Here is a 72,089-nt window from a genome sequence, read left to right on the forward strand (position 1 = left end):
CTAAATAAACTCTTGAAAGGAAATACGGTCACTAAAGAGATATTAAAGTTCACTTCATTTCGCAAGTGGCTTTTACCAAATCTCTAAAATAAGGTGGATTTCCATGGCATAGAATCTGAAAAAAAAGTTTAGTACCAGAGAATTTGATAAATTACTAAATCACGTCATCTCTTAAACCTGCAATCAGTCCAGGGTGTATATAATCCGTATAACATGTAGATTTTTTTTTATTGAGAAGTTTTCATGAATTAAAAGTTTTTTAGTAAGGAGCGGACAATCACTGATGTTTTTACAAGGGAAAGAGCATCACAGTTTCTCTTCCCCTTCATATTAAGTGGTACATACAGTTGCTAATTACTCTGTCACTAGGTATAACAAATCCTCATCATGGCTGTTAGATGCTGATTACTTTCTGAGCCTCCGCTCAATGCCATGTCAAACAAAATTACAGTAGCAATGTAGCAAAACTAATTAGGCCACACTGACCTTAACAGTGGGCCATTCTCATCGATCTCAGCCGAAGTGTGTTGGAATTTTGAAAAATGAAAACAAAATAGAAAAAATATTTCTACTTGCTAATAGCCCTTTCTAATAGCCTATTTATTCCAAGTGACATAAAATTAATGAGTCCTCTATCAAAGGGGGCAACAATCAGAAAAGAAATGAGGGAATCCTTTGAAATACAGATTTAATTACATGTCTGTCTTAGTTAGTTTGGGCTGCTGTAACAAAATACCATAAACTGCGTGGCTTAAACAACAAACATTCATTTCTCAAATTTGGGGATGTTAGAAAGTACAAGATCAAGGTATTTATACTAATGTTTTATACCAACACATTCAGTGGTGAGGAACTTTTCCTGATTTCACAGATAGTCATGTTCTTACTTTACCCCCACATGGCAGAGAGAGAAAATCTCTCTTGAGCCTTGTCTAAGTGCACTAATCGCATTCATGAGGGTTCCACTCTCTTGACTTAATTACTTCCCAGGCCCAACCTCCAAATACTATCACCCCAGAGATGAGGGCTTCAGCATATGAATTGCAGGGGGACATAAACATTCAGTTCATAGTGATGTTAATCCCCCATTTAAATGTGTGAGCTACATTATTTTTAAAATATTTTATTCATTGACATGAAATAATTTTAGATAAATACTCTTTTTAGAGGAGCAATAGAAATGATATAACACTATTAAAATGTCAGAGTCACATTAAAATGACAGTCTCAATTCAAAACAGTGAGAAATTACATGCTCATTTTAAGATTCAATATTCAGTATTGAATATTTTCAAGATTCAATATTTCCTAAGCTATTTCCTAAGGTTGCCTGTTAAGAGAAGAAGAAATTCAAAATTTTGCTTCAGAACAAGCTTACTCTATTCATCTATTGATGGCAAAGAATTTCATATATCACGTCATGATTTCTGAGAGATTCTGGTGGCAGTTCTCTTTTACTCACATTTGGGCAATGCTAGCACTGATATTACTTTGTGTTATAAAATGTAATTTGCTTTACTGTTGTATCATCACTAAAATAAGATTCTGGATTTCCTATGTTACCTGTAGACTTTTTTATATAAGATCAAATTTTTAATTGATTCACATTTCATTCAAATATATAGAAATTCTAGCAGACATATAAGAAACAAAATGCTAAAAATGTCAATATGTCTATCATCTATAATATTTCCATATATGGATAGGGAAAATGATTGCTTCAAGTGTAACCAATACCCTACAGTAGTGAAAGCTTACAGAAAATATTGTAATTTTTTTGATATATATAATATCAAAATAAAGACATGACACCACAGATTGCACTGTAACACAGAATATCTAGCTTTTGAGGGTAGAAGCCATCTTTTTGGTTGTTTATTAACATCACTGGGTTCTGAGAAAAATTCATAGTTTTGTAGTGCTGAAATATAACCCCAACTACCAGGAGAGCAAATTCTTCCTACTGAATGTCTATTGGTGCTTAACCAGAGAATATATTTCTAAATATAATTCATTAGTAGCAGCCATGTACAGTATGACATTGGCAACTTTCAAAAGGAATCAATATGGGAGCAATTAAGTAGAAAACACATCACACATACATGTGTTCCACAGGTATTACACATAAAGAGTAATGATATTTGATACCTGTTCATCAATAAATGAACATGTTCATCATGTTCATTATAATGAACATGTTCACTGGTAAATGAACATAGATACCTGAACACTGATACATGTTCAATGATAAAGGAAGAGTGACAATGTCCAAATGAAGTGTATAAAGCCTCATGAAACCCTCAAATGAGGTAATTACGGAGATTATATCAAAACAATAAAAAAAGTTATGCTAAGTGAAATGTAGAATTCAAAAGTCTAGCTCTACTAATACAAGCTGATAAACTTATGTTTTCATATGTTTTCCACAACTTTAATAGTTGGTCACAAAGTCCTGTTGGTTAAATTTTCAAAATCGTTCTCCCATCTGGCGCCTGTGCTCTTTTTTCACTAAAAAGTGTCACTTCCTTAGTTCAGAACTCTTTTTCTTTTTCTGGGTTATCAAAATATCCTGGTCTTCCTGCCAACAAATCACTCCCACATGACACTGCAATGTCATTTTTCAGCAACTCTCAAGAGGAGGAGTTCCCTTCCCTGACCATTTAATTGGGTCCTGACTCTGTGATTTGTTTTAACCAATAGAAAATAGTAGAACTGACATCAGTTTTGTTTTATAGTCAATTCTCCAGCATTTCAGATTGCTGTAATGCCTAGCTATTAGCTTTTAGGGAGGAACTTGAGGAGTTCACTTTGTCCTCCAGGCTTGCCTCAGCTTTCTGAGCCTTTAGGAAATAGCTGTCTTACTGTCTGCAAAGGCCTGGAATGTCACAGAGGACTTCTTAAATCTCTCCTGGCCTATCTCATATTTGAGGCCCCTGCCTTGCTCTTCTTGTAGAAGGGCCTATGTGCTCAGCAGAAATATCACTCAAATTTCCCTTTCTCCTCCCAGACTTGAGCACAATACTGCATTACACTAAGTGACAACTCCTGGGAAAGATTAAACAGGTGGATGAAGATGTGTGCTGTGTGTGACTGGGCTCTTCAGACTAAGTTTCATAAAGGGTCAACTAGTTTCTCATTACCACAGGCTTGGTATATCTCTCCTCTTCTTAGTATCCGCCAGGTATAAGAAGTAGTCAAAGCTTTCCATGCACCAATTAAGGGCTCATTACTTTCTGGAACTTAGTTCATCATGTTTCGTTTTTTTTTTTTTTTTCATCATCAGTTCTTAAATGGGTTAAAACCAAAACATTTTCACAGGACAACAATAACAACTATAATCCCCATAGTCATCCAAAAGGTTTTGTTCAAGCAACATTGGTATCTTTTGTAATTTTTCACATTCTAATTAGAAGTTAAAATTTTCCCTCATAGATTTTTGCTCACCTCTGATAATAGAGATGCTCAATGAGCAGGTGTATGTTTAGGGATATATTAATACATACACATATCACTCCTTGACAATTTTCATGTCTAGCCTGGTCTCTAAACTTAAGGTTTTATACAGGTAAACTTAAAAGGGTTCCTTCTATAGATTTGGTTCTATTGGAAATGGAAGTTTTAGACTTAAATATCAATATTAAATATTGGTCAAAATTTTCATTCCAATAATTCAATAAACTTACAAATCCATATTAATTTGTTAATATGTTCATAGTTAAACTGCATAAGTAGCAACTACGGTACAGTCAGAGTCTAGCAGTTTGAGAAGATGTTTCAAAGTTATATTAAGTAAAGCAGTATGTGCTTTTTAAACAATCCATGAGAACATAAATAAAAACTCTATGAAATATTGCTTAAATTGAGACTGTGTCTCTTAAGAAGCTTGAACAACAACTAGTAGGGGAAACTCATCCATTAAGAACCATTTTGTAGATCTGGGCCTAAAAAATATTATACAAAGTCTGGCATCTAATTATTCCTCTGATTTCATTCCTACCATACTTTTCTCCACTTATTTTGTCTTCTTCTTCCCTTTTCTCAAAAAATCCAAGTATGCTACTATCTTAGGACATTTTTGCAGATGGTTGCTCTGCCTAGAAACTTTTCCCCTCAGTCATGACTATGCCATTTCAGCTCTTTCCTTCCTTAAGTCTCGGCTCAACTGGTACCTTCTTAGCAGAAGCATACTCTCATGACCATATTTAAAACTGTGGTGACATTCCTGTATTTATTCTCCTCTTTACTTGCTTAATTTTTCTCCAGAAGAATTATTACAATCTAATATATTGTTTTCTGATTTATTCTCTTTATTACTTGTTTTCTCCCAACCTTCCAACCACTTTCCAACAGTTGACCATAAGCTATAAAAGAGCTGAATTAGGTTTGTTTGTTTTTTTCACAGCTTCCCTCTAGTGCCTATAATAATCTCTGGCCTGCACTGAGTCACATCTGACTCTTTGTGACTCAGTGGGCTGTAGCCCACCAAGCTTCTCTGTCCATGGGATTTCCCAGGCAAGAATACTGGAGTGGCTTCCCATTTCCTCCTCAAGGGGATCTTCCTGACCCACGTATTAAACCCATGTCTACTGCATTGCAGGCAGATTCTTTACTACTGAGCCACCAGGGAAGCCTGAATGAGGAAATAAGGAATAAAAGGAGAGAGGAAGGAATAAAGGGTAGGAGGAAGAAAGGGGGTGACGGGAAAGGAAAAGAAGAAAAACCTTAAAGTATGGCATCTAGAATCAGATTTAAAATTTAAAACTCTAAGCTCTCTTGCTTACTATAAATTTTCTTTATCCCTATGAATCACAAGTACAAATTCCATAGTCTATATCTGAGAGGTTTTAATCTTCCTCATAAAAATTTTATAACATTTAAATAAGATAAAGCCCATATAATAGTCCCTGGAAAATGAGCGTGAGCTATTTTGATAAAGATTTTTATTACATATGTTTTAAAAACTGAGAGAACACAATATTGAAGTAGAAGAACAAAACTCAACAACAAATGCTACCCAATTTCAAGACTCACTATAAAACTACAGTCATCAAAACAGTGTGGCAATTTTGAAAGAGTAAACAAAAGGATGGAAAAGAATAGAAAGCCTAGAAACGGATGCATATATATACTCTAATGACAACTAATCTTTGACAAAGGAATATAGACAACATATTGGAGTAAAGAGAGTCTTTTAAACAAACAAAACTGGAACTTCTAGACATCCATATGCTCTGTACCACCTTCTGCCCTGAAAAACCCCCACAAGAATCTAGGCAGAGAACTTACACCTTTTACAAAAATTAACTCAAAATGAATTATCAAAGGTCTCAGTGTAAAATGCAAAACTCTAAAATTCCGAAAAAATAACACAGGAGTAAATCTAGATGACTTTGAATACAGCAATTACTTTTTAAGATACAATCCAAAGGCACAGTCTATGAAAGAAGTAATTAGTAAGCTGGACTTCATTAAAATTAAAAAATTCTGTCTGTGAAAGGCAATGTCAAGGGAGTGTGAAGATAAGTCACAGACCGAGAGAAAATATTTGGTAAATGAATATTATCTAAAATACAAAAGAATTCTTAAAATTCAACAAGAAGACAATCTGATTTTAAAATGGGCAAAATATCTGAAGAGATGACTCACATACACACAAAATCAGGTGGAAAAATTAGCGTACGAAAAATGACTTCAAAATTACTTGTCTTTAGGAAATTCTAAATTAAAACAATGAAGTACAACTATACATCTATTAGAACGGCCAAAACCTGGAAAACTAACAATACCAAATGCTGGTGAGGAGGTAGAGCAAGAGAAACTCTCATTCATTACTGGTGGAGACACAAAAGAGTATAGCCATTTTGGAAGTTGGTCTGGCAGTTTCTTACAAAGTGAAATATACTCAGACTATACAATCCAGCAATCATACTCCTTGCTATTTATCCAAATGAGTTTAAAAATCTTGTACCCATATAAAAACCTGCAAAAAGAGTACTTACACCAGCTTTATTCATAATAGCTAAAATTTGGAAGAAACAAAGACACCTTTCAGTAAGTAGGTGGGTAGATAAAATGGCACATCCAGAAAGTAGAATAATTTTCAGTACTAAAGAAAAAAAAGGTATCAAAATCATGAAAATGAATGAAGGAAATGTAAGTGCTTATTACAAAATGAAAGAAACCAGTCTGAAAAGGTTATGTACTGTATGATTATAACTACATAACATTCTGGCAAAGGTAAAACTATGGAGACAGTAAACAGATTAGTGGTCACCATGGTTGAGGGGAGGGAAGGATGAATATGCAGAGTAGACTGGATATTTAGGGCAGTAAAATAATCTTGTATGACACTATAATGGTGGATATATATCATTATCCATTTGTCAAAAACCCATAAAATGTACAACACCAAGAGTAAACCCTAATGTAAACTAGGGACTTAGGGTAATTATGATACATCAATGTAGGTTCATTGATCCTAGTGTAGAACTTTGATAGTGAGAGAGGCTATGTATATGTGGGGGCAAGTGATATATGGGAAATCTCTATATTTTCTGCTCAATGTTGCTGTGAACCTAAAATTGATCTAAAATGTAAAGTGTTTTCTAAAAAATAAAGAAAAATCAAAATATTAAAAAAAAAACTGGAGACTTCCACTACTAATAATGGTAGGCTAGGTAATTTGAATTAACTTCCAAACAAAGGTCAACAAAGAAAGCCAAAACAAAATAAAAAGGCATTAAACATTTTATTTTTTGTGTTAAAACTTTGTAGATTTAATACTATACTCAACAATTATGAAGTCAAGAGTCCAGAGTAAAAGGAAATTAGTGTGAGAAGCAAAACTTTTAGGGCCATTTTGTTCCAAAGACAATTCTGAAAAGAAATATGAGAAGCTGGGCAGCATTATTGAGAGCCCAATATTGGTGAGGCACATTTTGGTTTGAAAATGATAAATTATAAGTAGACCTTGTAGGAACAAAACTCCAATTTTGAATCTTAATCCTTAAAATTGGATTAAGGGTTTATATAACTAATGCCCATAGCATCCTATCAAAAAAGTTCCCTCTAAAGAAATATATTATTATCTTAGTTCACAGATTTTTTTCTATAAATAAGATCTGTTCCTTAATCCCAAAAGTGTTAAGCACATGAATAAATGAGACCACAGAAACAACAACTAGGAACAAAAGTAGACAGAAACACACCCAACTGGAGCTACCATTTGATCCAGCAATCCCACTCCTGGGCTTATATCCAGAGAAAATCATAATTCAAAATGATACATGTACCCCAATGTTCATTGCAGCACTATTTACAATATCCAGGGGATGGAAGCAACCTTAATGTCCATTGACAGAGAAATGGATAAAGTAGACATGGTACACATATACAATGGAGTATATTATTCAGCCATAAAAAGTTAAATATGTCATTTGTAGTGACATGGATGGATCTAGAGATTGCCATACTGAGTGAAGTGAGTCAGAGAAAGACAAAAATCATATATCACTTACATGCAGAATCTTAAAAAAAATGTACAAATGAACCTATTTATAAATCAGAAATAGTCACAGATGTAGAAAACAAACTTATGGTTATTAGGGGTAAAGATAGGAGTATGGATAAATTGGAAGACTGTGATTGACAATATTGTATATAAAACAAATAATAAAAACCTGCTGCATAGCAGAGGGAACTCTACTCAAATGTTTGTATTGACCTATATGGGGATAGAATCTAAAAACCAGTGAACATAGATAGATAGATAGCCAACCAAACAGTGTGTGTGGGTTTGTGTGTATACACACATATATATATAATATACAACTCCACTCTCTTCTCAGAGAGAAACAAGTAAGATCATAAGGAAGAAGCAATTTGGAGGAGATAATGACTGAGAGCATCTTGAAATTATTGACTATAAAGATCACTGCAATACTTATAGAGCAGAAAGGTGAAGAACAAACAAATTCTAAAATCATCTAGAAAAAAGCCTAGAGTAATATTTAAATTTATAGGTGATTTTGGAAACCCTTGTTGTTAGAAGGAAATTTATTAACCTAGAAAAAAAATCAAGATAAAAATTGAGATTTTTGCCTCCAACAGACTCGCTAAAAGAGACAGTACAGGAGTGTTGCTCAGGCAGAAGAGCAAGGATCCCAGAAACAAAGTCAGAAATTGAGGAAAGAAAGAGAACAACAGAATTGTTTAAAATGTGGCTAAATCTAAATAAGTATGGAGTGTAAAAAAATAACAATGTTTCCTGTAGGTTTAAAATACTCATAGATTTGAAATAATCTTCAACAATAGCACATAGATAAAAATATGCAAAATAGTGCAAAAGTGTTCTATGACCATTGCATTATCAGGAAAAAGATAAACATAGAGAGTTTTGAGAAGTCAGGTTTGTAAGTATTAGTTTCTAGGATAACTGAAAGGAAGAGTGAAAAAGTCTACAATGCCCAAGCTAATAAATGAGTGAAGTGGAAAAAAAAAAAATTAAAAGGCAAGAAAGAAGAGAAAAGACGATATAGAAGGAACAATTAGAAAGCAAGCGATATCATGGTAGAATTAAACATGTCAGTAATTATATTAAATGATATTATTTAGAATAAGTATTCTAACTAAAAGATAATAATTATAAGACTGGATAAAACCCAACTATGCTTGCAAAGACTAATGAAACACAGGCATACAGAACACTTAAAAGGAGAACAACGGAAAAACATTTTTCATGGATGTTCTAACTAAAACAAGGCTTAAATGGCTGTATTATTGTGAGATAATAAAACAAAATAAATTGATATCTGTCCCTGGTTCCTGGCAGAGTTCCTGAAATCCATGTAATTTCCTAAACAATAAGAGCATTAGCAGCATCTTTTTTTCCTGTGTTTGCTCCTTGACTCTGGTTCCTCGAACAGGACCACTGAAATACTTGTATTTTCCTGGGTAACAGGAGGATCCTTTGTTCTTAATGAGGCAACTCTGGTTGGGCTTCTGGAAGAGGCTATGCATCTGAAAGATCAACCACAGGCTGCCCCACATCTCTTAAAAGAGGTTCATGCTAAGTCGCTTCAGTTGTGTTCGACTCTGTGTGACCCTATGGGCTGTAGTCTGCCAGGCTACACTGTCCATGGAATTCTCCATGCAAGAATACTGGAGTGGGTCGCCATGCCCTTCTCCAGGGGAGAAAGGCTCAAAGTGCAGTTAATGATCCATTACACCTACCTGATGGAGCTTCTGGAATTGTGCTAGGAGAGGGGTGCACCTGGAGAGGGCATGGAATTTGGGGGCCCCTTTCCCACATACTTTTTTCCAAACATAGCTCTTTCATCTGGATGTTCCAAAAAATAAACACTATTATTAATAATTAATAAATAATAGAACAGTATGTAAACTTTTTCCCTGAGTTCTGTGAGCCGCTCTCGCACATTTAATTGAACCCAAGAAGGGGGTAATGGGAACTTCAGAATTACAGCCAATCAGTCAGAAGCACAAGTGACCACTTGGACTTGTGAATGGCATCTGAAGTGGGACTTAGCCCACTTCAGTTTCAAGGTGTGACTGAGCTATCCACAGATAGTGTCAGAATTGAGTTAAGTTTCAGGACACTCAGCTGGTGTCACACAACTGCTTGTGGGGGAGGGGGAAATCCCTACATGTCTGGTGTCAGGAGTAATGTGAGTATGGCAACAGTATGAGAGTAAAGGAGACACAAAGAAGGAAAGACTTAGATTTTCTAACACAATTATTATCAAACAAAAATGAACTACAGCAAAAAGTTTTACAAGAGGTAAAGAGCTGTTTTTCAGTAGCACAAAGTCCATCATCAGGATGGACAACATTAGGAAGACATAAAATTTTAAACATGTATACACTCAGCAACATAGATGAAAAATGAAGAAAAAACTAATTTTTTTTTTAAAAGATAAATCATGAGGTTTTCTTAAGACAAAATTGCTCAGCTGAACAACACAATAAAGAGACTGAAAAACTCAAGGACAAAAACTATTTAAGCAATCAGGTTAATAGAATTGATCTAATTAAAATATGTGAATTAATGCACTAAACAAAATCAGCATACGCATTATTTTTAAATGCAGATGGAACATTTACTCACTTTCAGCCTATGTGGGCTTAAAAAAAAAGTCTCCAAAAATTCAAAAGCTTAAACATGTTTTCTGAGAAAAGTGGAGTTAAGATGAAGACTAAAAGATAGCAAGCAGGAATCCTGAACTTTTGGAAAGTAAACAATAAGCATCTAAATATCTCATATATCAAGGCAGAAATCTCTAAGGAAATGAGAAAATATTTGAATTGAACATAATAAAAATACGTTATAAAGTGTGTAGAATGTAGCTTAAACCATGTGTACGGGGAAATTAATACCCTTCAATTCATAACATATAACTGAAGAACTGAACATGTTGAAAAGTTATCTAGAAATCATCCCATGGGAGGCGGGGCTAAGATGGCGGAGGAATAGGACGGGGAGACCACTCTCTCTTCCACAAATTTATCCAAAGAACATCTGAACGCTGACCAAACTTCACAAAACTACTTCTGAACGCTGGCAGAGGACATCAGACATCCACAAAGACAGCGCATTATCTTCAAGAGAGGTAGGAGAAATTATAAAAGATAAAAAGAGAGACAAAAGAGTTAGGGACGGAGACCCGTCCCGGGGAGGGAGTCGTAAAAGAGGAGAAATTTCCAAGCACCAGGAAACCCTCTCACCGGAGGGTTTGGGGGAAGATTTCTTATCTCGGAGGGCAACATAACTGGGAGAAAAAATAAATAAAACCCACAGATTACGTGCCTAAAGCAACTCCCAGCAAAGAACCCCAGACGCTCGCATCCGCCACCAGCAAGTGGGGGCTGAACGGAGAGGGGCGGGCGGCACTGCTTAGGGTAAGGACTGGCCCAAACGCCCTGAGGGCGATCTGAGGGAGCTAACGTGAGATAGTAACCTAAACTGTGGGACAGCCAGAGAGAGAGAACTATCCCGCGAAAAGCCCAACTCTAAGGCACTGCCGGCCCGCTCACAGAACAAAGGACTGAGCGATACCAGAGGAGAGCTAGCCGGCTGCGGACCGCCCCATCCCCCGCCGGACACAGCGGGCAGGCGGGGCCCGCCAGAGCCGGAAAGGGGCAAACTCGGCTCCAGAGAGGGCACCCCCTACCAAACTGCAAACAGGCTCCCAGTTTCTAAGCAAAGACTGCCTGAGATCCCGGAGGGTCGACAGCCGCCGGGAGGGTCGCAGCCAGAGACCAGCTCCCCAGAACCGACACAAAGCACACCGGAGCCGGGCGCGCCCGTAAACCGAGGCGGGGACCAGGGAGGTGATAAGCCACACCGCCCCAACAGGGGAGAGTGCGCTCGCCAAACTCCTGGCCGCCTAAGCAGCTCCGACTGGGAACGGCACAAGCCGTGGGCGAAACCGAGTCTGCGCCTTTGTGGAGTAACCGGGAGCCTGAACCTGAGCGGCTTAGACCTGGGAAGTGCACGCATCTCAGGGCCCACTCCCCGGCCGAGTAACCTGAAGCCTGAGCAGGGTAGACGGGGAAAGCACACAGGCCGTGTGCGGGGGCGAACCCAGTGCGCCGAGACACTGCGAGCTCACCACACACACGCCAGGTTTGCAGTGTTCCTCCCTCCCCACAGCACAACTGAACAAGCGAACCTAAAGAGACCACTTCCACCCCTTTGTTGCAGGGCGGAAATTAGATACTGAAGAGACCTCCAAACAGAAGCCAAATAAACAGAGGGAAGCGCCTTGGAAGTGACAGGCCAACAGATTAAAATCCCAGTAGTTAATACTGACTGCATAGAAAGGGGCCTATAGATCTTGAAAAGTATAAGCAGGAACAAGGATCTATCTGAAACTGAGCAGACCCCACACTGCTCACAACAGCTCCAGAGAAAGTCCGGGATATATATATTTTTTTTTACTATTAATTTTTTTTTTAATTTAAAAAAAAATTTTTTTTCTCTTCTTTCCTTTTTCTTCAAGTCCTCTATTACACCTTTAACTTTCATTTTCATAACCCACTATTAACTTGAAAAAAAACCCCTATTTTTAAAGCAAACTGCATACATATATCTTATACCTTTTGTGTTTTCTTTTGTTACTGTTTTTTTCCTGTTTTACTTTTTTTACTGTTTTTTTTCTTTTTACACTGTTTCCTTTTTTTCTTTTTTTATATTGTAAGTTTTATAAGAGTCTAATCTCTACTCTAGATTTTTAATCTTTGTTTTACATATTTGATATCAATTTTGTACATTTAAGAACCCAATCTTTAGGACCCATTTTTACTCAGGAGTGTGATCACTGGCCTGATTACTCTCTCCCCCTATTGATGCTCTTTCTTCTCCCCCAGGGAACCTCTATCTCCCACCCTCCTCCTTCTCTTCTCAACCCAATTCTGTGAATCTCTGAGGGTGTTCTGGGTACCGGAGAACACTTCAGGAACAGACTACTGCCCAGATCTCTCTCTCCCCTCTTGATTCCTCCCTTTCTACTCGTGCTCACCTCTATTACCTTCCTCCCCCCTCTCTATGTATCTCTGTGAACCACTCTGACGGTTCCAGACTGTGGAAATCACAGAGGGAAGTGCTTACTGGCTAGATTGCTCTCTCCACATTTGAATTCCCCTCTTCCCCTCCTGGTCACCTCAAACCCCTCCCCCCCACCTCATCTCTCCATGTAACTCAGTGAACCTTTCTGGGTATCCCTCACTGTGAAGAATCTTTTCACCATTAATTTAAAAGTTTTATTATTGATGCTGTATGGATGGAGAAGTCTTGAGGCTACTGCAAGAATAAGACTGAAAGCCAGGGGAAACATTAACTAATAAGAGACCATCCAATAGCCTCCACATATAGACTGAAACCAAGCTCCACCCAAGAGCCAATAAGTTCCAGAGCAAGACATACCACGCAAATTCTCCAGCAACGCAGGAACATAGCCCTGAGCATCAATATACAGGCTGCCCAGAGGCACACCAAATCCATAGACATCTCAAAAATTAATACTGGTCACTCCATTGCACTCTAAAGAGCAGAAATCCAGCTCCACCCACCAGAACACCGACACAAGCTCCCCCAACCAGGAAGCCTTGACAAGCCACCTGTGCAACCCCACCCACAGTGAGGAACCTCCACAATAAAGAGGAACTTCAAACTACCAGAATACAGAAAGGCCACGCCTAACACAGCAATCTAAACAAGATGAAAAGGCAGAAAAACACTCAGCAAGTAAAGGAAAATGAGAAATGCCCACCAAACCAAACAAAAGAGGAGGAGATAGGGAATCTATCTGAAAAAGAATTTAGAATAATGATAATAAAAATGATCCAAAATCTTGAAAGAAAAATGGAGTTACAGATAAATAGCCTGGAGACAAGGATTGAGAAGATGCAAGAAATGTTTATCAAGGACCTAGAAGAAATAAAAAGGAGTCAATATATAATGAATAATGAAATAAAAGAGATAAAAGACACTCTGGAGGGAACCAACAGTAGAATAACGGAGGCAGAAGATAGGATAAGTGAGGTAGAAGATAGAATGATGGAAATAAACGAAGCAGAGAGGAAAAAAGAAAAAAGAATCAAAAGAAATGAGTAAAACCTCCGGGACCTCTGCGACAATATGAAACGCCCCAACATTCGAATCATAGGAGTCCCAGAAGAAGAAGATAAAAGGAAAGGCCATGAAAAAATACTCGAGGAGATAATAGTTGAAAATTTCCCTAAAATGAGGAAAGAAATAGTCACAGAAGTCCAAGAAACCCAGAGAGTTCCAAACAGGATAAACCCAAGGCGAAACACCCCAAGACACATATTAATCAAATTAACAAAGATCAAACACAAAGAACAAATATTGAAAGCAGCAAGGGAAAAGCAACAAATAACACACAAGGGGATCCCCATAAGGATAACAGCTGATCTTTCAATAGAAACCCTTCAGGCTAGAAGGGAATGGCAGGACATACTTAAAGTAATGAAAGAGAATAATCTACAACCCAGATTACTGTACCCAGCAAGGATCTCATTCAGATATGAAGGAGAATTCAAAAGCTTTACAGACAAGCAAGAGCTGAGGGAATTCAGCACCACCAAACCAGCTCTCCAACAAATGCTAAAGGATCTTCTCTAAACAGGAAACACAGAAAGGATGTTTCAACACGAACTCAAAACAACAAAGTAAATGGCAACGGGATCATACTTATCAATAATTACCTTAAACGTAAATGGGTTGAATGCCCCAACCAAAAGACAAAGGCTTGCTGAATGGATACAAAAACAAGACCCCTATATATGCTGTCTACAAGAGACCCACCTCAAAACTAGGGACACACACAGGCTGAAAGTGAAGGGATGGAAAAACATATTTCATGCAAACGGAGACCAAAAGAAAGCAGGAGTCGCAATGCTCATTTCAGATAAAATAGACTTTAAAATAAAGGATGTGAAAAGGGACAAAGAAGGACACTACATAAAGATCAAAGGATCAATCCAAGAAGAAGACGTAACAATCATAAATATATATGCACCCAACATAGGAGCACCACAATATATAAGGCAAATACTAACAAGTATGAAAGGGGAAATTAACAATAACACAATAATAGTGGGAGACTTTAATACTCCACTCACGCACATGGATAGATCAACTAAACAGAAAATTAACAAGGAAACACAAACTTTAAATGATACAATAGACAAATTAGATTTAATTGATATTTACAGGACTTTCCACCCCCAAACAACCAATTTTACCTTTTTCTCAAGTGCACACGGAACTTTCTCCAGGATAGATCACATCCTGGGCCATAAATCTAGCCTTGGTAAATTCAAAAAAATTGAAATCATCCCAGCCATCTTCTCTGACCACAATGCAGTAAGATTAGACCTCAATTACAGGAAAAAAACTGTTAAAAATTCCAACATATGGAGGCTAAACAACACGATTCTGAATAACCAACAAATCACAGAAGAAATCAAAAAAGAAATCAAATTATGCATAGAAACGAATGAAAATGAAAACACAACAACCCAAAACCTATGGGACACTGTAAAAGCAATGCTAAGAGGAAGGTTCATAGCAATACAGGCGTACCTCAAGAAACAAGAAAAAAATCAAATAAATCAACTAACTCTACACCTAAAGCAACTAGAGAAGGAAGAAATGAAGAACCCCAGGGTCAGTAGAAGGAAAGAAATCTTAAAAATTAGGGCAGAAATAAATGCAAAAGAAACAAAAGAGACCATAGCAAAAATCAACAAAACTAAAAGCTGGTTTTTCGAGAAGATAAAAATTGACAAGCCATTAGCCAGACTCATCAAGAAACAAAGGGAGAAGAATCAGATCAACAAAATTAGAAATGAAAATGGAGAGATCACAACAGACTCCACAGAAATACAAAGGATCATAAGAGACTACTGCCAATGGCTATATGCCAATAAAATGGACAACTTGGAAGAAATGGACAGATTCTTAGAAAAGTATAACTTTCCAGAACTGAACCAGGAAGAAATAGAAGATCTTAACAGACCCATTACAAGCACGGAAATCGAAACTGTAATCAGAAATCTTCCAGCAAACAAAAGCCCAGGACCAGACGGCTTCACAGCGGAATTCTACCAAAAATTTAGAGAAGAGCTAACACCTATCCTACTCAAACTCTTCCAGAAAATTGCAGAAGATGGTAAACTTCCAAACTCATTTTATGAGGCCACCATCACCCTAATTCCAAAACCAGACAAAGATGTCACAAAAAAAGAAAACTACAGGCCAATATCACTGATGAACATAGATGCAAAAATCCTTAATAAAATTCTAGCAAACAGAATCCAACATCATATTAAAAAGATCATACATCATGACTAAGTGGGCTTTATCCCAGGAATGCAAGGTTTTTTTAACATCCGCAAATCAATCAATGTAATACACCACATTAACAAATTGAAAGAAAAAAACCATATGGTTATCTCAATAGATGCAGAAAAAGCCTTTGACAAAATTCAGCATCCATTTATGATAAAAACCCTCCAGAAAGCAGGAATAGAAGGAACATACCTCAACATAATAAAAACTATATATGACAAACCCACAGCAAACATTATCCTCAATGGTGAAAAATTGAAAGCATTTCCCCTAAAGTCAGGAACAAGGCAAGGATGCCCACTTTCACCACTACTATTCAACATAGTTTTGGAAGTTTTGGCCACAGCAATCAGAACAGAAAAAGAAATAAAAGGAATACAGATAGGAAAAGAAGAAGTAAAACTCTCACTGTTTGCAGATGACATGATCCTCTACATAGAAAACCCTAAAGACTCTACTAGAAAATTACTAGAGCTAATCAATGAATATAGTAAAGTTGCAGGATATAAAATTAACACACAGAAATCCCTAGCATTCCTATACTCCAATAATGAGAAAACAAAGAGAAATTAAGGAAACAATACCATTCACCATTGCAACAAAAAGAATAAAATACTTAGGAATATATCTACCTAAAGAAACAAAAGACATATATAGAAAACTATAAAACACTGATGAAAGAAATCAAAGAGGACACAAAAAGATGGAGAAATATACCGTGTTCATGGATTGGAAGAATTAATATAGTGAAAATGAGTATACTACCCAAAGCAATCTATAGATTCAATGCAATCCCTATCAAGCTACCAGTGGTATTTTTCACAGAACTAGAACAAATCATCTCACAATTTGTATGGAAATATAAGAAACCTCGAATAGCCAAAGCAATCTTGAGGAAGAAGAATGGAACTGGAGGAATCAACCTGCCTGACTTCAGGCTCTACTACAAAGCCACAGTCATCAAGACAGTATGGTACTGGCACAAAGATAGACATATAGATCAATGGAACAAAATAGAAAGCCCAGAGATAAACCCACGCACCTATGGACACCTTATCTTCGAAAAAGGAGGCAAGAATATACAATGGAGAAAAGACAATCTCTTTAATAAGTGGTGCTGGGAAAACTGGTCAACCACTTGTAAAAGAATGAAACTAGAACACTTCCTAACACCATACACAAAAATAAACTCAAAATGGATTAAAGATCTAAACGTAAGACCAGAAACTATAAAACTTCTAGAGGAAAACATAGGCAAAACACTCTCCGACATAAATCACAGGATCCTCCATGACCCACCTCCCAGAATATTGGAAATAAAAGCAAAAATAAACAAATAGGACCTAATTAAAATTAAAAGCTTTTGCACAACGAAGGGAACTATAAGCAAGGTGAAAAGACAGCCTTCAGAATGGGAGAAAATAATAGCAAACGAAGCAACAGACAAACGATTAATCTCAAAAATATACAAGCAACTTCTGCAGCTGAATTCCAGAAAAATAAACGACCCAATCAAAAAATGGGCCAAAGAACTCAACAGACATTTCTCCAAAGAAGACATACAGATGGCTAACAAACACATGAAAAGATGCTCAACATCACTCATTATTAGAGAAATGCAAATCAAAACCACAATGAGGTATCATTTCACACCAGTCAGAATGGCTGCTATCCAAAAGTCTACAAACAATAAATGCTGGAGAGGGTGTGGAGAAAAGGGAACCCTCTTACACTGTTGGTGGGAATGCAAACTAGTACAGCCACTATGGAGAACAGTGTGGAGATTCCTTAAAAAACTGGGAATAGAACTGCCATATGACCCAGCAATCCCACTGCTGGGCATACACACCGAGGATACCAGAATTGAAAGAGACACGTGTACCCCAATGTTCATCGCAGCACTGTTTACAATAGCCAGGACATGGAAGCAACCTAGATGTCCATCAGCAGAGGAATGGATAAGGAAGCTGTGGTACATATACACAATGGAATATACTCAGCCATTAAAAAAAATACATTTGAATCGGTTCTACTGAGATGGATGAAACTGGAGCCCATTATACAGAGTGAAGTAAGCCAGAAAGAAAAACACCAATATAGTATACTAATGCATATATATGGAATTTGAAAGATGGTAATGATAACCCTATATGCGAGACAGAATAAGAGACACAGATGCATAGAACAATCTTATGGACTCTGAGGGAGAAGGTGAGGGTGGGACGTTCTGCGAGAGTAGCATTGAAACATGTATATTGTCATATGTGAAATACAACACCATTCCATGTTCGATGCATGAGACAAATGCTTAGGACCGGGGCAATGGGATGACCCAGAGGGATGGGATGGGGAGGGAGGTGGGTGGGGGGTCCAGGAAGGGGAACACATGTAAACCCATGGCTGATTCATGTCAATGTATGGCAAAAACTATTACAATATTGTAAAGTAATTAGCCCCCAACTAAAATAAATAAATTTATTAAAAAAAAAATCATCCCATGAAACTACAAGAAACACAGCAAATTTAACTCAAATAAGGTATAAGAAAGTAAATAAAATATAATTTAATAAATTATTATAAAATAAATATTAAAGGCTCAACAAAATCAAAGTTTTTTAAAAAGATAATAAAATTGATAAATTTGTCAAGATTGACACTGAAAAATAAGAGACACAGAGAGAAACAAAAAAAAAAAGGCAAGAGAGAAGAGAGATACCAATGTAAAATTTTGTGAATATAAACAGATCACAGTACATCATAAGTGACTTTACAGCATTACAATTGAAAGTGTAAATAAAATATACAAATTTTGAGGAAAGCATACCAAAACTGACGCACAAAAAAGTGAAACTCAAAATGGTTTATCTTTACTAAATAATTTAAATTTATAATAAAAACACTTTCACAAAGAAAATTTCAACTCCAGTGGTATAAATAATATCAACACCCCAGAAACCCTACTTTTTGCAGAATAGAGAAAGAAAACCCATCCTAATTACAGTTAATGATGAAATATTAAATGTTTTCCTTCTGATATTGGTTACTAGATAAAGATGCCTGACAATATCACTACAGATAATAAAATCAAGCAAGATAAATAAGATGCATGAGTGAAAAACAAAGAAAAATTCTCATTATGTTTAGATCACAAAATTGACAACAAACAGTTGATAAATTTAGAATCCAAAAGTAATTTGAGTAAAGTCACTGGATATCATAGAAAAATCAATTTTATTTCTAAATATCAAGAACAATAAGGAAATGAAATTTTTAAATGCCATCTAATTAAAAGGTTCTATGTTGTAAATACTTAAATTTTCCAAAACTGTCATATAATATCAATGAAATCACAATAAAACTTTTACATGACAAAGTATTTTGTTTTGCTTTTTGTGGGATAGGAGTGAAGAAATAAAGTACTTCTAAAATTGATATGGCAGTACAACCAGCCAAGAATAGGTAAGACTCACTAGTAACAAAGTAGGACGTTTGTTCCATAGAACAGCAAATTTAATATAAAGTTGTTGTTCAGTCACCAAGCCATGTTCAACTCTTTGCGACCCCATGGACTGAGGCATGCCAGGGTTCCCTGTCCTTCACTATCTCCCAGAGTTTGCCCAAGTACAATAACTAATATCGTGTACCACTGACCCAAAATTGAACTACAAGACCAAAGGACCAAAAATTGAGTCATGTAAATATGGAGACTTGCTTTATTATAAATGGTAAAGGACAGTTACTAATAAATAAATTAAACATAGATTTCAAAGTTTTAATAATAATAAAGGGTGGGTGTTTATGGCAACCCACTCCAATATTCTTGACTGGGAAATCCCATGGACAGAGGAGCCTAGTGGGCCACAGTCCATAGGGTCTCAAAGAGTCAGACATGACTGAGTATACACACAGAGAAAAAAAAATCATTCCTCAGCTTCATATTTCACACATCCATCAATATCTTGTTAACTCTAGATTTAATTATGAAGACAACTTCAACAAAGATTTTAGAAGGCCATACAGAGACTAGTTTTGAGACTCTGGGTAAGGAAAAAATTTCTTAAATTAGATACAGAACACTGACCACAAGAGATAGAGTGATAAATTTATCAAAATCACAACTATGACACTGAAAAGGCAAGGCATCCAATGAGATAAGATATTTGCCATGCAGGTAACACATAAAATGCTCATATTCAGAATAACATAAAAGAATCCACAAATTGATAAGAAAAAACCCTGAAAATTGAATAGAAGAAAGGTGCAATAAAGTAAAAAAAAAAAAAAAAAAAAAAATCCAAATGCCTAATAAAACTTTGAATCAGGAACCAAATTCCAGAAATCAGTACATGTGAATTTCCCCCTGATATGGTTAAAATTAAAATGACTTAAAATGCCATGTGATTTAAAGGCTGTGGAGCAACTGAATTTCACAAACACTATTGCCAGAGTGTACATTGGTTAAATAATTTTGTAAAACTCTTTGCTATTATTAACTAAGTGGAATTAAATGCTGATGTTCTGACCTAGCAATTCTATTCCTAACTCTTTATGCAACAGAAATTCATGCAGCAAATGACATGTCTAAGAATATTTATGTATGTTTTATTCATAATAGCAACAACTTTATTGTTCATCAGTAGTACAAAAGATAAATAAGGACATAATTAAGTTTAATTTAGTGAATTATAGGTACATGCAATAGCATGAATGGTCCTTTCAGACCTTTTATTGATGAACTAATTCAATCATAAAGAAAATACTACTTTTTTGGTAGCATTCAAATTATAAGTCAGTCAAAACTAAACAAGATTAGAAGTTTGGATTAGAGATATTTCCATTAAGATACAATGAGAATTCTAAAATTGCAGGTTCAAAACCATTACTTAAATAGCGGAAAATGATCTTAGGAAAACTGAAATGGACAAGGTAGATTATATGCCAAAACATAATGCACCATGATGAACTCCACTTACAATCAAACACTTGTCAGATCAACTTAAAAACAGTCTTAAAATATAAGGATTATTTGTTAGCCATGTGGAGGAAAAACAAATTTCGTAGCTTTGAAATCACAGAAGAGATCACAAAAACAATACTGAGAAATGTAAACATATAAACTTAAACTGTGTTCTTTTCAGAATAAAAGTTGATTATTATGAATCACTCAGATGTAATAGTTCAAAATATTTATCAGGAGAAAATGAAGGGTCTAATATAAGTACATGAAAGGTTATGAGGAATTTTTTTAAAAATAAATAAAATCACTAGAGTATGTTTGTGTTAGTCACTCAGTCGTGTCCGACTCTTTGTGACTCTATGGACTGTAGCTTGTCAGGCTCCTCTGTCCATAGAATTCTCCAGGCAAGAATACTGGAGTGGGTTGCCACTCCCTTCTCTCCAGGGGATTTTCTCAACCTATGGAGTGAATCTGGGTCTCCTCATTGCAGGCAAGTTCTTTATTATCTGAACCACCAGGAATAACTTATGCCAATATAACAGGGAAAATACAAATGATCATAGTGAATGGACATAGTTACAATGAAATTGACTTCTTAGAGCCGATGGCATTGAATTTTATGCATACCTTTTGGAAATTATGATAAGAATTTATGACAAATGTCTTATAATACTATATTCATTTTCTAAACCACTCCAATTTTAGGATTGTACCCTAAGGAACTAATTCAATAGAATTTCAAACTAGTATGCATGAAAACATTTGTTGCACCATTATTGGTAATGCTAGAAAAAAGGTCCAACTTTTTAGGACACTTAAAGAAATGCCTGGTGTGTCAAAATGGTAAAATTATCTATAGTCATTAAAAGACTAATTAAGACCACCATTTTTAATAATTAAGAGCAAAATTTTAAGAATGAAAATAATTATTTAGCATGGTATCTACATTGTGATTGTGACTGTTAAAAAGTATGCACGTGAAAAAGAATATTGTTATCTTTTAGGATTTAACACAATAATGTCTATAAGAAGAAAATCAATGAACCAAGTTTTATTATTTTATATTATTGCAAACCTACAAAGTGCATAATAATGTATAGGACAGGAACCATTAGAATAGAGAACATCATTGACCTTCTGATTGGGGAAGAATAAAATGACCTTCAAGATAGAGAAGGGGTAAAAAAAAAAGTGAACAATTCTGCATTGAGTAACCTTGTTAATATCTACCAAAGAAATGAGACAGAAAGCAGGCACCGTCTTCGCTGACCTTCCAGGTACCTATGACATAGTATAACTTTGAGGCCTCAAATAAAAACTGCAGTCTATTGTACCTGACAGCAAGCTTTGCACTTTCATTATGCATATAATATCTAATAGATCTTTTGAAATCATTACCTGTCAAGAGGGGAAAAGAAAGGTAGAGGAAAAACCTTGAAGAATAGAGTTTGTCAAGGGTCAAAGTAAATGGCAATATACTTTAATAAGCAATAAGCTCCACATTATCTCTGGGTGGCCTATACACTCAGTGGACTGTGGTATCACAGACTGAATTGCAGAAAAACTTCTCAGTAGCTGAGAATACCCTTCTGGGATATTTTCTATTCATCAGTTTAAAGGAAAGTCGCTCAGTCGTGTCCGACTCTTTGCGACCCCGTGGACTGTAGCCTGCCAGGCTCCTCCGTCCATGGGATTCTCCAGGCAAGAATACTGGAGTGGTTTGCCATTTCCTTCTCCAGGGGATCTTCCCGACCCAGGGATCAAACCCAGGTCTCCCGCATTGGAGGCAGACGCTTTAACCTCTGAGCCACCAGGGAAGTCCATTCATCAGTTTATATGTAGACCAAAAAATTAAAAAAAAAAAAAAAAAAACACATCAATGCCACTGTTACTCTAAGTAATACGTAACTGAGAAGACAGATTTTTGAGCAAACAAAACCTTAAGATGTACTATATATTTATAATTATTATCCTTATGTTATCTACATTACTGTTTCCTTATATTAATAGTAACACTGAGAACTAATCTTCTATTTATCATATTTTTAGTACTCATTATCTAAGCAATGTATGCAGGCTAATAATAAGACCACAGACGAGGTATAATAAAATGCAAATTTTATTTGCTAGCAATGAAGGAAAAATATCTTTCAGGTAAATCTCTCTGACCACTGCATGCCAGCAACACAAAGAAAACTGCCTTTTCACAAACAATCTTGGATCTAAGAACATAGAAGTTAATAATTCCCTATTCTCCTAGACATTCCATAGATCACATTCTTGGGGCAGAGTAACTGACATAGAAACAGAAATGAGCGGGAGTCAAGTGACTCACATTCTAAGTCGCACTCTTTTGTAGAACACTTGCCATCATCTCGAAGTCTTGGATTTTGATTTTCTCATTGTATAAAAAGGAGTAAGTCTTGACACATAAGACGGTCTCCAAAGTTAATACCAACATTAGAGCCCTAATTCTAATCAGGAGCTAGACAAAAATTTCCCCTTCCTTTCAATCATGCATGCAAGAAGGAAGCAATACTCCTGCTGTGGTAGCAACCACACCCTGAAACAGTCTGGCAAATTGTTGAAATCATAAAGTCAACAAAGTTTTAATGACATGTACTACAAAAAAACACACTATCCCTCCTCCCAATACTACAAAGTCTAATGGGAAAATTCCCTTGCTGCCAGCTTGCAATGAAAAAAGTATGGAATTTACTAGCAAAATTTGCCTTTACTTTTAAAGGAGAATAAACTCAAGGTTCCTGTGGGGTTTCAGAACCCTGGGAACTTCGGAGCATAGTTTGTGGTGTGTAAGTGGTTGGTTACCCTCCTTTTGCTGGGCCTTTTATACCTAAAGATACCACTTAGTTAATACTAAGTATAAAGAAAGGAAATCCTAATACTAACCAAAAATATACTTTGGCCACCTGATGAGAAGAGCCAACTCACTGGAAAAGACCTTGATGCTGGGAAAGATTGAAAGCAGGAGGAGAAAGGGACGACAGGACGAGACGGTTGGATGGCATCACTGACTCAATGGATAAGAATATGAGCAAATTCCAGGAGAGAGTGAAGTCTGGCATGCTGCAGTCCATGGGATTGCAAAGAGTATGACACAACTGAGTGACTGAACAACAACAAATGTGAATTTTATATAAAAATATTTACTGAGATACTCTTAAGATTTAGACTACATATAACTTTTTTTTTTCATTTATAATTTTCAAATGAACTTCAAGAACACAAGTTTTAATTTAAAAAAAATATTATAGTTCATTGGATTCAGGTGACAATTTTAGGTGATACAAATGTCCGGTGATTTATCTTGGCAGTTATTTTTAACTTTAAATGTTAAATTTATTGGCACTCTAATAACTCCTATGCCTGTACTTATATTTTAACTTCCTTTTAAAAGAAAATAGATATAAAACTTCCAAGTCTAAAACAAAATACCTTTAGGACTACTTTTAAATAGAGATATTTTTTAAATAGAGTTTCAAACAAATAATTTGACTTTTAGTCAAAGAACTTTTGGCTGAACCTGGTGAAATATCTCCTTAACTTTCTGTCATGGAAGTCCTAGTTTTCTACCATCTTTACCAGGAAGTCTCCAAAACATTATCATTTTATTACTAATTCCCTTATTAATTCAACTTATTTCTCTTTAATAATTCAATATTAATTCACCTAGTATTTACTACCCAAAAAATTAAAAATCAGTATGGCATTTAATAGAAATTAGAACTTAGAATTCTAGCCACTAGGAATACACAGGCTGGTAATCCCCTTTGCAATATTTGTATAAATGAAATGTAAAATTTCAAGATAAATAGGTTAAAATATGTTTTCATCATTTTGCATTATTTAATTGTGGAAATACCGTAGAAATCACCTATCAGGATTTTGAACTGCCATATTACCAATATCCCTTACATTCAAATTGTCTCTGATTTTTTTCCCATGTTTTTTTCACTTTGTTTTAGATTGCATACCAGACTAGCACTCTCTGTATCACTAGATATTGACTCATATGTAATGTTATATTCTAAGCTAACTCCCTGCCTATTCATCACTAAATAACAGTAAGCAATTCCATCAGGAAAATTAGCAGGAATGACAAGCACAAAACACTAAAAACTGGATACGCTATAGTTCCCTGGGAAATGGACTTTTCTTAATGGTTGTCTAACTTAAAAAAAGAAATATTTTGTCTATATGTTATAGAAAGGTAAAGATATGTGTGTATGTGTATAAATTATATGCTTGCATGTGTGTGAATATACACTGATTATAGATGTTATATATATGAATATTTTGTGTGTAAATGTATACATATATATAATTTTGCAGAGAGATTATTTGCTATGTATTTTTAAACAAGTATACAGAGAAAATTGTTTAAGGATTAGCTTGTTTTAAGAGTTAACTCTATATCTCACAAGAGGTAATGTGGAATGCATGAAATAGACCCTTTTCTTCTTGACTCTCTATTTCAAGCATACCATGTCACTTATTGTGTACTTTCAATTTCACATAGGTCAAATAAAATATTTTATGAACATTCTTTTCTGTGAAACCATCCCGTGTTAATTCACACCTGAGAGCTGCTTCATTCAGTCTTTATCCATAAAAGAAATAAGCACACACTCTATTCTTTGAAGAGAGTCTCTCAACATAAATATCCAAAATCTTTATGGCTGTTTTCAAGACATATTATTTATATGATCAACATATTACAAAACATTTCTGGTGTGACATTCAACTCATGTTGACTTTACCTTGGGGACATTTTATTTTGTTTTAGTAAACACAGTTTCTGCTCACAGCCTACCATTCAGAGATTAAGATGCATCCCCCACAGTTGCGGTAACGTGTGGGAAGCACAAAGTCATGACCAACTACCAGATGGGATATTTGGATATTGGCAAGAGTTCTTTATTTTCCTGGCTACAAGCTGACAAACTAAATCTTTCTTCATCCATTACTGAAACAGAGCAGCAAATATAAGACAGTCCTACAAACAAAGACAGTAGACTGTCCACAGGAAGTCTCAAACTCTAAGGAATTGATATTTTAGTCTTTGAGTCTTAATTTTTCCCCTTACTTGGCCTTACTTTATTGTTATTCTTGCTGTTGCTATTTTTGTTGTAGTTGTTTGGCACCAAGGTTGAGAGGAGTTAGATTTTGGGGAGGTTTATTAAGCCAAGGTTTTCATTCCAAAATAGTTGGGGAAACTACTAATGTGATATTTACCACATGATTTATCTTTATGAGTCTTTATTTACTCACATGTAAAACCATTGTTAAAAATATCTTACTTAACAGAATATTAAGAACTTAAAATAGCATATGAAAAGTGCTTACCATAGTGTTAATAAGCAAATAGTAGGTGCTCAACTAACGGGACCTGCTAATTTTACCATCTTGTTCATAAGTTTTAGATCCTTATTTAACATCAAATAACTAGAAAACAGGTTGGCAAAGATTCATTAAAGGGCAAGTAAATATTTTAGGCTTTATAGGTTAAGATAAAAAAAGGAAAATCAAGGCTATTATGAAGATATTTACATAATCATTTAAAATATAACCATTTAAAACTATATTTAGCTCATTAGCTATTAAAACAAAAAGACAAAGCAAAACAAAAAATACAGGGTGAAGCAAGTCAGGGCCACCAGTCATTGTTGCTCATGCCTGAACGAGAAGATTAAAATTGAGAAAAGAAGTAAAACAATTCAGACCAATTTCAGCTATTTTGGTAAAAACAAAGCAAAAAAAACTAATTAGTCTTAGACAAAATAGGAATGATCTAGGTATTCTCTATCCTTAATGTTATTATGCCTTAGAATAAAATTATGTCTATGGAATGAACCTCAATCTTCTACTACTACTGTCATTCAAAGAAAGCTAAGACATGAAATGCACATACATCATGGGAAAAAGTCATGACAGAGAAATTAGTGGAAAAGAAAACATGGAAAAATATTGCAAAAGTTTTCTTTGCTGTTCAAAACCATAATACAGTCTATTAAATCACAGAAACACTGAGACTAAAATATTCATTTCTAGATACACTAAAGCTAATACTGATCATGTTATCCATCTATTAAATAGTATGTATTGTGCACTGACTATGTGTTAGACACTATTCGAGGCCAGAGAATATACCAACTAAACAAAAAAACTTCCTCATTATCTTAAAACATATATTCTGGTAGAGGAAATAGGAAATGGAAAGATACACCCATCTGAATGCAGAGTTCCAAAGAATAGCAGGGAGAGATAAGGAATCCTTCCTAAGTGATCAGTGCAAAGAAATAGAGAAAAACAATAGAACGGGAAAGACTAAAGATGTCTTCAAGAATATTAGAGACACAAAGGGAATATTTCATGCAAAGATGGAGACAATAAAGGACAGAAACACTATGGGCCTAACAGAAGCAGAAGATATTAAGAAGAGGTGGCAAGAATACACAGAAGAACTATGCAAAACAAGATCTTCATGACAAAGATAAGCACAACGATGTGATCATGCACCTAGAGCCAGACACTCTGAAGTCAAGTGGGCATTCGAAAGCATCACTATAAACAAGGAGGTGATGGAATGCCAGCTGAGCTATTTCAAATCCTAAAAGATGATGCTGTTAAAATGCTGCAATCAATATGTCAGCAAATTTGGAAAATTCAGCAGTGGCCACAGCACCGGAAAAAGTCAGTTTTCATTCCAATCCCAAAGAAAGGCAATGCCAGAGAATGTTCAAACTACTGCACAATAGCACTCATTTCACATGCTAGCAATGTAATGCTCAAAATTCTCCAAGCTAGGCTTCAACAGAGAACTTCGGTTCTACATGAACTGAGAAGTTCCAGCTGTTCAAGCTGGATTTAGAAAAGGCAGAGGAACCAGAGATCAAATTGCCAACATCTGTTGGGTCATCAAAAAGCAAGAGAGTTCCAGAAAAACATCTACTTCTGCTTTATTGACTATGCCAAAGCCTTTGACTGTGTAGATCACAACAAATTGTGGAAAATTCTTAATGAGATGGGAATACCAGACTACCTTACCTGCTTCCTGAGAAACCTGTATGCAGGTAAAGAAGAAACAGTTAGAACCAGGCATGGGACAACAGACTGGTTCCAAATCGGGAAAGGAGTATGTCAAGGCTGTATATTGTCACCCTGCTTACTTAACTTCTATGCAGAGTACATCATGTGAAATGCCAGGCTGGATGAAGCACCGCTGGAATCAAGACTGCCAGGAGAAATATCAATAACCTCAGATATGCAGATGACACCACCCTTATGGCAGAAAGCAAAGAGGAACTAAAGAGCCTCTTGATTAAGGTGAAAGAAGAGAGTGAAAAGTTGAGACTTAAGACTCAATGTTTAAAAGACTAAGATCATGGCAACTGGTCCCATCACTTCATAGCAAACAGACGGGAAACAATGGAAACAGTGACAGACTTTATTTTCTTGGGCACCGAAATCACTGCAGATGGTGACTACAGCCATGAAATTAAAAGACTGTTGCTCCTTGGAAGAAAGCTATGACAAACCTAGACAGTGTATTTAAAAGCAGAGACATTACTTTGGCAACAAAGCTCCATCTAGTCAAAGTTATGGTTTTTCCAGTAGTCATGTATGGATGTAAAAATTGGACTATGAAGAAAACTGAGGGCGGAAGAATTGATGCTTTTGAACTGTGGTGTTGGAGAAGACTCTTGAGAGTCCTCTGGATTGCAAGGAGAGCAAACCAGTCTATCCTAAAGGAAATCAGTCCTGAATATTCATTGGAAGGACTGATGCTGAATCTGAAGCTCCAGTATTTGGCAACATGAGGGGATGAGCAGACTCACTGGAAAAGGCCCTGATGCTGGGAAAGATTGAAGGTGGAGGGAGAAGAGAATAACCGAGGACGAGATGGTTGGATGGAAGTCATCACTGACTGAATGGACATGAGTTTGAGTAAGGTCTGGGAGATGGGGAAGGACAGAGAAGCCTGGCAAGTGCAGTCTATGGGGTTGCAGAGTCAAACAGGACTGACTGACTGAATAACAACAACAACAATAGGCAATAAAGAAACAGGATGGTGCATTAAAGGCTAGTGAGTGCTATTAAGTGTTTTGTAGTAAGTACTCTGAAAAACAATTAGACTAAAAGGGAAGATACCAAGCAATTCTGTGTGTGGAGGTGGGGGTGGGGTGGATTATGGGATAGGGCAGTTGCAATTTATGTAAGTAGTTAGGGAAGGTCTCACTGATATGAAACTAAGGAAGGTAAAAAAAAAAACAAAAAACTTTCCCTGCAGTCATCTGGAGAAAAAAAAACTACTAGGCTGAGGTAAATGAAAAGTCTCTAAGTTTGAAAGGTGCCTGGTATCAGGAGGAAACTGAACGGAGGCATGTGACAGGCTGACCACATGAAAGGAAGGACAGATGTCCTGTCAGATGGTGCTGTGTGAGCCACTCTAAAAAGACAATGCTTCTATCCTCTGAGAGAACACAGAAACCATTGGAGGGGTTACACAGGAGTGACAGGATATAACTTTCATTTTGGCAAAATTACTCAGTAGTGATTTGTTCCTAGGATCTTGGTATTCAGTTTGACAATGAGTGTAGGTAAATCATATTACCCTAATGAGAGATGTTCTTCAGCCTGGTATCATTTACCTTATTTTGATTTAGTTTGTAGATTAATTTTTCTTTCAAAATAAAGGTTTTCAATAACCAAATTATCAATTTACTCATTTATTATGAAACCAACAAGTGAAAGTCACTCAGCTGTATCCGACTCTTTGCGATCCCATGGACTGTACTGTCCATGGAATTCTCCAGGCTATAATACTGGAATGGGTAGTTTTTCCCTTCTCCAGGGGATCTTCCTAACCCAGGGATCAAACCTAGGTCTCCCACATTGCAGGCGGATTCTTTATCAGTTGAGCCACAAGGGAAACCCAAAACCAACAAAGATACATGCAATATACGTTAGGTGTTAGATTCTCTGTGGGTCACCTACAGTGTAAGAATGGTTCAGATGTATTAAAAGAGTCTATTCTCTACTGGGGGGATTGTAATGAAACAATATGAAAATATGGGAAAAAGTTTACAATGAAGAATCCAATACACCATCAAGCTATAATATCTTCTGCATCTTATTGATATCAATGATTCTGCTACAAACAGCAATAATCACAATGGTAATAAATGAGCAACCAATGAGCAAATGGGCAGCTTCTTGGAATAACTGCCACTAACTCTATATGTGATCCAAAGGACCTCATTTTCCATTTACATAATATTAGAAGGTATATTATTCTGTATCTTACCATATTTTTGAGCATTTGTAACTATTATTGTTGGTTCAATTTCACAAAAGTGTCTGCTTTTCTACAGTTGATAGTCTTTATCTTGAAACTGAAAAGAAAAAGTTTTTTTTTTAAATATCTAAGAATTATATGCTATCAGCTAGTAGCAATCAAGGTGCCACAAAATTAGAATTGGTAATCAATAGCATAAAATCATGTAGTGGTGTGGTATGGATTTCCAATGAAGTGTATGTGAAAAAACACAGGATTAGACATAAGGAAAACCTTAATTCAAATGCTAGCTTTGTGACTTGCTGTTGTTATGGTCATGTCAACTTTTATATCAAGTTAAATTTATTTATTGTCTTATTTATTTTCTTTCTATCTAGGATGAAATTTTATCTCAAGGAAATTAACTGACCTGACCATAAAGGAAGTCAGAACTATTGGGATTTCAGCACAATCAAATCTAGATGAGGAAGTACCAGAAATATTGGGTGACTGCTAACAATTGAGTGCAGGAACAAATACCATGGGCACTGGTTGATAAAAATCAAAAGAACGGTATAAACGGTGAAGACTGCCTAAGGGCTCAGAGGATATAAAAATCACAAATAGAAGGAAAGATCAGTAAAACTTCACAGAGGAGGTTGAACATACTCAAGAAAAGATATTTGAAGGAGAGATGAGGCTTAAAGAAAGGGTAACAGAAAGGGCATTCCAATGAAATGGAATGACTAGTGATCCTAGTTGGTGAAACATGAGGCATGAACATAGAAGGGGAAGATGACTGAATTTAGTTGCAAGAGAGGACACAGAGAGAGGAAGAGGTAATACACTATGCAAGGAAAGGGAGTTTGTGGCCAAATTACAGGGATTTCAAAACTCAAATTTTTATGACTTTAAAATTTTGTTTCCAAGCAATGAAGCATTTACTTGCATTACAAGTCTGTGTTATTGTATTTACTATTTCTTTTAGGCGGTCATCTCACATTTATTCCCTGGTGGTTCAGATGGTAAAAATCTGCCTGCAGTCCAGGAGACCTGGCTTTGTTCCCTGGGTTGGGAAGATCCCCTGGAGAAGGAAATGGCAACCCACTCTGTACTCCTGCCTGGAGAATTCCATGGACAGAGGAGCTTGGTGAGCTACAATCCACGGGATCCCAAAGAGTCGTACACAACTGAAAACTAACACCCACACACTCACACTTGATAAGATCATATCCCATACTGTTTTTAGGATAACCAAAGGACAAAGAAATAAAATTTTAATGCATATAGCCATGAGAATTGGTAAGAATTTTCTATAATAAAAGTTCAAGGCATTTTTTTCCTACGTCTAAGCTTTTCAAGTTAAGAACTTTTAGCTTAAAGTTAGAATTACGGGTTACAGGTTGCTTTATAGTATAATTTTAATTAGCTTTATATTTACTGCTTAAGCTCAGTTAAAGCTTATTTTGTAAACTTAAAAACTGAATAGTTTGGATTAGATGTCCTCTGAGGTCACTTCCTAAGGGAATATTTTAAATTCAAATATTTTAGCTTTTAAGGAAAAATTTTCATGTGAAGATTAATATTAATATAATATAGCCAAGTCTAGACAACACATTCAGAAGGTAAATCAATTTACTGTGAAGTTCCTAATAACAAAACCAATTACCCTTGTCATTTAAACAATTTTCAGTCTAAATTGTTGAAAAAGGACAGATCACAGGAAAGGATTTACTTTTTATATCAGGTACAAGAATTTGATCCTCAGTCTTAATACTTTTGTGACCTTGAATATGTTACTTAAACTCGATGAGCCTCATTTCTTTTCTCCACATAATGTGGCTAATAATAAATACATATATTCTCTATGCCTATTTGCTTTTGAAGTACTGTCCTCAATCTTTACTGGCTTTTCCATTTACCTTTTTTTAATTGGTCTGAATCTGAAATATAAGGCTGGTGGATCATACTTTCCTTTGTAGTTGACTTCACTTTGTCTATTCAGATCGGTTTTGATATTATTGAAGAAAGAATTTATCTCATCAGTGAATTACATATAGAAACAGTATGTTTGATCTGGAAAGCCAGTCTATTCCTTTCCTTTTACATGTGAGTAAACAGTCAGAAAAATTAAATAGCTTGCCCAAGATTAAACCATAAGATTAAAAGGAATGGCAAACCACTTCAGTATTCTTGCATTGAGAACCCCAGGAACAGTATAAAAAGGCAAAAAGACAGGACACCAAAAGATGAACTCCTCAGGTTTGTAGGTGCCCAATATGTTACTGGAGAGCAGTGGAGAAATAACTCCAGAAAGAATGAAGGGATGGAGCCAAAGCAGAAACAAACCCAACTGTGGATGTGACTGGTGATGGAAGAAAGGTCCGATGCTGTAAAGAGCAATATTGCATAGGAACCTGGAATGTTAGGTCTATGAATCAAGGCAAACTGGAAGTGGTCAAACAGGAGATGGCAAGAGTGAATGTCAACATTCTAGGAATCAGCGAACTAAAATGGACTGTCATGGGTGAATTTAACTCAGATGACCTTTATATCTACTACTGTGGGTAGGAATCACTTAGAAGAAAGGGAGTAGCCATCATAGTCAACAAAAGAGTCTGAAATGCAGTGCTTGGATGCAATCTCTGAAACGACAGAAGGATCTCTGTTCGTTTCCAAGGCAAACCATTCAATATCACAGTAATCCAAGTCTATGCCCTGACCAGTAACACTGAAGAAGCTGAATTTGAATGGTTCTATGAAGACCTACATGGAGAAGGAAATGGCAACCCACTCCAGTAATCTTGCCTAGAGAATCCTGTGGACAGAGGAGCCTGGTGGGCTGCTATCCATAGCGTCAAACAGAGTTGGACATGACTGAAGCAATTTAGCAGCAGCAGCAGCATGAAGACCTACAAGACCTTTTAGAACTAACACTCAAAAAAGATGTCCTTTTCATTATAGGGGATTGGAATGCAAAAGTAGGAAATCAAGAAACACCTTGAGTAACAGGCAAATTTGGACTAGGAGTACAGAATGAAGCAGAGCACAGGCTAATAGAATTTTGCCAAGAGAACGCACTGGTCATAGCAAACACCCTCTTCCAACAGCAGAAGAGAAGACTCTCCACATGGACGTCACCAGATGGCCAACACCAAAGTCAGATTGATTATATTCTTTACAGCCAAAGATGGAGAAGCTGTATACAGTCAGCAAAAACAAGATTGGGAGCTGACTGTGGCTGAGATCATGAACTCTTTATTGCCTAATTCAGACTTAAATTGAAGAAAGTAGGGGAAATCACTAGACCATTCAGGTATGACCTAAATCAAATCCCTTATGATTGTACAGTGAAAGTGAAAAATGTATTTAAGGGACTAGATCTGATAGACAGAGTGCCTGATGAACTATGGACAGAGGTTCATGACATTGTACAGGAGACAGGGATCAAGATCATCCCCGAGAAAAAGAAATGCAAAAAAGCAAAATGGCTGTATGAGGAGGTCTGACAAATAGCTGTGAAAATAAGAGAAGTGAAAAGCAAAGGAGAAAAGGAAAGATATACCCCTTGGAATGCAGACTCCAAAGAATAGCAGGAGAGATAAGAAAGGCTTCCTCAGTGATCCATGCAAAGAAATAGAGGAAAACAACCGGATGGGAAAGACTAGAGATCTCTTCAAGAAAATTAGAGATACCAAGGGAACATTTCATGCAAAGATGGGCTCAATAAAGGACAGAAATTGTAGGGACCTAACAGAAGCAGATGATATTAAGAAGAGATGGTAAGAATACACAGAAGAACTGTACAAAAAAGATCTTCATGACCCAGATAATCACGATGGTGTGATCACTCACCTAGAGCCAGACATCCTGGAATGTGAAGTCAAATGGGCCTTAGGAAGCATCACTAAGAATAAAGCTAGTGAAGGTTATGGAATTCCAGTTGAGCTATTTCAAATCCTAAAAGATCATGCTGTGAAAGTGCTGCACTCAATGTGCTAGCTCATTTGGAAAACTCAGCAGTGGCCACAGGACTGGAAAAGGTCAGTTCTCATTCCAATCCCACAGAAAGGCAATGCCAAAGAATGCCCAAACTACCGCACAATTGCACTCATCTCACACACTAGTAAAGAATGCTCAAAATTCTCCAAATCAGGCTTCAACAATACATACACTCTGAACTTCCATATGTTCAATCTGGTTTTAGAAAAGGCAGAGGAACCAGAGATTAAATTGCCAACATTTGTTGGGTCATTGAAAAAGCAAGAGAGTTCCAGAAAAACATCTATTTCTGCTTTACTGACTATGCCAAAGCCTTTAACTGTGTGGATCACAATAAACTGTGGAAAATTCTGAAACAGATGGGCATACCAGACCACTTGACCTGCTTCTTGAGAAACCTGTATGCAGATCAGTAAGCAACAGTTAGAACTGCACATGGAACAACAGACTGGATCAAAATAGGAAAAGGAGTACATCAAGGCTGTATATTGTCACCCTGCTTATTTAACTTATATGCGAAGTACATCATGAGAAATGCTGGGCTGGATGAAGCACAAGCTGGAATCAAGATTGCCAGGAGAAATATCAGTAACCTCAGATATGCAGATGACAACACTGTTATGGCAAAAAATGAAGAACTAAAGAGCCTCTTGAAAGTGAAAGAGGAGAGTGAAAGTGTTGGCTTAAAGCTCAACATTCAGAAAACTAAGATCATGGCATCCAGTCCCATCACTTCATGGCAAGTAGATGGGGAAACAGTGGATGACTTTATTTTGGGGGGCTCCAAAATCACTGCAGATGGTGATTGCAGCCATGAAATTAAAAGACTTACTCCTTGGAAGGAAAGTTATGACCAACCTAGATAGCATATTAAAAAGCAAAGACATTACTTTGCCAACAAAGGTGCATTTCTTCAAGGCTATGGTTTTACCAGTAGTAATGTACGGATGTGAGAGTTGTACTATAAAGAAAGCCGAGCACCAGAGAATTGATGCTTTTGAACTGTGGTGTTAGAGAAGACTCTTGAGAGTCCCTTGGACTGCAAGGAGATCCAACCAGTCTATCCTAAAAGAGATCAGTCCTGGGTATTCACTGGAAGGACTGATGTTGAAGCTGAAACTCCAATATTTTGGCCACCTGATGCAAAGAGCTGACTCATTAGAAAAGGCCCTGATGCTGGGAAAGGTGGAGGGCAGGAGGAGAAGGGGACGACGGAGGATGAGATGGTTGGATGGCATCACTGACTCAATGGACATGAGTTTGGGTAGACTCTGGGAGTTGGTGATGGACAGGGAGGCCTGGCGTGCTGCAGTCTGTGGGGTCGCAAAGAGTTGGACACGATTGAGCAACTGAACTGAAGGTTAAACAGTTGTAATATTTCCTCAGTAATTCTATCCCAGGAGAGTATTTAAAGTAGTGTACACAGCCATTGTATTTTAACTCAATTTCTACAATGTTACTCAATCAGTCTTACTGACTGACTACAAGTTAACTATAAGGAAAACAAAACATGCAATATATGTGAAAATTTAGACTCTCTCCAAAATATGGACTCTTGAAGATCAAATGTCATACTAGATTATATAAAATATTGTCATTTGGTAGAAAGTTTGTACAAATAAAAAATTAAGCTTGAAATGATCTTTAGTTACCTTTTCATTCTAGTATTTTTTATACCAAGTCTCTGTCACGAGCTGAGCACAGAGTAAGATCAGAAAACCTGAGCAGATTTAACAAAATGGAAACATGCAAAAGAAAAAAATAGCAAAAAAAAAAAAAATCACTTCTATGACACTAATAATGTTCTGTATTTGCTTTCTTCTCTCTTTATATAGTCCAGATAATTTCCTGAAAACAGGACCTTCGGTTTCTGAAAGCCCATCTGCTCTTGATGTTTATATATCCTCTAATGTATTGACTATTATAATTTTCTTCACATACACAGGATTTATTGCAAGATACAAGGCCCAGCTTAGTTCTCACCTAACATAAACTTGCTTGACCACTTTTAAACATAGTTAGCACCTAATAGAAGACAACATCATTCTCTCTGCACACTCCCTAGACTCAGTGAGTAACAAAATAAAGTCTTTTATCCAACTTCATATCGAAAAGGGAAAAGGTGAAATCAATGGAACAATAAAAACTGCAATCTCTTTTTGTCACATTTTATGACCTCATCACCAGCAAACTCCACAAGGTCATCACTCTTTGTATTAGTCTGTTAACAGTCTGGGCACAATCACTGCTACCTTTTGAACTGGCTTTTTTTTTTTTTTTTTAACAATATTGCTTTTTATTTGTTTGTTTTATAGAATGTTACTATAGGTTACCCCCTTTTGGTTAAAATGAACCTCAATGAAGAATGCTATCATGGACTGCAGTAAACCTATGCAAGTAAGATACATATGGTCCTCCAATACCATCACTCCACAGAGCTTCTCTTGCCTAGTTACATCACTTCTTTATCAAAGCAAAAGCAAGAACAATTAGTGCCCTCAATATACAGCTCAATATACACAATTCATACTGTGAATTCTTGGAAATTCAGCTACTTTTGGGGAACTAGCTGAATAGAAAAAAAATACTATTATAATTATGAAAAATACATAATTTATGTATAGGTAACATAGCATGGAAATTCTCTCAATAAGTAACAGAATTATGAATGAAAATTATAGATTAATCCATTTTGGTTAATAATGATTTGGTCAGAGCCAAGGAGATTATATTTGGATTCAGGATCAAAAAAATTTCCTTGATGCTTTTTAATGTGATTTACTGTAGAATTGAGTTTGATAGTGACTTTAGAAATCTGTTTTGAGAAAATATTAGAAGGTTAGGCAGGGACTCTCAGCTATAGAGACTCTCATAGGTTCTACAGAACCTATGAATTTCATTCATAATTGTGCTCTTTAGATTTAGCATCAAAGTATTTTCTGTCCTCTCAATAACCTCCCTGGATTTGACTTTTCTTCCCTCTAAGTCTTTCTACTTCTAATTGGAATACTGGCTCCTTCCATCCTGTAGTTAAGAACTTATCCACCCTCCATCTTTTCACAGGAAGTTTTTCTTAGCTGTTGGTATGACTGAGTCATGACTTTGCTTCAGTTTCTATCTTGGAGGTAGTCTTTAAATTCTGCCACCCTGGTGGCTCAGTGGTAAAGAATCCATCTGCAATGCAGGAGACACAGGAGATACAGGTTCAATCCCTAGGTCAGGAAGATCCCCTGGAAAAGGAAATGGCAACCCATTCCAGTATTTTTGCCTGGAGAATCCCACGGACAGCAAGCCTGGTGGGCTATAGTCCATAGGGTTGCCAGGAGTTGGACATGAGTGAAACGACTTAGCATAGCATGTATGCATCCTCCTTTTATTTCAGTACCCAGATGTCATGTGAATAGTCACTTGTTTCCTCATTGCCAATTTCAGGTCTTTATTTTTGCACCAACATGCCTATACGCCTCCTATTTTAAATTGCATGGTAACCACCTAACCTTATATTTATGTTTGTAACTCTCATATATCAATACCTTAGCCAAGTCTCTTAATTCACCAAGTGGGAACATTATATTTATCACTTTAAGCCTTCATTCTGAAAGTAAAACACGCTTCCAAACAACTCAAACAATGCCCTAGTTAAAAACTTCCCCTACTGTGGGATGAACATAAGCCTCACCTCCTCTCCTCCTCAGCTATCAGCTTTCTAGTCCAAAATGGACTTGAAATGGACCTGAAATGGACTTTTCAAGAACAAAATCTTAAAGCTCTAATGTTTGTGCCGAGCTTCCCATCCTTCCCTATGTGTTACTTAGCCCTGGCACAGTGTTTCCTACCCCTTCAATGTGGTCTTTATCAACCCCTTTCCCCAGTTTCAGAAAAGAAAGAAGTTTGCTTTTATCCTTTTCAGAGCTGGACCCAGATATTAGCTCTATTTTAATTACTTATGTGACTAGGAAAAATATTTAGGTCGTTAAATTTTCAGTCTAGACTCTCATTTGTAAAATGGGGTTACTGAACCTTCATCAAATTAAATAATTAAATAAAATAAAACTTATGAAACCTTAGCAAATTTCCTGGCATTTCAAGGATTCTAAAATGCAGTGCATATTTTATTTATTTAATTTTTTTTAGAGAAGCAATCAGATATGCCTGCAAAAATGTATGTCCTAGGACTGCAATGAGGTGAATGAAGGCAATTACCATAATACCACACAGTAAAAGTTAAGGGACAGGCTTTCTTAGGAGATTCTGAAAGCCAGGCAATAGAAGGGCCATGGTTCATTGTATTAGCATCATCCCAGGAAGACACTTGGGACCAGTTGGATAGTGTCCCCAAGGAAGAACACAGCCCCTTGACACTTCATCAATTCATAGTGTAAACTTAGAAACATACTTTAGTAGGGATAAACAGGAAGGACGTAGGCATCAGGTAATCTACTGGTCAACTCTAGGTATAAGGAGAATTTTCTTGAATTCTTAAAGTTAGCATTCCAGATCTTTATTAAATTCAGATTCAAGCTTCTAAGAAGAAGGCACAATTTGGTCCTGTAGTGAACTGAGTTCATTCAGACATTCCTACTGAGGAAGAGGGAGCCTTCTCTTCTGTTCACTCTACTGCAAGGCAGCTTGATATTCTGGGACCAGTCACTCTGACACTTCTTACGGCTCTACAAGAGGATATTTGGGTAAATTGTTTACAAGGGTAAAATCAGACTCAATCTCCATTGGGTAACAGTTTAAATAAGGTAAGTGATATCCATTTGGTGGAAAATTACAAAACCATTAAAAATGTTTCTTACTGAGGATTTAAATTTTGACAAGGACAATAATTCAGAATTGTATCTTTTAAAATAGCCTATAAAATATGACAGGTAAGAGAATCTGGTATACATTTTAATTTTGTGGGAATCATAATGAATTTGCTTCTAAAGAAAAAGGAACAGAATATTAAAAATATAATATTAAAATTGACAGAAAAAAGTAAGAATAATAAAATTAATATTATATAAAATATGTACACTAATTAAGGCAATAAAGAGTCTTCTTAAAGAATCTAAGTACTTTTGATTAGTATTTTCAAATGCAAGGAAATTCTAAGATGATGTTTATGTATGGTAGCAAAACTAAACTTAGGTGGGAAAGGTACAAATATACAAGTAAGTAGTCAACTTAACATCACTGTCAGTCCTATCAAATTATAAGATTTTGTGGAATTTTATTCATTTGTAAGTACATTATTCTATTTCTGTTCTTAAAGCCAATCTCAAATGCCAACAGTACTAAGAAAACCACACACACCAGAACCAAGCATCAGCAGGAGTAGCAGCATTAACAATGAAATCAGGAAAGAAAAAGCCATAAACATTAATTTAGTTCACTAGAAGCCCCATTATCATCACTGTAATCTTCAAAGTTGGATCACTCTGCGGTAGCTTCAGATTTAATGTTAGAATTTTCTGCGACTAAATTGAAGAAATCAGTTGCTATCATCTTCTGAGCAGAGAAATTTATTCTGTGTAATTTAATGTAAAAGAGCTTTTTATATTTGTGACCATTATGCCCTTCCACATTAGAGCAATAGCAAGACACACTGAAAAGCCAAAGGAAGCTTTACAAGCTAGACTGCTTTATTGATGATACAAAGAAATAGAGAAACCTGCAACCCAGGACACTGCATGCTGATGACATTTCGAAAGCACTTTTCCCCAGTTTGTACACTGATCCAAAATTGGATTTTTATACACTGAACTCAAACTAATGTTTATGCTGATAAGGGTCAAATGTAATGGTGAATTACAGACTCTCTTAAAGAGACTTGTTTGTACTTTGAGTTTGACCTTGGATGATTTTTACTCAAATAATCATTTTGACTCAAATAACCATTCATAAAGAAGTCTCAGAATACTTATAATCTCCACAACAAGGACTGATAGGTAAGAACCAGTATCCCTTTATGCCTTACCTGCCATTCATGTTGAGTGGGATCTAAGATCTCTACAGATGTTAGGTTTCATTAGAATTAAGACAAAATCAACATCTATAACATGGTCTCTAAAGTCTTGTAGGATCTGGGACCTGCCTAATTCAAGAGCAACATCTTAGGCTTTGCACTCTATTCTCTTTCAATGGAAATTGCCCACAAGGGTTCCACCACAGTTCTTTGAACTTGCCAGGCTTTTTTTTTTTTTTCCTTACTTAGGACCTTTCCTCTTCATCTTGTCGGTGCTTTATATTCTGACTCAAGATTTCTCTGCTGCCCTCCATTCCTCATTTGTTAGTTGTTATAGCGTCCTGTATTTTTCCTTTGTAGCACTCCTCACAATTTTATTTATTTAATTATGCAATTATGGCTGAATACCTTCTGTCTCTGTCCCAATCCACTGACATGCACATTTCAGGAAATTAGAGTCTATATACCTCTACAGGTCTTTATGCTTCTCCCAGTGATTAGACAATGGCTCCACAAAGGCTCTCCATATGCATTGGTTGATAAATTTGGGGATGCCACTGTCAAGCTCTTTACATACGCCAATTAAGTAATTTGGGCATTAATCTGACAGGGTTATGAAGTTAAGTGAAGTGATAGTCACTCGGTAGTGTCCGACTCTTTGCAATCCTGTGGACTGTAGCCCCCAGACTTCTCTGTTCATGGAATTCTCCAGGCAAGAATAGTGGAGTGAGTTGCCATGCCCTCCTCCAGGGAAGGGAATAGGAGACAGTAGGAGCCAGTATATGTGGCCTCTGATGTACTATCAGTCCCCATCATTTTGGAAGAGACTGAGAGCTCTCTTTGATTGATTGTCAGATTCTCTGAGGAAGGAAAAATAAATGTTCTGATTGGGTAAGCCCAGAAGATTTCTATATGCAGACTTTAGGTTGTTGTTATCTACCTGGGAGAAAAGGTAAATATTAGTCTACCTGGTGTTGTCCTGTCAGTAACCCATGTGTTCTCTCCATTCAAGCACTTTTACTGGGTTCTCCCTAATAATCTCTCGACTAACCTTAGGGTTTACACTCCACCAGGGCAATATAAAGTACCAGCATATAGACGTCCTAGAAATACTACAATTAGGCATACAGAAGATTTGCCAAATTTCTTCCTTTCATATTCACTATGGGGCTAGGGTCACTCATAAATGGACACTGATGACCAGCTCTGAGTTTAGGTTCCTAAAGATACATAATCAACTATATATATTAATATTCTTGGCATCTATCAGAGTGAGATGGAGCAGTGGCCTTACCAACATATTTTCTTCTTAGCCTTGGAACAAAAACTTTTTTCTCACTCAAATTAAAGAGGTATAAATAAAACTGGGGTTCCCTGGTGGCTCAGACAGTAAAGAATCCACCTGCAATGCAGGAGATATGGGTTCAATTCCTGGGTTGGGAAGATTCCCTAGAAGAGGGCATGTCAACCCACTCCAGTAGTCTTGCCTGAAAAATCCCCATGGACAGAAGAGTCTGGCAGGCTACAGTCCATGGGATTGCAAAGAGTCAGACATGACTGAGTGACTAACCACAGCACAAACAATAAAACTAATTAAGAAAGTGGTACTATAGGCATTGTAAGCATACTAAAACGAAGCTAATAAAGAAAGTATAAAAGCATTTATGATATGCTCTGTTCTATCATGACTCAATAGCAGAGTAATGACATAAAAAATGATCCAGTAATCTCAGGCAAACATTTAGCTAATATACTTGCTACACTACACAATATAAACCTTTCAATTAAAAAAAGAGCATATATTTTATAATTTAAAGGAAAAAAAAAAGCTAAGTTCAAGACCAATAATGTAAGAAAGACTCCAGAATTTTAAATTTCAAAAGTGCAATTTGGTTATTTCCTGTACCATAAATCAATGTCCTGTGTAATCAAAAAAGGAAAAATGAAAGTCTGTCTAAATTAATAACAGTTGAACAGTCCATGCATATTAATCTAATCTAACAGGTTTTATTACTCTGCAGAAATTTTCTCAAGACTTAATATCTCTTATATAAAAGAGAAAAGATAATTGGGAATGATTAAAAAATATAATTGGGGAAAATGTTCATTTCAACTATAAATGAAAACTGGTAATGAATGAGCAATGAATGACCATGAGTTCTGTCATTGCTCAATAATCATATTAAACAGAAAAATATAGCTCAGATTAAAATATTTTGAAATGGAGCTTGAGAGAAATTAAAAAAAAAAACACCTAAGTATTTTAATTTCTAATTAGGTGCCTTGAAGCAGTGGGCAATTTCACTGAAACTAAATTGCCCTTGCTACTTAAAGCCTTATAGCCAGATGACATGGTCTAACAACCCTAACACTTTTACAATTGAACTATGCAGGTTTTTATATGCTTTAAAATGTTTGAATAAAGCTTTAAAATACAGTGATATAAGCAATAGTTATAAAGAATTTCCAAACCATAAAAAACATAGATATTAAAAAAATAAAATACAGTTTTGTGTATACAAAGGTAGATATATATGTGGTATATATTTAAAGTCTATAAAAATAATACAAAAACAAATAAAACACAGCTAAAATAGGTAATAAACATTAGGCAAAAGGAAAATGTTCACCATAAAAAATTCAAATCTGATCTATTAAATCACATAATATATACATCTGTTGTTAGAAGGGGACCTCAAAATGGACTGAATTTCTTAGCCAATAAGAAAAAAGTCATATCATATGATTCAAAAACATGTCAAAAAGTACACCAGATATTTAGAAGAATTAATAATATGTAAAACATGATGTTTAGTAGAGCAAAGTTCCCCTTATGGGTTATGACAGGGCATTGTCGAACAATGAACAATAACTACAGTGACTATGACACACTTGAATTAATTAAGTATTCATGAATTATTCTGTGCCAGGCAACCTACTGGGTAGTAGCTATTTTAAAAAGTAAGTAAAACAAAAAAATCTTCATTCACTAGATTTTTATTCCAACTAGGAATGTCATAAAACAAATTTTAACTCAGTTTGGAAAATGAGTATGTTGGGGAAGCACCTGTTTATTACTGGAATGCACCGCTACCATGATAAGGCTCAGAGTCTTTTTGTTTATAAAGGTATAAATGTACCTGGTTTAGATTAAATGCATCATACCAGAACACATTTCAATAGAAGCAAGCCTTTCCTGGTACAGAAGAATATGGTACCTGTGCAGAGTTTTTTAATGCTCTACTTTAATTAACTCATGTCAACCATGAAATTGACAGCTGTATAACCTTCAGCCAGTCATCCTTGTTTTAGACAGGATAGGCCAGGTTACAATGTAGCAACAAATAGTCTCCATAACTTGATAGCTTAGAACAATAATGATTCATCTAACCCATATTACACATCAGGCATGCTTGGTGTATATACTCTATAATGTGGATGATTACCACGACACAAAGACGGGGATGGCAATTTATATACTGGCTTTAAAATGCTTCTGTCCTGACAGAATGCATGTCACACATTTCTCTGACCAAAGTAAGTAAATGACTGTATCTAACTTCAAGGGAAAAGACAAAATCAGTCCTATCCTGAATAGAAAATGGTAATGATGACCATACTTCATAAATAATGTCTACAAGGTCTAGAAGATGCTGAGAACAGCTGTGAAATTCTATTTTCCAAGAAAGGAAGTCCTGTAATACCACTAGGGAACAATTAAAATCTTCCTATAAAATTTAAGGAGAAACAAAGTCACGTGAGAGGAGAAACTGTCCATAAAATCTGACAATTTCTTCATAAATTTGGGGATAATCAGTTTCAGTTCAGTCGTTCAGTCACGTCCGACTCTTTGCAGCCCCATGGACTGCAGCATGCCAGGCTTTTCTGTCCATCACCAACTCCCAGAGCTTGCTCAAACTCATGTCCATCATGTCAGTGATGCCATCCAACCATCTCATCCTCTGTTGTCCCATTCTCTTCCGCCTTCAATCTTTCTCAGCATCAGGATCTTATTCAGTGAGTCCGTTCTTCGCATCAGGTGGCCAAAGTATTGAAGTTTCAGTTACAGCATCAGTCCTTCCAATGAATATTCAGGGATGATTTCCTTTAGGATGGACTGGCTGGATCTCTTTGCTGTCCAAAGGACTCTCAAGAGTCTTCTCCAACACCACAGTTCAAAAGCATCAATTCTGCAGTGCTCAGCTTTCTTTATAGTCCAACTCTCACATCTCTACATGACTACTGGAAAAACCACAACTTTGACTAGATGGATCTTTGTTGGCAAAGTAATGTCTTTGCTTTTTAACATGCTGTCTAGCTTGGTCATAGCTTTTCTTCCAAGGAACAAGTGTCTTTTAATTTCATGGCCACAGTCACCATCTGCAGTGATTTTGGAGCCCCCCAAAATAAAGTCTCTCACTGTTTCCACTGTTTCCCCATCTATTTGCCATGAAGTGATGGGACTGAAAGCCATGATCTTAGCTTTCTGAATATTGTGTTTTAAGCCAACTTTTTCACTATCCTCTTTCACTTTCATCAAGAGGTTCTTTAATTCTTCTCCACTTTCTGGCATAAGGGTGGTGTCATCTGAATATCTGATGTCATTGATATTTCTCTCAGCAATCTTGATTCTAGCTTGTACTTCATTCAGCCTGGCATTTTGCATGATGTGTTCTGCATATAAGTTAAATAAACAGGGTGACAATATAAAGCTTTAATGTACTCCTTTCCTGATTTGGAACTACTCTGTTGTTCCATGTCTCGTTCTAACTGTTGCTTCCTGACCTGCATACAGATTTCTTAGGAGGCAGGTCAGGTGGTCTGGTGTTCCCATTTCTTTCAGAATTTTAAGTTTGCTGTAATCCACATAGTCAAAGGCTTTGGCATAGTCAATAAAGCAGAAATAGATGTTTTTCTGGAACTCTTGCTTTTTTGATGATCCAACAGATGGTGGCAATTTGATCTCTGGTTCCTCTGCCTTTGCTAAATCCGCCTTTTCTAAAAAATAATACTATCTGCCTTTTCTAAATAATAATAATAGAATAATAAAGGCCTCAAAGTTCTGAGCCATATTGTATGGCCACAGTACTTTTAGCCTGTTTTTTTTTTTTTTTTTTTTAATGTAGGTGATAACAGAAGTCTACCTGATCTATAGAAAAGTCTCAATAAAGCATCAGTGGAACTCCTAGAATGGCTACAAAAACAAACTAGTTACAAAATCTATGCCAAGGTAACAAAATGAGGATCTCATTGGATGGGTTTACTAGAGACAATTTACTTAAAAGTTATGAAAAGTGTACCCCACATGACTGATTTTAACTTGAGAACAGATGTAAAAATCCTTCTTTCTGGCAGTAGTTAGAATGGACAGAAACACCTCAAAAATCAACACAGATGAGGTTTACCTAATAAGTCAGTAAATAACACATATTTCATTCTTTTCACAAATCCAAGCATGCATGTATGCACAAGCACTAAACACACACACACACATGACCCTTAATTAAAGAAAATGCACTTAACACACTTCAAGATGGTGGCAAACAGATTTAACAGGTAGGTAGAATAATAGCTTGATTGAAAATATAGATTGCAGAGAATAAGTTCAATATTTCAGATTTACTTTCCATGAAAGAGCATAAAGGCATATTTTCATTGAGCACTGCTAGATACTGCATACTAGTCGACTGCACTTTATATGGGAGTATGATTCTCACCTTTGATTATCCTGATAATTACTCAAGATGCTGAAGAACATCTTCATCCAAACTGAAGATGAGATGAAAGTGAGATGTAGATAAGGTTCAAGCTAAGATTACATTCTCTGTCTAATTTGTAAAGCCTCAATTTATTCCACTATAGCCAGGTTAAAACTTGGCATATTCTCTCATTCTGGAACAGGTACTGTAAACTTATTAATTAAGGTTATGATGACACTTCTATTTTCAACTAAAACATCTGTTAATTTATACAGGGGTTTCCTTGGTTTAAACCAACTTGTCATTACTTCCTCTCAATGAGAGATAAGGTGCTTAGGTTTTACAAATGCTTTAAGTGTGAACTGAAAAGATTAACAGTTCTTGCCAATGGGCACTCTGTCTATATTTTTACATAATAGTTATCAAGAAGTCACAGGGTCTTAAGATAATAAATAATCATTTCTCACAACATATCTATAAACAGGATCAGGATTAATGAACTTGCTGGCAGCATTTGGTTTCAGTTAGGAGAAGGCAATGGCACCCCACTCCAGTACTCTTGCCTGGAAAATCCCATGGACGGAGGAGCCTGGTAGGCTACAGTCCATGGGGTCGCTAACAGTCGGATGCGACTGAGCAACTTCACTTTCACTTTTCCCTTTCATGCACTGGAGAAGGAAATGGCAACCCACTCCAGTATTCTTGCCTGGAGAATCCCAGGGACGGGGGAGCCTGGTGGGCTGCCGTCTATGGGGTCGCACAGAGTCGGACACAACTGAAGTGACTTAGCAGCAGCAGCCCAAATTCAACTGCAGAAGAATCATAACTGTCCAAAAGATTTGGATTGTGTTAATACAGATCCCAAACAACCATTTCTGTCAATTTAATAAAGCAATTGGTCAGATCCCTAATTTTAAAGTCAGCAGTTCAAGAAACTTGGCCAAAAAAAAGAAAAAAAAAACCCTAAAACAATAAACAATGTTTAAATTTTTCATCATCTTTTCTGTTTATTTCACTGTGGTTTATATCTTTAATCAAATCTCTTATTCTACTTAGTTGCCTTTTTAACTACTTTGGTCATGTATGGATGTGAGAGTCGGACGATGAAGAAAGCAGAGCGCTGAAGAATTGATGCTTTTGAACTGTGGTGCTGGAGAAGACTCTTGAGAGTCCCTTGGACTGCAAGGAGATCCAACCAGTCCAACCTAAAGGAGATCAGTCCTGGGCGTTCATTGGAAGGACTGATGTTGAAGCTGAAACTCCAATACTTTGGCCACCTCATGCGAAGAGTTGACTCATTGGAAAAGATCCTAATGCTGGGAAGGATTGGGGGCAGGAGGAGAAGGGGATGACAGAGGATGAGATGGTTGGATAGCATCACTGACTTGATGGACATGGGTTTGGGTAAAGTCCGGGAGTTGGTGATGGACAGAGAGGCCTGGTGTGCTGCGATTCATGGGGTTGCAAATAGTCGGACATGACTGAGCGACTGAACTGAACTGAACTGAATGCAATATCATTTATCTTGTCTCTTTATGTATATATATATATATATATGTTTTTTTCTTATGTGTTTTCTTACAGACTTGCCTGATTTTCCTATCACCTTTCTCATCCTGGACAATTGCAATCAGTTCTCAACATGCTTTCTCATCTTGGCTGTCACCTCCTCTCTGAAGTTCTCTCTTAACCTCACACTGGATTCTAACTTCCAATAATATTCCTAAATACCATTTGAGAAATTTTCTCTTGCTGGGATGGAGTTGTATAACTGTTCATTATTTTTTCTAACCAGACTCTTGAAAAACTAACCTCTTGAAAAATTAATGGAACTTGCAAGGAAAGTATGTTTAATAGCCCATTCTTAATGAAGTATTAGCAGTCTAGCTATCAGATTTAAAAAGCCGCTATATCCTGTCTGCTCTTTAATTGAGAGATATAGTATCTATACCAATAAAAGAAATTTCCTCTGCTACTTGTGTGCTGTTTCATGCAGCTAGTTTGTGCTGATGCCACTCATTCATTCCTATTCAACTCTCTTCATTCCTTAAACTTCCCTCCCTAGACTGAAGAAGCAAGCACCCAGAAATTTAGCAGGAATTTCAGGAAAGGTTCCTGAAGGAATACAATGTCCCCTTAGATACAGTGTCCCCAAAAGTACAAAGTGGCTAGATAGAGACTCTGCATTCCGAGGATTGGCATTTTGAAACAAAAGATCAGGTAAGTTCCTAAAAATCAAGAAGTTCTGGGTAGGAGCTGAGTATAACTTAGACCAGCAGAATCTCACCAGATGAAAACCTTTCAACAAAGCAAAATGAAAGGCATGTTAAAAGATTCTTTTACTCACTTCTAGACTTGAGAAAAAGTGAGGACTAGAAATCTTGTTTGGGTAAGGGTGAGAAGTTCTAGTGGTTAATGCAGGAAGGATAGGAAATGAATTTGCTTATGTTTGAGCAATAATTAAGTTGACTTACTTGTAAAGGATGATTGGAGGTAGATGACAAGGCAAATCTTGACACTTCAGAGGTACTGAGATCTGGCTGTCTACGTGTTCCTCAAACTCTGTGCTTAGCCCTTGCAATATACAGCCAGTACTACCTAAAAGGGGATCCCAACATACTCTGCTGGATTTTTAGTTCCTATCCATGTTATGGTCCTTATGCTGAGGAGCTCCAATACTCCAAGTATTTTATCTTATTACTGATGTTTTTCTTCTCTCTTGCCAAAGCCTTGATACTTAGTCCTGCCGTTCCAGTTATAAGTTTCTTGACCACAGTTTGGATTTTCCAGTTTACTGTCTAAAAAATAGAACTCAGGGGAATTCTCCTGGGAACTAGCTTTGCTTCAGGAACCCTGGTAATCAAGTCCATACCTGTGTTTCTTTGTTGGTGTTGCTGTTTCTTTCTTTTGGTTGTTCTCCTTCCTTAACAGATTGAAATGTTATTGAAATGCAAAAGTTAAGTAAATTGAGGTCCTTTTTTACTAAAACCTATTGACTCCCTACCCATTTTAAAATCTACAGAAGGCAGTAAAAGAGAGATAAGGTAAATTAATTTGTGACAGATCAGGGGTACTAATGTGTATGTTTCTGACACCAAATCTCCTTTTTTTTTTTTTTTATTTCCACTATGCTACTCTCTTTTCCCATGCTTATCATGTAGGATCATTAGAATTTGAATTCAAAGACATCTTCATTAAAATATAATTGTCAACACACATTTTTGTTCCAGTCTATTGCTATACTCCTCAAATTAGTCTTTGTTACATTTCTTACTTAATATAATCTAAATATTTTGGATTACCCATGTGTCTACCATTTGCTGTGTGCATTCGCCTATTTTCCTCTAGGTTTTCTTCTTCTTTTAAATGTGGGTCTGTGAAAGGTAATTTTATTGAATATAGATATATAAGTTGACAATTATGTTCCATCATCACGTTGCAGGTATTATTCTGAATTCTTCAAGCCTCCATGATTGCCACGGAAAAGCCATTTACCTTTGTGGGCCATGACTCATTTCAGTCTGTTTGTTTGTTTTTTTTTTAATTTTCCCTAGACTTTCTCTGTTCAGTTGCATTACTTGTGTTTAGATGTGTATCTATCGCTACCAACCTAATACATGTCTCATTTTGCTTCTTCAGTGTGAATGTGAATGCATTTTTTATTATGATATATTATCAGCCACAAACTCTTCAAATATTGCTTCTCCCCAAATTTGAAATATTCTCCAGTAAAAATTTTATTCAGCTTAAGTTGGAATCTCTCATTTAATTGTTGTAAATAAAAGAATTCTCAATTTCTTAAGTTTCTTAAACACTCTGACATATTTGTATATTCTATGTCTATAATATAAATGTAGATGCACACATTTTATATTTATATATGCTACTGCATTCTGAATTGCTCTGAAGTTTATTTTCTCAGACTATGATTCTTGCTACACAGGTATAATGTGTGGCTTGGCACAACTATTTGTTATTTTAATCATTCTCCTTTTATCATGTGTTTGCCTTTTCTTTTGTTTTTTTTTACATTAGATTTTCTTTTTGTCATAGTATATTTTTCTTCCATTATATATTTTATAACAGTTTTACTGAGATATAATTCACATACCTTAGCACTCACCTTTTAAAGTGTACAGTGTGGTGGTTTTCAGTACATTCATAGTTGGGCAATCATTCTCACTAAGTTTAGAATACTTTTATTACTCCAAAAAGCAACCTTATATTCATTAGCAACAATGCTATCAAGAAAGAGAATATCTAGATAATCTTGCCAAATACCATTTAACTAAAAATGTAAGAGTTTATTTCCGGACTCTATTCTGTTCTGTTGATCTCTATCTATATGTTTACCCCTTTGTGGGTACTGCATGGTTTTGATTACTGCCCTTTTATATTAAGTCTTGAAATTGGGAAATGTAAGTCCTTCAAATTTCAGATTTGTTCTTTTTTTTTCAAGATCTTTTGGCTACTGTAGTTCCATTGCATTTCCATATAAATTTTAGGGAAAGCATGTCTATATCCTCCCAAAAGTCAAGCAATAATTTGATAGGTATTGGGTAGAAATAAATAAATTGACAATAAATTTAATATTTAAAAGTACAAGTATTCTTTGAATCTATAAATATGCAATGCCATTCCATTTATATACTACTTCCATCATTTCTTTCAATAATGTTTTTAGTTTTCAGCATACAGGTCTTTCACTTCTGTTATATTTATTTCCTATTCTTATTCTTTAAATGCTTTTGGTGCAATGGTAAATGAAATTGTTATTCTAATTTCATTTTTGTAATTATTCATTGCTAGTGTAGAGAAATACAACTGAAATTTGTTAATGTTCTTGTATCTACTTTGTTCACTCGTTAGTTTTAATAATTACTTATACATAACTTAGGATTTTCAAAATACCATGTCATCTGCAAATAGATATAGTTTTATTTCTTATCATCAAATTAGAATGTCTTTTATTTCATTTTTATGCCCAGTTGTCCATATCAGAACCCCCTGTGCAATGTTGAAGGAGTAGCAACAGACACCCTTGTTATTCCTGATATTAAGGGGGAACCATCATGGTTTTGCTGTCTTCTTTTATGTTATGACCAACCTAGATAGCATATTTAAAAGCAGAGACATTACTTTGCCAACAAAGGTCCATCTAGTCAAGACTATGGTTTTTCCAGTAGTCATGTATGGATGTGAGAGTTGGATGGTGAAGAAAGCTGAGCATCAAAGAATTGATGCTTTTGAACTGTGGTGTTGGAGAAGACTCTTGAGAGTCCCTTGGACTGCAAGAAGATCCAAACAGTCCATCCTAAAGGAGATCAGTCCTGGGTGTTCATTGGAAGGACTGATGTTGAAGCTGAAACTCCAATACTTTGGCCACCTCATGCGAAGTGTTGACTCATTGGAAAAGACCTTAATGCTGGGAAGGATTGGGGGCAGGAGGAGAAGGGGATGACAGAGGATGAGATGGTTGGATGACATCACCGCCTCGATGGACATGGGTTTGGGTAAACTCCAGGAGTTGGTGATGGACAGGGAGGCCTGGCGTGCTGCGATTCATGGGGTCGCAAAGAGTCGGACACGACTGAGTGATTGAACTGAACTGAATATTGCATTGTGTATATGTACCACAGCTTCCTTATCCATTTTTCTGCTGATGGACATCTAGGCTGCTTCCATGTCCTGGCTATCCAGTGCTGCGATGAACATTGGGGTACACGTGTATCTTTCAATTCTGGTTTCCTCAGTGTGTATGCCCAGCAGTGGGATTGCTGGATCATATGGCAGTTCTATTTCCAGTTTCTTGAGGAATCTCCACACTGTTCTCCATAGTGGCTGTGCTAGTTTGCATTCCCACCAACAGTGTAAGAGGGTTCCCTTTTCTCCACACCGTCTCCAGCATTTATTGCTTGTAGACTTTTGGATAGCATCCATACTGATGGGCGTGAAATGGTACCTCATTGTGGTTTTGATTTGCATTTCTCTGATAATGAGTGATGTTGAGCATCTTTTCATGTGTTTGTTAGCCATCTGTATGTCTTCTTTGGAGAAGTGTCGGTTTAGTTCTTTGGCCCACTTTTTGATTGGGTCATTTATTTTTCTGGAATTGAGCTGCAGGAGTTGCTTGTATATTTTTGAGATTAATTGTCTGTCTGTTGCTTCATGTGCTATTATTTTCTCCCATTCTGAAGGCTGTCTTTTCACCTTGCTTATGCTTATAGTTTCCTTTGTTGTGCAAAAGCTTTTAATTTTAATTAGGTCCCATTTGTTTATTTTTGCTTTTATTTCCAATATTCTGGGAGGTGGGTCATAGAAGATCCTGCTGTGGTTTATGTCGGAGAGTGTTTTGCCTATGTTTTCCTCTAGGAATTTTATAAAAAGCCCCCAACTGCACTAGTCATTTTCTTATTGTTAAATTTTACAAGTTTTTATGTTTTCCTTTTATATTAATAATTGTAGATGATAGTCTTTTATCAGATATGTCTTTGAGGAAGATTTTCACACAGTCTGTGGTATCTTCTCAGTCTCTTGAAACATTTTTTAACAGAATAGATGTTTATAATTTTAATGAAATATAGTTTATCAATTATTTCTTCCATGGAATGTGTCTTTGCTATTATATCTAAAAAGTCATCACCATACCCAAGGTCATCTAGATTTTCTCTTTTTTATCTTCTTGGAGATCTATATTTTTGTTTTATAATTAGGTCTTGGTTCATTTTGAATTAGTTTTAGCAAGAGGTGTTAAAGTCTATCTCTCTGTACAGATTTTTTTGTTGTTGTTGTTATTCTTGCTTTGTTTTGTTTGCATGTGTCTGTCCAGTTTTCCAGAATTATTTGTTAAAAAGATGATCTTTGCTGCATTAAACTGTCTTGTTCCTTTGTTAAAGATCAGTTTACTACGTTTATGTGGACCTACTGCTGGGCTCTCTATTCTCTTTCATTGATTTATTTATTTATTCTTTTAATCATACCACACTGTCTTCTCAAAAAGCTCCTGTTATTCATTTTGACTAGTTCCTCCAAAACTTACCAAAAATTTACCTCTTTAATTAATATTTGTCAACTTTGAAACTGAACAAGAACAAAAATATTCATCTCATGAGTTCGTTCCCTTTCTCTTCTATAGAAGGATCAATTTGCCCATGAAACATAGGAAAAATCTTTCTATTAGTCAGGAAGACAGAGAACAAAACATTTATCTTACAGATCATTTCAATAGTCTTCTTGATATTATTTTTTCTTTGTTGGTCTGATGGACATTTCATAATTTCCCTAATGATTCTCTTATAAACTCCCATAACACAGAGACCCTTAAATTTTTCTACTCACCAAGCATCATTTAGTATGGTGACAGGAAACATTGTTTCATCTTACTACTCTCAAATGTTTCCTTCTATTCCTCTTTTTAGTATAAGGCATTTGGAATTAAAGTAATTAATATTCTTGAAGTATTAACTCATACCTTCAGGAGACACATAACTATTCTTTGTATCAGTAAGATTTTCTACATAAAAAATCATCTCAAACATTAAACAACAAGCATTTATAATTTCTACTAATTCTTCAGGCGGCCTAGCCAGCTTTTCTGATTTCGGCAAGTTTTGATGGTATCGAATTGTCCAAGAAAGCATCCCTTGCATTTATAGAAGTTGTCAGGCTGGTTGGTCTAGGCTAAAACAAGTAACAGACCCAAGCTGATATTCAAGAGATGAGAAAAAAATATCCCATATCTTAATAGAAAGAATAACAAAGTTACATTCCAGCAGGAATGTAAAACAATCAGGAAAGCATGTGCATAACCCTTCTATGGCAATATTGAGATTCACAGTAAGTCATTTAGAGATAATACAGTTTTGGATATAATAAATCATTCATAGGGTATAAAATATATACCCATCATCCTGTTAGAATGGAAGGCCTCTCACATGTTATCGATAGTTAATACAAGGCTCAGATTAATGAATTAACTAACTATGATCAAAATTATAAGCTATATTTTTACTACTGTTTGTTACTAAATATGGCTGTAACATGCGGTTCCAATGATCTTGTCTGCATTTTAAATGTGAATCAAAGCTTTAACCAAATAAAATTTGAAAATTACATTTTATGTTCTTCTTCAATATGTAATATCACCCCATATTATAAATGCCAAGCTAAAAATCTTTTCTTATGTTATAGATTATATAAATAATTATAGAACTCCACTTTACTTTCACCACTGTATTGTTGGTTAAAGCACAAAACTAACATGTATGCAAAAATATAAAATATCAGAAAACTTGCCTATGCCTCAGTCTAGGCAAAGGTATCATGGACCCCTCTGCAAATCCCTTTTAATTATAGGAAACAAAATCAGGGATTAACCTAATTTTAAGACACTGATAGGTCTAGCACAGACTGAATTAAGCAGTTCACAAGGCACATAGTGAAAATGCTGGGTTATCTTGCTCTTGTCCAAGGCTTAAAACTATGAGGACTTCTAAAATGGACAGAGCCCTTTCAATCACTTTCTCTTTCAAAGACTTATGAGGGTAGATGAGCTCATAATAAAAGAAAGAACATTAACTTTGTCTTTTAAAAGGAGTCTTGAAGGCAATGAGGCTTGTTATCAAACTGGCATCAGATTGTACCCATTTCCATCATTTTCTGTCACCTTGCTACTAATCTCTCTCCTGGATTCATGTAAAGATCTAACTCCTAAATTCTTTGCTTGATTCCTTTTGTAAACTATATCCTAAAACCTCATATTGGATTCTGGCTTCACTCTCTCTTAAATTGCAGACTGCTTTTCAAGTTTGATGGTTGTCACCGCAGCTAACAGAGCCCAGCCTAGTTTTATTTTTAGTTTACAACACCTGGTCTACATATAATCCTTTTTTTCCTGTTTACTAACTTTTCTTCAGTCACTCTTCTTTATGTCCAACTAAGATTTTCATCTGTCCTTGAAATATTGATGAACAGTTGCAAACATATTTGGTCCTGAGTAAACACATCTTTTCGAAATAATCTAACGATATTATAAGCTACAAAGAACATAAAACAATCCCCACCTCCACAAAACACACACACACACACACACACACACACACACACAGAGGCAAACCTCTGTGCCTATGAGACAGGCAAATGTGGGAGAAGAGATGAACCAAATGGGACAATTAATATGGTTAGTTTTATGGGTCAGTTAACTTGTCTAGGCTCAGGAATATCCTGATAGTGAAAAAACATTATTTCTGAGCATCTGTGAGGCTGTTTCTGGAAGCATTTGAACTGTAGACTGGATAAAATAGATCTCCTGTACCAAAGAAAGAGGTCTTCATCCAGTCTCTTAAGAGCTTGGATAAAACGAAAAGGTAGAGGAAGGGAGAATTTAATCTTTTCTTGACCTGGAACTTCCATCTTTTTTAGCCTTTATACATCAGTGTTCTTGGCTCTTGGAATTGAATCTACACCATTATCCTTTCTGGCCCTGATTTTTGGGTCTTTGGATTAGAACTGAGACACAATCAGCTCCCCTCATTCCCAGCCTTTAGGACTGAATCATACTACTGGCTTCTGGTTTTCCAGCTCACAGATGATAAATCGCAGGACTTCATAGATTCCATAGTAGTGTGAAACAATTCTTGTAATAAATAAAGAATATATAATTGGAGCTCTAACTATATCTATCTATCTCCTATTTGTGCTGTTTCTCTGGTGAATGCTGACCAATACATGAAACTTTACAGAATGATTGGGCTGGACCAGGTAGTATATCTGGCCCTTTGTTTACACTGTCTTACCTAATGCTCAGCAAAAGCTGAATTATTATTATTATTTCTATTTTAAAGATATTATTTAATTTCTATTTTAAAGTATTATTATTTCTATTTTAAAGATAAGAAACAGTGACAAACTTTATTTTTGGGGGCACCAAAAATCACTGCAGATAGTGACTGCAGCCATGAAATCAAAAGACCCTTGCTCCTTGGAAGCAAAGTTATGATCAACCTAGATAGCATATTAAAAAGCAGAGACATTACTTTGCCAACAAAGGTCCATCTAGTCAAAGCTATGGTTTTTCCAGTAGTCATGTATGCATGTGAGAGATGGACTATAAAGAAAGGTGAGCACTGAAGAATTGATGCTTTTGAACTGTGGTGTTGGAGAAGACTCTGGAGAGTTCCTTGGACAGAAAGGAGATCCAACCAGTTCATCATAAAGGAAATCAGTTCTGAATATTCATTGGAAGGACTGATGCTGAAGTTGAAACTCCAATACTTTGGCCACATGATGTGAAGAACTGACTCATTTGAAAAGACCCTGATGCTGGAAAAGATTGAAGGCAGGAGGAGAAGGGGATGATAAAGAATGAGATGGTTGGATGGTATCACTGACTCAATGGACATGAGTTTGAGCAATCTCCAGGAGTTGGTGATGGACAGGGAGCCTGGCGTGCTGCAGTCCATGGGGTCACAGAGAGTAGGACATGACTGAGCGACCGAACTGAAGTGAACTGAACTGAAAGACAAGAAAGTAGATCCAACAAGATGAAATACTCTTGCCCAGGAATGTAAATGTTGGGCTGAATGTAAACTCAGGATTTTATGACTTCATGGCTGCTTTTTGCATTGGACCACACAATATTTTTTTCATAAGAACACCTAGACTTATTATACTCCCCTAGACAATGCATTATAGGAAAAAAAACATTGAAAGATCAAGTGGGCAGAAATGTATTAATAGTGATAGCAAGGGGAAGTGGGAAAAATAGGGTGTAATTAGTGTTAGATCACCTAATGTGAAAATCATGGAAAGTCAAATGCTAATTTTTATCACATAATTTCTCTTTTAAAAAAATTCAACTTGAGTTTTTAAAAAGTCATAGAGTTCCATATTATAATCATAGCCTATTTTTTTAAAAGACAAAGCTTATTAAAATTAAATGTTCTATAATAAGACAGACTTCAATAAAACATGAATTTGCTGAACTACAAAAATGTAAATATGTCACAGAAAGCATCTTTCCTCTGTGAAGTAAACTATGGATGTTATGGATGGGTAGTCTCACTAATTTCACTTTATCTGAAACACATTTTTGAGTAGACCAAACCATTAAAATCAAAGCCAGCAATGTGAAGTTCATGTTGATATATGGCAAACGCCATCACAAATTGTAAAATAATTCTCCTCCAATTAAAATAAATTAATTAAAAAATAAAATTAAAAAGAAGAGTTCCCACTACAGACAACTGAAGACTGGTGACAGTTACTTTCTCTATTTGTAATCCCCCCACCCCCATTTCAAAGCTAAGACTTAACTAATGTTTTTGGCCCTGAGGATAAACCAGACTTTAACTTAAATCTACAACTGGAAAACAGTTATTAAATAGTAATTATGACCCCTGTTTTATTGTCAAATAAAATCATTTGTTTTAAATAATTTCTTAGCTAATATAGTCAGTTATTATTCTTCACAGCAAGAGGTCTTATGCTCATATTTTTAAAATATGAAATGTTAGATGTTAGCTCATGTTATGTTTTATGAAGAAAAGATCCAAAGTAGGTGATATTTTCATAAACTGAGTTTATCAATAAGGCAGATGTCTTATTTAAGTGATGTCTTATTGCGAGTGATTATTATTTGTGATGACTTTGAAAAGTTTTACTGTAACTAATAATTGTATAAATATTATTAGCAAATGATTAGCAGTTGAAAGATTGATATTGAGTTCATAATGTTTCAGTAGTCTTTCTGTATACCATCTCCAGATCTGAGAAGGAAATTTTTCTAAAAAAATTAATAAAGAAATACAAAGGCAAAGAGATATTAAGACATCTCTATATTATAATAAGTCATCCTTTCTCAAGTTACCTTGGTTTATATTCATTACGTTAGAACTTAATTAAATATAAATAGAGTTTATAAGAAATGGAGACTGAAAGACAGCAGCTACCATTTCTGATACTCTCATACAGATATCACTTTGAATGACCTAAAGACAATCAGTCATCTTAAGATATCATTATTTTTAACCAAAATCTTTGAAAAAGATGTCTCCTTACATAAAGCATATATCCCCACCTACAAATTGAAAATGAAATACATTTTGCAAGTGGGCATGTAATCTTTATAGATACCTTCTTGATGTGTTTAATGCATGTGAATACAGCTGATATCTCAGGGTAAAAAAAGGAAGACTATGTAATTTGAATAAGAACCTGCAGTGGAGGCAGAAATGCATTGTGTAATACAGTTTATAGCATAAAATTCTATTCATATCTGGCTTTCACAGACTATGGACTTCTCAGAGGGAAATATATCCAATACAATGCATTTTTAGGGAAAGTATACTTTGATTCTTAAAGGTATAAAATGAATTACAGGGTTTTCAGAAGAAAAAAAGAAATTGTTTTAACAATAGCCTTTGAAAAACTAAAAATGCATTCATAACAAAACTCCTTTTATAATAATCTTATTTGAAAATAGCAATATAAACTCACATTTTCATCAAAATCACACAGATCAGTTCTACATTGGGTATATTCTTGTTCCGCTGACAATTCAAAAAGAAAAATATACTTAACTTGCTGCTGAGTTGGAGAATTACAAATGTTATTGCAAAGACATATACTCCTTATTTACTACTAATGTTACCAATTTTTGAATATCTACTTAAAAATATCAGATTAAAGACACAGATAACCCCCAAGCCGATGGATAATCTTATCAATACATTTTATTTGGCTATGAAATGTGTTCTACATCTATATTTGCAGCATGTTTCTAAATATATTTCCCTTATACAAATTTAAGTTGTATTGTATCTAATTCATATTTGCTTTGGTAAAAACAAAAAAAAAGAAAAAAACCCAATAAGACCTGTTAACTCTTCATCAAGTAGCATGGTAATTATCAAAAACACTATCAGATGTCTTATAGAATTCTAAAAGGGTCTATGGTACAAAACCACCTCAAGGACATTAAGATGAGATCTAGAGACCTACCAGAGTTCTCTGAATTTCTATGTCTATCAACATAACTCATGGATCTCTCCGAGTCTGTTTAACTCGTTTTTTTTTTTTAAGTCCTTTCACATTTATTAAGCACCTATTTATTAAATGCCAGGAATTCTAGACAGTTGAGTCTGTGGTAGTCAATTAAACAAAGTCTTTCCCTTTGAATGCCTTATATTACAGTGGGAAGAGATACAATAAGTATCACATGTGTGTGTATTTTGATAAGTACCATAAAGAAAAAGCAATCTGAGAAAGGAGGATAGAGTGCTGTGTATTTGCGGCACTGGTGATGAGAGTGAGTGCTTATTTAACACAGGGTGATCAGAAACAAGTTATATGAAAATGTGACATTTGAGCAGAAACATGAGGCAGTGAAATGATAAATGAGGATAATATTTGAAAGACAACATTAAAAGAGAGAACAGCAAGAGTAAATTCCCTGAGTTGTGAACAAGTTTTTTGTCTTTTTTTTTTAACCTTCTATTAACTAGATTCTTCACTCTCTATAAGTACTCTTTATATGATCTGCTTATTTTAGTTACAGCTTCCTCATTATGTCTATACTTCATAATGAGATAAGACCTTTAGTTTACCCCATTATCCCATTTCTCAATGTGTTCTTTTAGCTTCAACACCCACTGCTTAACTATGTGACTGTCCATGATTCCCAATTCAAATTATGAAAGGAAAAATCTCATGAGCATAGATTCTCTGACTATTTATGATCCTTGCCTAGTTTATAAAGTGGATAGAAGAGTCAAGATTTGAGTCATGTAATATCAAATATCAAGAATATGCCTCATCAAGAATTACAGATGAGCATTTGTCTTTAAAAGTGACTAAAAACAAAGCAGAACTCAAACATTCAGTAACATTACTTGTCTTTGCCTCATATTCAACATCTATTGAATAAGCCAGGAGAAATATCAATAACCTCAGATATGCAGATGACACCACAGTTATGGTGGAAAGCAAACAGAAACTAAAGAGCCTCTTGATGAAGGTGAAAGAGGAGATGAAAAAGCTGGCTTAAAACTCAACATTCAAAAAATGAGTATCATGGCATCTGGTCCCATCACTTTATGGTAAATAGATGGGGAAACAATGGAAACAGTGACAGACTTTATTTTCTTGGGCTCCAAAAATCACTGCAGATGGTGACTGCAGCCATGAAATTAAAAGACACTTGCTCCTTGGGAGGAAAACCATGAAAAACCTAGACAGCATATTAAAAAGCAGAGACGTTACTTTGGTGACAAAGGTCTATATAATCAAAGCTATGGTTTTTCCAGTAGTAATGTATGGATGTGAGAGTTGGACCATAAAGAAGGCTGAAGGCCGAAGAATTGATGGGTTGAACTGTGGTGTTGGAGAAGCCTCTTGAGAGTCCCTTGGACTGCAAGGAGATCAAACCAGTCAATCCTAAAGAAAATCAATACAATCCTAAAGGAAATAAATCCTGAATATTCATTAGAAGGACTGATGCTGGAGTTGAAGCTCCAATACTTTGGCCACCTGATGCAAAGAGCTGACTCATTAGAAAAGATTCTGATGCCGGAGAAGATTGAAGGTAGGAGGAGAAGGGTATCACAGAGGACGAGATGGTTGGATGGCATCACTGACTAAATGACATGAGTTTGAGCAAGCTCCAGGAGTTGGTGAAGGACTTGGAAGCCTAGTGTGCTGCAGTCCATGGGTCACAAAGAGTCAGACATGACTGAGCAACTGAACAATAACAACTGAATAAGTCTCTGAATTTTCAGATTCTAAAATATTTAATTTAACATTCTTAACACATATACATGTTATTACAGAGTAGATGTATCAATATTTAGATTTTTGACCAGTTTATTCAGATGCTGAAAACTCTAATATAGAGAATTGAACAGTGTCTCCCAAAATACATGATCATCTGGAATCTCCAAATGTGACCTTATTTGGAGTGAGTCTTTGCAGATGTAACTTAAAGTTCTTGAGACATGACCATGCTGGATTTAGGGTGGGCTCTAAATCAAATGACTGTTATGCTTATAAGAGAAAGCAAAGGGAGATTTCAAACCACAGACATGAATACACAAAGGGAAAATCATGTGAAGATAGAGGAAGCAACTGGAGTGATGCATTTATAAGCCACACAATGTCAAGGATTGCCAGAGTCATCAGAGGCTAGAATAGAGACATGGAATAGCTTCTCTCTCAGAGTCTCCAGAAGGAATCAACACTATCAACACCTTAATTTCAAACTTCTGACTGCCTGAAAGGTGAGGTAATAAATCTGTCTTGTTTTAAACCACCAAACTTGTGTTAATTTGTTAAGGCAGGCCTAGGAAACTAACATATCGGCACATGTATTAGGATATCTAAATCAATGCAGATACCTAAGACAAAATTTTCAGAAAAGAGAGAAACCAACTCATAGGAAGAATAGATTTGTTATCAATTTTTGCTGCACACCTGGACAACTACTTCCAAGTAACAGTTCATCTTTTTTGTTATTCATTTTGCTTGTTTATTTTTTGTTAACCACATGATGCTCATTTTCTCTCAGTTATACATATAAGAATACATGCCTTATTTTAAAACATTGTCTTCTTTCTAAAAGCATATAAAGGGAAATCAAGGTAAAGATAATAGTTTGAAGAGATGTGTCAGAGAAGTACAAGGTAGTCTAAGAATCCAGTTCTTTAGTGATCTGAATTAATACAGAGAATTAGCTTTGAATATCAGGAAGAAGAGGGATAGATTCCATCCCCTTTAAGCATTAACTTCCTTGAATGATACTATGTCAACAAAGTTTTCAATAAATATTGAGTAACAGAGCATTCAAGATTGCTGTTTCTGAATTATGACTATATTTCTGCTTTTTAATCCCAGTTGGAAAAAAAGGCTATACACGCTAATAAGCAAATGTACTGTAGGTAAAATTGTTATTATTTTTTTGAAAGCAGAAGAGTCTGATGAGGAATTTTAACCAATTATAATGCCATTCCACCTCTCTCTGAGTTGTGCCTGGAGGAAACAGGATTCTATTCTGATGATTGTTTTGTATTTGCTTCAAGCATAGATAAATGCATAATCAAGACACTAAAATTCTCTGCTATATAGAATGGCTGACAGAGTTAAAGCATGAGAAAAATAAGGCAGATGTAATTATACATATACTTTGACTAAATTAAAATTTTAATAAGTACTCATAGCACTGCGCAGCTCTGAGGTATGCTGCTTCCAGCTGTAAGATATCCATTATTTATTAAGTGAAAAACAATATTATATGAGGTATCATGTCTTTAAAAAATTGTTACATTAAATATCATTTAATAATAGGAGAGGTGGTAACTCTACCAAAAATCACAACACCAACTTTGTAATGGTTTAGCTTTAGTTCTTCTTGGAGGTATTACTTACCTTGTATAGTCTACTGTAGTCTATATTAGTTTATAGTCTACTATAGTTTATTAGTCTACTATTAGTTTATAAAAATATATATCATGCATATAAATATTTTTTCCGAACTAAAAAGGAAGAACAAACACATCTACTTTTGAAAATCTAGTATCATGTCATTCAGAAAAATAAAATTTAAAAGAAGATTCCTGTAGCAGTCATTACCAGTGACCTACCTACATTTCTTCTGTATTCACCTCTATCTAACAAAGCATTTACTGTGAATGCTTAGAACTCTCTGCTTGAAAGCATTTTGCCACCAGATCATAGGAGGCCTAATAGTAAAGCAAGCCATAAATGCCCGAAAAGCCATATATCTGAAAGTTTTCCTTAATAATGAGGTTCCTGACAGATAAATACACAGAAAGAAGTGGAGAAAAAAAGCAACAATTAGTTATTAGCCAGTACACAGTACTGAGCAAAGTTCCCCCAAATCTACAACTACCTGGAACCTCAGAATATGATCTTATTAGGGAATAGGTTTCTTTGCAGGTGTAATTAGTTGAGGCGAGGTCATACTGGGTTAGGATGGACCCTAAATCCAATGGATAGTGGTTTTGTAAAAAGATGTATACCTGAAGACATGCAGTAAAGAAAGCCATAAAACAAGGGAGGCAAAGATTGGAGTAATGAAGCTACAGTCAAGGAATACCAAGGATTCTGAGCAGTCACCTGATGTTAGGAAGTTAGAAAGAAGCAAGGTAGGATTCTTGCTTAGCACTTAAATGGAGTATAAGCCCGCCTATATCATGAGTTTGGACTTGTAGATTCCATAACTAAGAAAATAAATTTCTATCCTTTTAAGCTACAAGTCAGAGAAAGCAATGGCACCCCACTCCAGTACTCTTGCCTGGGAAACCCCATGGACGGAGGAGTCTGGTAGGCTGCAGCCCATAGGGTCGCGAAGAGTCGGACACGACTGAGCGACTTCACTTTCACTTTTCACTTTCATGCACTGGAGGAGGAAATGGCAGCCCATTCCAGTGTTCTTGCCTGGAGAATCCCAGGGACGGAGGAGCCTGGTGGGCTGCCGTCTATGGGGTCGCACAGAGTCGGACATGACTGATGCGACTTAGCAGCAGGCAGCGGCAGTAAGCTACCAGTTTGTGATACACACACACACACACACACACACACACACACACATACATATTTATGGCTAGGATATAAAAACACCAAGTAAAGCCAAAGAAGCATGAATGAAGCCTGCAGTCTCAGACAAATTTAAAGAGCCTCCTCATTTTGTTATCCCAATAAACACACCTATCCATGTTCCCTTCTCTGTCCAAATCTTACTTTTAGCACCTTCCACAGCTCAGAAAGCTACTTCGAAGGAAGAGTAAAGAAAAAAATAGACTCTAGGAAAAAGGTGGCCTGGACTGGCCTAAAAAGTAGATTCTGGGTCTGTTTACTTGAGTAGAGGAAGACAAGAAAAGGCACATTCAGGCTTTCAATGAAAATTTACTCTGTTTACAAATGAATTATACCAATCAGTATTTTGAAATTTAGCTGGTTAGATTATTAGGTTGGCACAAACATAGTTGTAGTTTCGGACTGTGAATTTTAAGTCATTATAACTAGGCACAAACACATCTTTATTAATCAAAATAGGAACCATTTCAATCAACATATCTTTGCCAATGAGAAATAAGTTTTATTCCTGTAGTATAAAAATCTGTGTTTTGAGATTCAGTGAACTCTTAGAAAGCATTTTCTGCCTCCTGCTGGTTGTGGAAGTATTTTCCCTGCAAAAAGTTGTCGAGATGCTTGAAGAAGTGACAGTTGGTTGCCAAGAGGTCAGGTGAACACGGTGGATGAGGCAAAATTTTGTATTCCAGTTTATTCAACTTTTGAAGCATTGGTTGTGTGACATGCAGTCGGGCATTGTCCTGGAGAATTGGGCCCTTTCTGTTGACCGCTATCGGTTGCAGGCATTGTAGTTTTCAGTGCATCTCATTGATTACCTGAGTATACTTCTCAGATGTAATGGTTTCCCCAGGATTCAGAAAGCCATACTGGATCAGATTGGCAGTAGGCTACCAAGCAGTGGCCATGACCCTTTTTGGTGCAAGTTTGGCTTTGGGAAGTGCTTTGGAGCTTCTTCTTGATTCAACCACTGAGTTGGTTGTCACCAGTTGCTGTATACAATCCACTTTTTGTAACACATCACAATCCAATTGAAAAACGGTTCATTGTTGTTGTGTAGAATAACAGAAGACAACACTTCAAAAGGACGGTTTTTTGATTTGCAGTCAGTTCATCAGGCACCCATCTATTGAGCTTTTTCATCTTTTCAGTTTACTTCAAATGCTAAACAACCATAGAATGGTCAGTGCTGAGTTCTTCAGCAATTTCTCATGTAGTTGTTAGAGGATCAGCTTCAATTAGGGCTCTCAATTTGTTGCTGTCAACTTCCAATGGCCAGCCACTGTGCTCATCTTCAAGGTTTTCATCTCCTTTGCAAAACTTCTTGAACCTCCACTGCACTGTATGTTTGTTAGCAGTTCCTGGGGCAATCATGTTGTTGATTTTGTGAGTTGTCCTCCCTGTTTTATGACCCATTTTGAACTCGAATAAGAAAATCACTCAAATTTGCTTTTTGTCTAATACCATTTCCATAGTCTAAAGTAAATATAAAATAAACAGTAAGTAATAATCATTAGCAAAAACATAATGTGAGAAATGCACATTAAAATGATGTCTAATATAACCATATTTATTGATAAGTATTCCAATATCAAGCAATAAATTTCAACAATGCAAAAACTGCAATTGCATCAACCTAATATTAACTTAACCAAAGATAAGGAGAAAAAAGAGAGGATATTTCCTCAGATAGTCCTCTTCCATCAAAAGATAATTATTCCATATTTTTTTCTTTAATGGAGACATTGAGCTTATTATTCAAACTTTTGGTTAACCAGAGCATAACTGAGACAGGGAAGACAATAGCACCGCTATTTAGGAAAAGGACCAGGGACTGGTTTCGGGCAAAACAGGCCTTGGAAGCTAAAGAACAAAGGCCCTGCGGGTCTGGGTCCCAAGAATAAAAACCAGGCTCCCAGGAATAAAAAAAAAAAAAATTAACTTGTATCTCTGTTACACAAGCAAGTATACTTAGTTGGCACAAGACAAGAAGCTCAACTATAAATTTTAACCTTATCTCTTCCAGTGCTTCTTGCAGAAAATTCTCATGCACTCCTTTTGAAACAGGAGGGAAGGGGACAGGGCACAATCTTTAAAAGAATGCCACAGGACATGACAAACATTTGTTGTGGCGCTGGTGGCTGTGTCATTTACCATGCTACTGTGTTATAATGAGTGTATAATGAGGCTCAGGGTCTACTGGGCCCAAGATGGTAGAAGAGTTGACTTCCAGTAGACTCTGAGACTCATTATACACTCATTGTAATACGGTAACATGGTAAATGACACAGCCACCAGCGCCACAACAATTCTGAGGCTAAACATAAAAGGCCAAAAAGGTGGGCAGATGGTGCAATTTCTCGAAATCCTCATCCCTTCTTCCAAAATAACTGGAATAATCCTCCCATTCATTAGCCTATGAAATTTCCTAGCCCATAAAAACTAACCACACTGTATTTTGAAGCTCTCTCACCTTCAGAGATGGCCCACACTCTATGGAGTGGGTTTCTCTCTAAATAAATCCACTTCTTACCCATTGCTTTGTCTCTGAATACTTTCACAATGAAGCAAGGATCTTAAATTCACAAGCAACACACTTTCCCGTCACAGAATAATTTCCTATTCCTGATAGCCACCATGGGGCTACTGCAGATGATCAAATGAATATAATGATTTCTGGAAATTATCAGTGATCATGAGACAAACTCTCCTTTTTTTTTTTTTAACAAAAGCAACTCGCTTCTTCCACTCAAGAAGCTGGCACTTTTTTCCACCTTCTCCCTTTGAAACTGAGCAGGAACCTGTGGGCCTCCAAGGCACAAAAGCCTTTCTCTGTCCCTGAATCTTCAGTGTAGGAAATAGGCTTCATTCAGCCTCAAGACAGTTCCCTGTTCCAAAGGGCAGGATCAAGCAGTTGCTAATCAGGGAACGAAGGGGATGTGGAGACAAGGGAAAAACACTCAGGAAACAACAGTGCAGCCTTCCTTCAGGGTCCTGATGGCCCCTCAAGAGATATACATAACAATATCTTTGAGGTGTTTGGCAGATACTGAAACCCCCACCAGGTAAGGGGAGTTATCTGCTATCCACAACTATATAGATCTCAGGCCAGATGGAAAAAAGTTGATGAAGTTGACTCCAAAATACCTCAGTTCAGTTCAGTCATGCAGTCATGTCTGACTCTTTGCAACCCCATGGACTGCAGCACGCCAGGCTTCCATGTCCATCAACAACTCCCAGAGCTTGCTCAAACTCATGTCTTTCGAGTCAGTGATGCCATTCAACCATCTCATACTATGTCATCCCCTTCTCCTCCTGCCTTCATTCTTCCCAGCATCAGGATCTTTTCCAGTGAGTCAGTTCTTTGCATCAGGTGGCCAAAGTATTGGCCAATTCAGCTTCAGTTTCAGCATGAGTCCTTCCAATGAATATTCTGGACTGATCTCCTCTAGGATTGACTAGTTTGATCTCCTTCCAGTCCAAGGGACTCTCAAGAGTCTTTTCCAACACCACAGTTGAAAAACATCAGCTCTCTGGTGCTCAGCTTTCCTTATGGTCCAGCTCTCACATCCATACATTACTAATGGAAAAACCACAGCTTTGACTATACAGACCTTTGTTGCCAAAGTAATGTCTTTGCTTTTTAATAGGCTATTATCTAGATTGGTCATAGCTTTTCTTGCAAGGAACAAGTGTTTCTGAATTTCATGGCTGCAGTCACCATCTGCAGTGATTTTGGAGCCCAAGAAAATAAAGTCAGCCACTGTTTCCACTGTTTCCCCATCTATTTACCATGAAATGATGGGGCCAGATGCCATGATCTTAGTTTTTTGAATGTTGAGTTTTAAGCCAGTTTTTTCACTCTCCTCTTTCATCTTCATCAAGAAGCTCTTTAGTTCCTCTTCACTTTCTGCCATTAAGGGGGTGTCATCTGCATATCTGAGGTTATTGATATTTCTCCTGGCAATCTTGATTCCAGCTTGTGCTTCATCCAGCCTGGCATTTTGCATGATGTACTCTGCATAGAAGTTAAATAAGCAGGGTGACAATATACAGCCTTGATATACTCCTTTCCCAATTTAGAACTGGTCCATTGTTCCATGAATGGTTCTAACAGCTGCTTCTAGACCTGCATACAGGTTTCTCAGGAAGCAGGTGAGGTGGTCTGGTATTCCCATTTATTTTAGAATTTTCCACAATTTGTTGTGATCCACATAGTCAAAAGCTTTGGCATAGTCAATAAAGCAGAAATAGATGTTTTTCTGGAACTCTCTTGCCTTTTTGATGACCCAACAGATGTTGGCAATTTGATCTCTGGTTCCTCTGCCTTTTCTAAATCCAGCTTGAACTTCTGGAAGTTCCCGGTTCATGTACTGTTGAAGCCAAGCTTGGAGAATTTGAGCATTACTTTGCTCACATGTGAAATGAGTGCATTTTGAGTAGTTTGAACATTTTTTGGCATTGTCCTTCTTTGGGATTTGAATTAAAACTGACCTTTTCCAGTCCTGTAGCCAATACTGAGTTTTCCAAATTTGCTGGCATATTGATTTCAGCACTTTAACAGTATCATCTTTTAGTCTTTTGGCTTGATGTCCACCAAGCGGCAAACTCAATTTTGGGGTAGCACTCCCTCTTGAGATACAGGGAAAGAACAGAGCCAATAAAAACCTTATCAAAATGAGAAATTAAAAACCAAATAGTCTCGTCTCTAAATCTGAATCCCTTTTTTTCTGGTGTAACATGAAACCAACTGACAATGCTGAACTTTATCTAAGCCCTGAGTTCCCAGAAAGTAGCAAAGTGCGTTAAGAAATCTACTCCTATCTCCACATACATTTTTGTGTTCAAAAAATATTATTATTGTTTAGTTGTTAAGCCATGTCTGACTCTGTGACCCCACAGGCCCAACCAGACTCCTCTGTATGTGGAATTTCCAGGCAAGAATATTGGATTGGGTTGCCATTTCCTTCTCCAGAGAATCTTCCCAATCCAGGGATCAAACTCACACCTTTTGCACTGGCAGGCAGATTCTTTACCTCTGAGTCAGGGAAGCCCAGATCCAAGAAATATCTAACTGCATAATATAATGGACCACTCTGGCCTTATATATATAATGTCCCAAAATAAGCCACCCATCCCTTCTCTCTCCATGCTTCAGAACTACTCACTTGTTTATCTGCCTGTCTAAAACCTAAAGTTTTCTCTCTCTTTGACATGCTCCTCATGAATGAACGCAATTCTAATTTTAATAGCCTGAATAAAAACATCTTTTTAATTATCGGGGATATTTTCTCTTTGTTAGACTCAGTCAAGAGCCTACCTTGGGTTTGAATCCCCTTAAGAGCAGGTATAGGTTGAGTCATCGCCACTACATGTGCTATTGCAGGTTCAACACTGAAAGTTGGATTCTCTATCTGATGGTTATTAAGTCCTTTCATGTCTTCCTCCTTCCTCTTTCTAACTATTCAGTGGTCACTAGGATTCATAAAAATATCATGTTACACATTTCACAGATACAAAATCCAAGAAACATAGGCAAGTCTTCTGGCACCAAAATAGTTGCTATCCTAAGTACCAACTTCCTTAACAAACACACAAACATATATTTTACAACAGAAAACAAAAGCTATGTTTTCTGAATTTAATACATATTTCATTCTCTACCCACATGTTTCCTCAGTAACTCTGGAGATCCAGGATCCCAATGTAGAAATGGACTAGAGAAGTTAATGAAGTCAATATTTTTTGACAGAGACAAAAAGAGAAACTCAATATGGGTCAACTAGAAATGAAGTCTGCACAACCTTGCTTAGTCATCCCTCAGTTATCCTTTCCTGAAACCTCTCCTCATTGCTATAATTAATGATCAGTAGTTTTCTCATCAGCCTCTTATTTTAGCCAAGGCTTTTTCAAGGCAAGAAAATTTATAATTACCTTTGTATTTTATTTGATTTGAGAAAACATTTTCAAATTTCATATAGAATAACTATAATCTCAGTAAAGTTTTATTAATTTATTTGGCTGCCTGGACATACTCATCAAATATGACATTTGAACTAAGAGACTCATATTTCTTTATGATTTTAGAGTTAAAGCTGGATTTAAGATAACCAAAATCAACAGATATGGGAAAATAAGGAAAACTTTAAAGAACTTCTCAAATAATAAGAAGCAGAGAAATAACTGAAATCAAGTCAATTCATTCTGTTTGCCCTCTGACCTTGATACATACATAATGTATGTAAACAGTCTCTGAGGGAAGGTAGTGCCTGGTGAAAACAGGGGAAATGATGCCTTCTAAATGATGTTAAGAAAGATGACAAGTATAAATACGCTAACAGAAATACAGTCTATCAAACTGACTCCAAAGCACAGGTGTCCTTGTACTCAGGACATTGCTTTTTGTTTTGGCTGTGCCATGGGGCATGTGGAATCTTAGGTCCCCGACCAAGGACTGAACCCCAGTCCCTTGCAGTAGAAGCATGATGTTCTTCTAACCTCTGGACTGTCAGGGAAGTCCCAAGGACATTCCTTATGTTATACTATGGAGTAGTTTCCCTTCATTCCTGTAAGTTTTCACTGCTGTAAGCACCATAGAAAACTCCTTACCATAGTCTAGTTAGTAAGTACATTTCTACATTTCAAACATTCCTCATAGTATCTCCCACTATACTGGTAACATGAATGATGTTGAAGAAATATTTATTTCAAAGGAAAGACAGGGGGAGGAAGGAAAGAGGAAAAATAGAATATTGGAGAATATTGTAATAATGCATAACGAACAATCATATAAATGTAAGAGGATGATGTACTGAACAATTATATTTGTATTCTTCACATTTTTGTATCTATACATGAATCAAAAAAAGTTGAATTCACAGTTTTGGCAGACACCCTACATCCTTAGTTATGCTGAATGTGATGTTCCCAGTTGTTTTAGTCACAATGAGAGCTTTAATTAGTTTCCTTTTGTTTTGGCATAGAATACTCTTTTGAGGGAAAGCTATGGTATGTGGAACTGTTGTTACTTTTCCAGGCAATATAAGAATGAATTCATAGTGATGATAGTGACAGTGGAGTGCCAAAGAGGAGTAAATAAAAATCTTCCTAGAGGCATAAAAGAAGTAACATCCAGTGAAAAATGTGCAAAATGTATCCAAAAAACCATTAAAGAGTGATCAGTAAATATGCTTCATTGCAAACAAAAGAAAAAATAAATTCTGGTTAACTGAGCAGAAAGACCATTTTATTCAAGCTATTGGAGTGTTCATTAAATCAAGAATATGGCAAATCAGGCTCATAAAAGAAGCCATAAATATAGTCATGGGGAGAATTTAGTTATGCAAAAGATGTTATGGGTGCTGCCACCATCAGACAGCATTGGCTAATAAGTCTGCTGGAATCTCACCTCCAACAGTACCTCCACCCATCCCAGAAGGCACTAGACTCCAGATACTAACACCAGGGTAAATTCTAAAGGTCCCAAGAGCAATAGCCGATTGACCAAGCCCTTTATTATCTGCCTTCTTCAGACCAAGAAATATAGCCTTAAAATTTCCTTCAGTTTGACTAAATTTTAGACATGTTTCTTCCTGACTCAAAGGCCCTGATATCCCTTTTCTTAAAGAATTTAGTTTAGAAAATTGCAATTGTAAATTCTTTTTCTGCCTCTTTGAGATGTAAATCTTCTCTCAGCCTCTTGCCAGTTTTACAACTCAGAAATGTCTTTTTCAAGGACTTGAGAGTCATCTCTTTGAAATATAATCATCAAAGAAGATAGTACCCCTATCTTCCAGTCTTTATGGAAAGGTAGAAGTCTAATTTTGATGAGATAAGTGTCAATTCAGTTCAGTCGCTCAGTCGTGTCCGACTCTTTGTGACCCCATGAATCGCAGCACACCAGGCATTCCTGTCCATCACCAACTCCTGGAGTCTACCCAAACCCATGCCCATCGAGTTGGTGATGGCATCCAGCCATCTCATCCTCTGTTGTCTTCTTCTCCTCCTGCCCCCAATCTTTCCCAGCATCAGGATCTTTTCCAATGAGTTAGCTCTTCGCATGAGGTGGCCAAAGTATTGGAGTTTCAGCTTCAATATCAGTCCTTCCAATGAAAACCCAGGACTGATCTCCTTTAGGATGGACTGGTTGGATCTCCTTGCAGTCCAAGGGACTCTCAAGAGTCTTCTCCAACACCACAGTTCAAAAGCACCAATTCTTCGGTGCTCCACTTTCTTCACCATCCAACTCTCACATCCATACATGACCACTGGAAAAACCATAGCCTGGACTAGACAGACCTTTGTTGGCAAGTAATGTCTCTGCTTTTACATATGTTATATAGGTTGGTCATAACTTTCCTCCCAAGGAGTAAGCGTCTTTTAATTTCATGGCTGCAGTCACCATCTGCAGTGATTTTGGAGCCCAGAAAAATAAACTCTGACACTGTTTCCCCATCTATTTCCCATGAATTGATGGGACCAGATGCCATGATCCTAGTTTTCTGAACGTTGAGCTTTAAGCCAACTTTTTCACTCTCCTCTTTCACTTTCATCAAGAGGCTCTTTAGTTCTTCTTCGCTTTCTGCCATAAGGGTGGTGTCATCTGCATATCTGAGGTTATTGATATTTCTCCCGGTAATCTTGATTCCAGCTTGTGCTTCCTCCAGCCCAGCGTTTCTCAGGATGTA

The 72,089-nt window shown here is 36.3% G+C and overlaps 1 long non-coding RNA gene across 1 annotated transcript; it reads left to right on the forward strand.

The window, feature by feature from the left end:
- Positions 1-10,454: 10,454 nt before the first annotated feature.
- On the forward strand, positions 10,455-33,687 carry LOC145509476 (uncharacterized). The gene is made up of 3 exons (XR_014056108.1): positions 10,455-10,625; positions 19,294-19,351; positions 31,136-33,687. It is a non-coding gene; the product is annotated as an uncharacterized LOC145509476 (long non-coding RNA).
- The last annotated feature ends 38,402 nt before the right edge of the window (positions 33,688-72,089 follow it).

This window comes from Giraffa tippelskirchi, chromosome 1 (genome assembly GCF_054371585.1).
Source record: "Giraffa tippelskirchi isolate mGirTip1 chromosome 1, T2T-mGirTip1v1.2.pri, whole genome shotgun sequence".
NCBI lineage: Eukaryota > Metazoa > Chordata > Mammalia > Artiodactyla > Giraffidae > Giraffa > Giraffa tippelskirchi.